Below are 72089 nucleotides of genomic sequence, written 5' to 3' on the forward strand. Positions count from 1 at the left end.
TGTATTCATTGCATCACTATCAACCTCATAATCAAATGGTGTTAGCCATGCCTTCCTCGACTTTATTGTCTACAAAAATGTGTTATCTATATCTACTAAGCGACATTCATCATTATAATGTTTCATTACCAATTCTTCTTGTATTCTCATCTCCATTCTCATTCTTTTCTTGAATTCTTCAAAATATGTATCCATGACATTCTCAATTTTTTTCCCTAATTAAGTAATGTATTCATTGATTTGCCTTATCTCTTGTTTTCTTTATTCCCGAACAATATTACCAATACTAGGAAAATACTTCTAAATGTAAAAGAAAATACACATAACAAGCGATCCAAACTTACATATTGAATTCTTTTCCTTCTTGATGGATGTGAATTTTTCTACCAATTGAAGCTTTTGAAACTTGGCAAGATCATATTCATGATCTTTCATGACTATTTTCCATGCTTTATCTAGAGCCATACATGACACACTATTCAATTTGCTAGATTGATAAAATTTGTGAGCAATTACTCTCACTACAAATTAAATCAATGGATTAGAAATGTTTGTGATGGACAACCCTCATCCATTCCACTTGGCTCCTATATTGGCTTCAACTTCCTCATGACTTAGACTTTGCATAGTCTTCTTCTTATTTAGAGTGGGATAACTAGTATCTTTGTGAATCATCTTCTTAATTATCTCTATTGGTCCATTGTGTAGCTACAATTTCATATGGTGGATTCTACTCTATACAACCTTGATCCATTTGGTCTTAAAATTTCATGGTAAATCTAGGGCACGAGTTAACCCTTTCCTCTCAATTTTTTTGAATTCTTCCTTCAAAAATCCTTCGTCATACAATTTCTCATATGCTTCTCGAATTTCAAGCAATCACACACTTCTCCAATCTTACACATGTAACAACTTTGCACATCATGTATCATGATTACCTTGGGTGATATCAAGGATAACACACTTGTTGAGTCACCTTTTATTGTGATCTTAGGAATAACATTAAATTTAGGTGGAGGACAAGCATTGCTTCTCACCAATTAAATGTTATTAACCTCTACTCAACTGTTTCCTGTAGATGATGCAACTATCATTTTTCTTTGATAGGGCTTGAAAACATCTTTACTCCAGATAACTTGACACCTATTAGATCTTTACTTTATCATGCTTCTATCACAGATTTTCTCTTTAACTTGCCTTAGGATCTCTTTTTCACTCAAATAATTGTACTCTCAAATTTTGAATGCAAGGTATGAAATAATGTCTTCAAATTTTGATAAATACTTCCTTTTGCTCAATTTAGTGTGTCCATTAATGCCATGTACTCAGGTAGGTGGAAGCCAACTTTCTTGATGATATTGCCTTCGAACTAGGTCTTCACTATATAGCTTGATCTCTTCTAGTTAACTTAGCTTATACATCAATTTATCTTCTGAAGTACTTAGTCCATATTGCAATGCTTGGTCAATATAGACAATTTTACTAATGTTTGACATTGTCTGTATGAATGACTCTTTTTGTACTTATCCCTTAATAAATCTATTCTTATGCATCTTTACTTATGAAAATATGAACTTTAGCACATTTAATGTTAGGAACTAATTGCAAGATGTATTATTTAAATATACATTTCCTTACATAACTTTCTTTCTTAATTTGAAGTGATAAGATCACCTTATCTATTGGATTGGGTGATCTCTACTCCTTTTGTTCCACTATTTCCACCTTCTCCCTCTTTGTTCCATGTTTGATTCATCTCCTTCCTTTTTTAATTAATGTCCACCTTTCCTTTACCTTTGGAATGATTATGATTTTCTAGTGGTACTTGAGTTCTGCAATATTTTCTTGAATGTCCAAACTTGTGACATTTGGAACACACATTGTTAGGTCCATGATTCTTCCTTTGGTTAGTACAATAGGGTTTTGTCTATGATATGCATTCATATGCTCTATGTCTATACATTTCATAGTTATAACTATAGCCTTCAAATCTAGGTGTAGTATCTATATTCTTCATTCTTGATTTACATTGATGTATTTGACGTCCTTGTTTCTTGCAATAAAACCAATAATTAGTAAACTTAGGTTTAGGATTTTGCATACCATTTTTGCTTATGTGAACATTAGCAGTATGAACAAGTTTTCTACAATGATAACATGTTGGTTTTCCTTATGATTTTGCATTCCTTAGTTCTCAATTCCTAGATGATTCTTCTTTTTCGATGGATGAATGTCCTAAACCAATAGTGTTTCCAGATGACCCAATAAGTTTTCTCTTAGTTTTCAATTCATTCTTCAGTAAGTCCTTCTATGATATCATATTTTCTATTTCCACATACTTTCTATTCAACTCTTGATTTGCAAGCATCAGTTGATTCATCATGTCCACTTGAGTGTTGGTAAGCTTTTGTATATTAGATATCCTTTCTTCAAGTCTAGTTTCTATTTTCCTTTTGTCTTCCTCATCGATAACCTTGTATTCCTCAAAATTATTTATTTTCTCAATCACTTCACATAGCCTTATTGATTGAATCTCATTTTCCCAGTTTAGTCCTCTAACTTCTTCTTTCAGGATACTATTCTTTTCTAGTAGTTCTGTAGATGTTGAAACATTCTCACCTAATCTTGTTGTTTCAAATAGTCCTTTGGTTTCAACTTATTCATATGAAACTCTTTTATTAGAATAGCCAACTCATTTCTCCTTTTCAAGTATTTCTTTAGTTCATAACTTGCTATCTCATGTTGTTACAATATGAGTTGGATGTTAATCACGTAATTATCAAAAACTTTGTCTAATTTATAAGCCTCCATCTCCAAGATCTTTAATTCCAAGTTGTTAAATGTATCCAAGAGAACTATGCTTTGATACCAATTGTTGGAAGTCTAGATTGGAAACTGAGATACTAAGAGGTGACGACCGAGGGTGGGTGAATCAGTATTTGTAACACTTTTGACAATTTCACAATACTAGCACATTCACCCTATTGCATACATAACTTATATAATCAAATTGTAATAACATATAGATCTAATATATCAATCATATGCATGAAAAGTAATCAATGACATAAATATTTGGTTACCCAAAAAGCCTCCAAGTGAAGGTAAATGTGGGGTGGGGATGACACCCGCAAATCTTCACTACTATAGTAATAAAGTTAACCTATTAGGGTTACAATGTTTGACCATATCAATTAATCTACCTTGTGAAGGGTCTGCCCTATTAAAAGCTTTTGAGACTATTAGATCTCACTCTATTAGAGGATTTTACACTTACAACAAAGTAAGAACTTTATTAGTAGACTTACAAAGATATGTTAAGACCACTCTAATAAGAGATTTACCCTTACTCAATCTATTAAAATTGATTCAGTACCTAATCGTCAATGTTCTCTAGTAAGCTATTTTTTTATCTCCTCCCTTCAGTTTAAGTTGATCTCTAATTTGATATAGCTTTTTTTTCCTTCATTGCTTGGTAAGGTCGCTTCACTTAGTTTGTAATAAGTGACCTCTTTGCCTCTTCTATAATGCTTGAACTATCAAACTTAATATGTTTTGTGATCAAATGAATAGCTTGTTCACTCCTTCATATCACCATACATTTCTCTCGCTATCTCTCTATTATGAAAATAAGTCTAGATCTTCTCTGTTTCAAGATTTCATAAAGATTTTTCTAGATGCTTCCCATTTTTCCACTCCATTTGATTCATTCATCATAGAACATAGGGATCTAAGATTAATGTCATAAAATACGTTATAAAAATTGTAAAAAATTGTACAAGTATTAAATATCTTGTCTACTTTGAATTGAAATAGTTTACAACTCAAAGTTTGTATCATTCCTAATTTGATTATCAATTCTACATTTCTTGGCACTTAGTATTTTTGATACTTGACACTCACTATATTTGTTGCTAACACTCAGTCTTTAATATGCTTAACACCTTTTGTGTAACTTGACTTCAATATACTTGAACTACTTGGTAAATATTAGACTTGACTTACATTAAAAATACTTAGCAACCAAAGACTTTCTTGGCTCTTATAGAGCTTGGTATATATACATGTTTATATATAATTCTATCTTGTGACTTGACCTATATAGAGTAGGTCGATCGTAGTGATGATAATCTGACTCTTCCTAGTATATGAGTAAGTGTTTGATAGTAATAGAAAACACCAATTAGAGATATCAACACACAATACATGTGAGACAATAGTAATCCAGAAGGAGAAGGATGAAACAAGACAGGGGAGTATCTACAACTATAAGGTAAAATGTATTCACATATTAATATAGTGTTTTCCATCGATTCCAAAGGGGGAAATTATTAGAATTAACATGAGAATATTGGTGAGCTCAGAGATGAACCCAAATGTAGTGATGCATTTGGTTTTCATTTATGGTAATATATCAACAACATAAAGTAAGACTAATCGTTGAGGTATGGTAAGTGATCAATGAGAAGATAATGACTTAGTGACATAAGTGGTATACATGAAAAGTAATCTAGTAAGATAAATACTTTTATGGTCATCATGATGAAATACAAATAAAATGGAGTTATCATAGGTGGCGACTCTGTAATGTCTATAGACTAAGTCTATGATAGAAATAGTAAATCATGATAGATGTGAAAATTTATTCGTGTCAATAGATGATTATTGAATACGTTCTTAAGTTATCTATGATAAAATTTATAATTGGTGAGTATGATTACTGCAATCATAGTAGAAGGAATCATGTCATGTCTTAAATAGTTGGAGAATTGATGATCTGGCAGTTGTTCGTGTTTGAAAATGCTGGAAGGTTTTCAATTATCCCAATGAGAATATGACATGTCTAGGGTCAGCTAACTCCCATTTTCAACCTTCCATTTTAGACATTGGGCCAACTATAAGGCATGAACCTTCTTCTACTTTAGGCTCTGCTAAACCTAGGTGGGTGGACCTCAGTTTCAATTGATACCATACCAGTGCAAAAACATATCCCTGAATCTATTAAGCAGATGAAAACCCCTTATATCTCCTAATAACTCATGAAATGACATCGATCTACAATAGCTAAATGTAGGTCTATGAATCTCATAAGCTGAGTGAGGGCATTACATTTAGGTTCTTCAACATGAAAGGGTAAAACACATTTGATTAATAATGTTGAATTTAGCAAAACCTCAAATATGAAGCAATAAGACCTAATGATCCTGCAACTGATCAATGCCTTAACCATTGGGCAATTCCATGAATCAAAAACATAAATATGGATATCTAAGACATATGTGTATCTTTAGACATTTGATCTATCTATTTAACTTGTAAATAGACATCCGTGCTCAATTTAAATCCCATTCTTACATGATATCCCCATCAGTAAACTTGCAACCCTATTGATTCCCTGAAGCATTTACATAACCTCTTCGGTTATAAGCAGCAATGAAATAATGTACAACCTTAAGGGACTACAACTACAACCTAAGCTCTCTGTCAAAGATCATAAAATATTGAAGGGTATTGATAAAGGAGACAAGATTCAATTGAAACTCAACTTGCTATTCTTTGTATTAATTTCCTTGAAACTTATACAGTCATATGCATGAAATGAAAAGCATGAAACTACCTAATAGATTTGAACTATCTGTATTAACCTTCTTAATGCTATTCATAAGAGAGAAAATTCTGAAAGAAATGGTGTCTCAGTATTGGGAATGCATCAAGAATTGGATCCAAAATTTGGTATCACAGTAATGAGCAAATTTTCTCCAAAGAACTGGAACTAACTGGTTTCTCAGTGATAAAAACTGTAACCTGTACAAAGAGAAAGAAGAAGATAGATATAGGAAGAAGAAAATCTTGGATCTGATTAGGAGATGACAGGTGCCCCTTCAGAATTCCTTCCCAAGAAGTAGAAAAAACCTCTCTCTAGTCTCTCTCTTCAATTGCCAGAATCAAATCCCTTCATTTACCTTTCAAAGGCCTCCAATATCTCAAAAATCTGATGATGAAAGGATGTAACTAATTTTTATGTAAAAATGAACTCAATGTAAAAGTGAAAAATTAGTTAACAGGCCTTTAGAATGTAAGATAATCTTTTCTAGCTTATTTTTACCACATTCAAGCTCCAAAAAGTCTTCAAATCCACCCTCTAACAAAATCTAATGATCAATGATCAAATTTGCCTGTTCTGTCGCCAATACCCTAGGAAACACAAACTGGCCTATAACATGAACTAGTGAATACCTATTCACAAACTAACTTCAAAAATTAAAAATTTGGATTCTCCTGATTCCGGTGGTATATTGGAGCACCCATTTTCGACAAAAATTGCTCTAGTTATGGCTGTTTGAAAATCAGGCCTTTGCTCCATGGCTCCATTCATAAATTTGCACATTATTTTGCAAAAAATGAAACTTTCATTAAAGTTTAAACAATATTATAATCTCCACTTTTATTTAAAACTTGACTACACGTGATTTTAGGGAAGATATCCAAAAATATCTTTTAAAAATCTTTTTTTTTTTGCCCCTTTCTTCCATTTTGGGTCAACTCTGTTTGAGTGAGTTGCCATATGTTGTCACATGATTGGCTCATTGCTACACCGTTGGTGCCACATCATTGCCACCTCATTGCTAGCTAGTCCTGCCACTTAGGTACTCACTATGTCGCTATACTAACTTCCCTGCAACTTTCCTGTAGCGATTTAATGACGATCGCACAATCTGCCATGTGTCACGATTTCAACACTCAGATTCCATGTCAGCATCTTGTCATCTTGCCAGCTGCCACTTGACATTACTCAATTTTCTGCTCCATCCTTAGGCGGGACCCATGTTGCTTATTTGATCTTAGCCAAATTTTAGAGATTTTTTGGCTACTCGCTATGTTGCTAGCCAGAAATCCATGGATTTTTTGGCTAGCAAGGTAGTGACTACCAAATTCTAGACATTTTCGGTGGCTCATTCCTACTAACGTCATCATGGTTAACATGCATGTTTGTTCAAAATTTGATGGTTGATGTCTTTCAACTATTTTTCACCTTCAAGTCAGACAAGGGGCCCCACACGAGCTCATGCTTCCAAAAACATCTTACATTAAACTATGTGAGTGGAAAAGTATTTAAGGAGGCTAGAAGTTCATTATGGGAGAAATGTGGGATAAATGGTTTAAAACGCCTCCTTCAACTCTCTTTTATTCATGCCATGCTCTGCCCTGTATACTGTTGTTTCCTATTTTAACATGGCACGTTCATTGACTGCTCATGATACCTCCAAACATGGCGTCTCCCTATGATTGCGTGGATTCCCTCCATGTCTGCACATGCTGCGTGGTTAATGCTTGGCATAGATGGTTTATTTGACAACATTTCTTTGTTCATTACCGTCATGGGCTCTTTAACATTGGCGTGGGTTCTTCTTTCATTGCCATTCCTCTACTGTTTTGGCATGTTCTTCCTGCTCCCTTTTTTACCTATTCTTGGCAGTATCTGCCTTTTCTTACTGTGGCATGATCTCCTCTAAAACCATGGGGTATGGATTCACCTTGAGTCAGTTTCACTGTCTTTATCTGACATGGGCATTATGCCCTCTTTACCAGTGACATCTTCTCATTTCATAATCTCCCTGCCGCTTCTTTTAAAGATACTCATAACTGCGAGTTCCTCTTTTTAATGCTATGGCTTCTTATTGTGTTGGCTCTTTCTACTTGCATGGGACAACTTTGTAAGCATCTGCGTGAGCTTCAACTTTATTTTTTGGCTGTGGGTTTCTTATTTTTCATAGTCGGGTATAAGATAGTCATGGCACCTATGGTAATATATAATGTGCAGATCATCCAGCCATGCAACCCCATCAATGGCATAAAAATATATTATTGTTTTTATGTGGGTTCATGAACAATGGTACATGAAACAATTGGGTGGGAAATAAAACTTGAAACAAAGTGCAAGCATGTCCACATCTTAATTTGTAGATAATACAATTGACAACAGACACATTGATGTCATGTGCTTGTGCTAATCGTTCCAAAGCTTCTGTCCATTTTGTTCATTCAATTGAAAACAATTGAAACATATCATTCCAAGAATCCCTTCAACTTCATGTACAAAAGAAGGATGAAATACTGGTGTTGGGAGCTTCAAATGAACCAAATTGACCATCACAATCATGAAGCTTGTCACTTCCAATCTTGTTCCAATCAATCTGCAGAAATTAGTTGGGCCAAAGTGGGTCCGGCTAAAAAAAATTCATTTTTGAACAACTAAACCATCAAACTAATCTATCAATCACCTTAAACTGATCAAAACCAAGTTTGACCACTGGTTAATCAACTGAAGCCCATTTTACCACTAATTTGCAAACTGTGAATTTCATGTCAGGAGGTCCGTTGATTGGCCTTAAAAACTAACCCAAACCTCTGACCAGGCTCTGAAAGTTGGCACACTGATACTTTGTTCTGCATTCTTGCACCCTGTCAAATCTTGTCTCATGGAAAATTCAGGGTCAAAAGATATTCTCTATCAAAATTACCTTCTCAGAACTACCTGCAAGAAAACATGTTAGAAAGTAATAAACTGGGTTTGGATTTGGCCTTGAAAACTAGGCAAATGGGTACATGGGGGAATGAAAACTAGGACATTGGTTCTCTATCATGAGGACATTATGGATATGTGATTTGGGCTCATTAAAATAACAGGATGCATTTGGTGAGCGATCAAAGTAAGCTACTTGGATTTGCTAACTGGAAAGAATGACAAGAAATCAATTTTTGCAAATGGAATTGACCTGGAAAAGTATGCAAATGGATTCGTCATGACTTAAAAACTAACACACTTGGAGTATTTTTCAGAGGATGACATAGGGGTAAAATCCATTTGATCTTACTAATAACAGATCTCAAGTTATGACATCCCAAACAGGGGTACCAAACAATCTGCAAATACTGATACCAATAAAACTTTAGAAATTACGTTTGGAATTGCGTTTGAAAACTAATCAAACAGATTTGTCATAAGTTGAAACTTGAAACATAACAAGTCTCTGAAGTTTGTAATGTGATGCAATAGGAATTTCAATATTTTGGTCAACTGGTCAAAATTTATAACATGTCAAACAGGGCTTCCCAAAAATTTGCACAATTACACAAAAGCATGAAACAATAACTGACCAGCTTTGAGGGATTCAAGACCTAATCAAACGAACTTGAAATGACTCCAAATCTGAAACATAGGTTCTTGGGTATAGACACCAGATACTCCCAAAGTGGCAAGTCATAAAACATTTCTAGGTGTGAGATATTCACTTGCAAACATAGCCCCCTGTCACTGTTTGACACTCCGGTGAAAATGCAGTTTTGGTAATTTCTCAAAATGGGACTTCACGAAATTACTCAGAATGATGATGTAACTTCATGGAATAGGTAGACGCACTAAATGAAAGGTGTTAGAAACTTTAAACACCTCAGGGGTTCAAAAACACAATGGGGTACAATCTCATTTATGGGCATTTAAAGGGCTTGAATTGATTTAAAATTTCAAATAGATGCTCAAAATGAGAACGCAATTTTGAGCGCCAACAACAATCAATAGATCAAAGTGAGTATGGTGAGAGGATTTGAGAAGAATCTCATAGAGGTCAAAAATGTTTTTGACTATCCTAGGGAATTGCACATAAAAACCTAATGTTAATCAAGGTGGTGATTTAAAAATGTTAGGTACATAGGGATATGTAAATTACATGTAGTGTGAGTGTAGTAAGTTTATAATTTGAATAGATGATGAAGATTAGGTGGAAAAAGGATAAAGTATTTGTATGATGTTATTTTAAGAGAAACATATAAGAGAGAGAAAAGTGTGGTGATAATTTGTGTGATTATAGAGAAGTGTAATTGAGTTTCCAAGTAGAAATTGTGTACAAGGAAGCTACACAATGGATGGAGAAGAAACAATTTTTTAGGTAAGATGTGTTATATATAGATCATTCAACATATTATTTCCTAAGAGTTGTAGCAAGGGAAATCCCTTAATTGGTGGACTTTAACATGTCTCTTAATGTAAATAATTTAATAGGGTGGAATGTTAGAAGGATTTCTAAATCCTCTAATGTGATAGATCCTAACAAATCTTTGTTGTACTCCTAATAGTGTACAAATCACACCCTATAGGGTGAACCCTTAGAAAGGGTACTTTTAGCTTCTAATAGGGAAAGCCTTTTTATTGTGTGTAAACCCTACCATGTTTCTCACCGTCTAACAAGGGTTTCCACTATACCAAATAATAATGCTATGTGTATTTATTTTGTGTTTGATTGGTGTTTTATTTAATAGTTATTTGATATGTGTTTTTGGATGTAACTTTAAGATCTAGACAAATAAATAGTTTTAAAATGTGGATCATGTGTTATACCTATTGGGATAAGCCAAATTGTGCATTTGATGATAAGACAAGTAGGCGTGCACTAATCCATCCTCTATTTTGACTAATTACGTTTCATGCTAAAAATTACCATTAGTTAATGATATAGCCACCTAAATATTATGTAGTCTCCTTCAAGGCTTTTGGGATTATGATGTTCACCATGTGTTTAGGAGCTAAAGAAATCTTATGTTGGGGGTCTACCACCCTCAAAATTCTAGGTCTGTCCAATATAGTGCCAAAACCTATACACTAAAAATATTACATATCAAAACAATTTGGATTCAAGTTAAGAATAAACTGATAATTTAACTTTCTCATGAAAAAAAGAGATACCTCATAATTGTTGCAAAGTGGTTGTTTAAGAACCAAATACTACCTATCCCAAAAATTAATTTTCATTCAATCATGGTTACACCAACATAGAAAAAATATCTTTGAATCATGATCTAGGGTCAGATTACCTTGAGGTTCAATGGAAAGAGAACATGTGTAATATTTTATTATAGATTTTATTTTCACCTCATCACATGAAAACCCATTAAAATAAAATGCATGAAATCTATTCCTATACGTGCTTCATTTCATAACATGCATGGATACCTCCTTAGCAATATTGACCATTGATTATATGGTTATGGTGATAGATGAGTGGTTATTATGAGAAGAAGAACTTAAACTATTCACTACCATATAAAAATGAGTAGTATTTTATGGTAGATGATTTATAAGATCCTCATGTGTGGCCTATATAGATTTTGCTAAAGGAGGCATATGACTTTAGGCTGGGAGTAATTATTAAGGAGTGACATTTGAGGGTTTTCTTTTCATAGGGAAATGTTTTGAGGCTTTTTTTATTTTATGTATAAAATCTTGAGGGTTTTGTTATGGTGGCATGTCATGAAGAGGTTTTTGTTTTTTGTTTTATCATCAGACATTGCTTTGAGAATTTAACATAAATTTATAAAAGAAATTAAATCAATTTAAATTTTAAACCCTAATTAAATTCAATTTCAAATTTAAAAAATAAATTAAAAAGCCAAATTCTTACCTTTCCAATAATGTGAAACTGTCAAAAAATCTAGTGTAATGCTAAAAAAAATCCAAAATAATATGGAAAATAATTAGGTTATGCTGATTTTGGCAATATACAACTGATTCTTCAATTTTTTTGCTGCTATAAATGAGCTTGGCTTGAGGGCAAACTAAAACTAATAGTTTTTCAAACCTCACGTGAGTTCCAAAGAAGTAAAAAAATCCTTTAGTTTTTAGAATATGATTGAGTTGTGAAGAACTTAGGTTTGGTTTTAGCAATTTGTAATTCTATTAGGTTATTTGAAGTTTTAAATAACCTGATTGGGTTACTGTGAATTTTGGATTTCTTTTTACATGTGGCCAATTTTTTGACTAGCAACTTTGTACATTCACCACGAATTTGGAACACATTTACAAAATCCACTACTTATCATTTAATACAACATTATGCATTATCTTCTTAGGTTTTATTGGTTTCAAGTTATGCTTATGGAACCTAGGTTCATAAATAAATATTGGTCTAAATTACCATTCATCATTAGAATCTTCATTCGATGTCCTTAGTATTTCATTAAATAGATTATAAAATTCTAGAGCATGATTTTAAACCTTCTTTTAGTACTTTACCATTTTGGAAACTAATCTATTAGAGTAATATCTTACATCTTCAATATGATCTTATTGTTGGAAATATAAGAGGTGTAACTAAGAGGGGAGGGGTGAATCAGTTATGAAAAAATTATCCTAGATCCCTTAGATGCCAGTACAAAATAAACACTAAAAATTGAACTCTATTGATGCTCGACAAACACATAGAAAAATATTGTAACTTGGTAAACACTAAAAATGCTTGAAAAATACTTAACATGAAAATATTAAGATGTTATCTAGGATTACTTTTACTTTAACTTAGTTGCAAACACATAAGAGAAATAACATGAACACATTTGACACCAATATTTAAAGTGGAAACCCAATTTGGGAAAAGCCACCAAATGCAACTAGTTATTGATTTTCACTCTTCTGAAGTGAGCTCTGTTAGGAGCCAACCCAATTAAAGGTTACAAAACACACTATCAGGTGTGACCCTATTAGAGGATTTAATCACCCTATTAGGAGTGGCCTTGTTAGAGGTCATTGGACAATTCAATAGAAATGCCACCTTGTCAGAGGATTTACAAATAACTATCAAGACAACTCTATTAAGAGATTTAGATCACTACTATAATGGTCAGAGAGTAACAATGAGATGACTTGATTTTGGATGCAACTAAATTACTGATTATAGATCTCAATTCTGGCTTGTATACTTGATCCTTCTTGATTGAATGTATCTGTTTAGCTCCATAAGGATATTTTTCTTATCCTTCTGATTCACTTCCTCTTATCATCATTAAATCTTCAATTACCTTCCATGCATTCACTCTTTCTAAATCTCAACTTAACCTTATATTTATATCTTTCATATTATCAAGTCATCTTGAATATAACTTAGAATAATTAATATTCATCTCCTCAGTTGGATAGAACCAACAAACAATTTGATTGAACTTAATATGCCAAAACAATAAAATCCTTCATTAGCTAACCCTACTTGGTAGACATTAACTCAAAAATGATTTTCTTGTGTTAACCAAGTGAACTCGTTTAACAGTGCATATTCACAAAGTTCCTTTTAGTAACTAAGTGAGCTCGATTAACATTGGTTCCATCCAATATTTCCTTCATTAACTAAGTGAGCTTAGTTAACACTCAACTTTCACAAACTTTCCTTTGACGCTTGAGTGAGCTCAGTAGATACTATCTTCTAAACTAGGAAAACTCTGGAATGCTCGGTAGACACCAAAAACTATCTTCAATGCCCAAGTGAGCTCGACATACATTGAATGGAAATGATATGATATTTTGTGTAACATCAAAGAAAATACACAATTAATCAATTGTTCCAACAATCTCCCTCTTTGGCATTGATGTCAACACAACATGTCATAATGCAATGAAATTTTTAGAGCAAGAATAAAGTAGGAATTATCCTTAGTTTCATTCTGATTCTCAACCATGAGAACTCTATTAGTGTGAACTCTTTTTACCTTTAGTTTCTCCTTTTGTTAGAAAACTTATGTCTACTACAACTTCTTCTAATAGCAAACTCTGCCTTTGATATTAGACCGAGTTCATTCTCCCTTTTTACATCTCTTTCTCTTTCTGTTAATAAAATTTCTATAAGATATGGTAGCAAAATTATCCCTCTTTGACATCTCATGCCAAAGAAAATGTTTAGTGAATATCAATGTACCTCAAGTACTAATTTATTTGCAATATGCCCTTGTTAATACTGCACCAACTGATTGATCTTCAACATGCTCTAGTTGATGCATCACTAAACTTCATTTAGTAAGCTTCAAATGGGGGAATGACCCCTAGCTTACCTCTTAGATACAAAAATGCATCCTTAGGTAATGGCTTGGTGAATATGTCTACAATTTGTTCTTTTGTATTCACATATTCTAATATTACTTCTTTATCTTGTACTAATTCTCTCAAGAAATGATATTTTATAGCAATGTGTTTTGTTTATTTATGCATTACTGGATTCTTTGATATATTGATTACACTAGTGTTATCATAGTATATAACTAATGGATCTTTGATCTCTATTTTCATACTTGCCAATAGTTGTTTGAACCAAACAATATTAGAAAAATTGACTACCATTGCCACATATTCTACCTCTACTGTGGACTGAGAGATACAATTCTATTTTTATTTCTTGCTTGTCCAAGACACTTGTCTTTTATCAAGAAAGAATGCTCCACCACTGGTGCTTTTTCTATCATCAATACTTCCTACCCAATCAGCATTTGTAAATACAATTAAATCAAAATTGCCTCCTAACTTGTACCATAAACCATATTCTTTAGTACCTTTTAGACATCTCATGATTCTTTTGATTTCCATTATGTGATTTTCTTTGGGATTTGCTGAGAATCTTGCCACCATACCTACTACTAATGCAATATCAAGCCTTGTATGCACTAAATACTACAATTTCCCAATCATTGATCTATATGTGGTCTGATCTACCTCTTTGGAATCATTATTTTTGGAAAGTTTATGTCTAGTAGACATAGGGGTTCCAACCATTCTTGAGTCTTCCATTCCAAATTTCTTTAGTATCTCTTTGATATATTTAGATTGAGTAATGTAGATACCATCTTTCCTCTACTAGATTTGCAATCCAACAGAGAATTTTATAGCTCCAAACATAGACATCTCAAATTCTTTACTCATTTCATTTGAAAATGCCTTCCATAAGTCATCATTTCATGTGAATAAAGTACCATCAATGAATATTTCTACCAACACAATATTTTTGTCTAGTGTTTCTTTGATATATAAACTACTGTTATCATTTGTTCTTTGAAAACCAATATGTACTAAGTAGTTATGAAGTCTTTCATACCAAGCTCTAGGAGCTTGCTTGAGACCATATAATGCCTTGTATAATTTGTAGACCATGTCTATTTTTCTAGGATATACAAAACCTTTAGGTTGTTCAATGTAGATTTCCTCATCAAGGATTCCATTAAAAAATGCACATTTTACATCCATTTGATAAACTTTAAGTCCTTTGTGAGTTGCATATGCTAGTAAAGTTCTATCACCTTCTAATCTTGCAATAGGAGCAAAAGTTTCATCTTAATCAATACCTTCTTCTTGTGAATAGCCTTTACATACTAACCTTTCTTTGTTTCTATAAACTTCTCCATCTTCATTTAGTTTATTTCTAAATACCCACTTTGTACCAATTATATTTTTATCGTTGGGTCTAGGAACAAGAGTCCAAGCTTTGTTCTTCTCTATCTGATCTATATCCTCATTCATTGCTTCAGTCCAACTTTCATTAGCCAAAGCATCTTTAAAATTTTTAGGTTCAAATTCACAAAGTAAACATGTACCTTTCAATTTGTTTCTTGTCATTATTCCATCTGATTTGTCTCCAGTGATCTGGTCAGGTACATGATACCTTCTGACAGATCTTGCTAGAATAGGTACTTTCAATTTAGAGTTTTTTTCATTGATTTCATTATGAAATTTAATATTGATCTCAGGTCCCACTATCTATGACTCAAGTCTATCAGTCTCGATTTTCTCTAGTAATAGCTCAATAGCCTCTAATTGTGACTTGAGTCCTTCAGACTGTGACTCAAGTTGCACAGATTGCAACTCAATAGCTATTGGAGATTTTGGGGACTTGAGAGGTGAAGCCTCTTGTCTACTAGATAGATTTGGTAGGGTATTAGGTTCATAGAAAAAAATCTTATGTAATCCTTAGGCTCTTTGTTACTTTCTCCTTCACTCTTTTCTGCAAACTCATCAATTCTCACATGTGCACTTCCTATGATTTTATGAGGAGACAAATTCAAACATTTGTATGCTTTAATTCCATAGGAGTATCTTAGGAATATGCTGCCATCAGTTTTGATGTCAAATTTACCTTTCCTAGGTTCTTTCAAGATATAACATCTGTTGCCAAATACTTTCAAGTAACTTACATTAGGTTTGTAGCCATACCATAGTCCATAAGGAGTTTAATTTGAGTCTTTCTTACATTGTACTCTATTCAAGGTATGCACTGTGGTGCTGATTGCTTCCTTCTAGTATTTGATTGCAACATTCTTTTCTATCATTATAGTGTTCTTGCACAATCCATGATGGATTTGTCTCTTCTTTTAGCTATACCATTCTGCTGTAGTGTACCAGGGGCTGATACTTGTCGTTTAATTCCTTTTTCAATGCAAAATTTATTGAATTCATTGGAAATGAATTCACCACCTCTATTTGATCTCAAACATTTCAAATTATTTCCACTTTATCTTTCTACTCTTGTCAGATACCACTTTAATTTTTGAAAAGCTTCAATTTTTTCTTTTAGATACATTATAGTCATCATTCTAGAATAGTCATCAACAAAAAGAATGAAAAAATTATCTCCACTATAACTCTCTATTCCAATAGGTCCATATAAGTCTGTATGGACAAGGTCTAAGACTTCTTTAGAATGATAGTTATTGCTTTTGAAACTAGTCTTTTTCATCTTACCAATTTGACAATTTTTGCATAGACCCATATCAGGTTTCCTTAAGCTAAGAATACCTCTCACTCTTCTATTTTTGCTTATCTTAACCAGATTATCAAGGTTCAAATGACATGACCTTTTGTGTCATAACCAAATTTCTTCTACTTGAGCAATAAAACACAAACTTTTACTAAGATCTAGATAGAATAGGTTACCTTTTGTTTATTTTCCAGATCCAACCAGATTTCTTTTTCCATCCAATAGTTTGACCTTACCATTCATAAATTCTACCTTGAATCCAATGTTATTCAACTATGCCACACTCATTAGATTATGTTTTAGTCCTTCAACCCAATAAGCATTATCACATATGAGTTCATTGGTCAAAGAGATACATCCTTTTCCTTTTATGCAACAAGGTTCATTGTTTCCAAATCTCACACTACCACCATCATAATGTTCTATGTGCTCAAACTTTGTTTCTTCTCCAGTCATATGATGTGAGAAACCACTATCAATAATCCATGTATCATTTTTACTAACATGAGAGGTAAGTGCCATCTTATCTCCTTCATCATTAGATTGATCTTTTACAACAATATATACCATTTTATCTTCACTATTATCATATTCTTTAGCTATAAAATAATATTTATTACCTTTGTCCTTGTAGTTTTTGAATTCCTTCTTGCCTTTAGGTATGTGTAGGATCATGGTGTGCCAAAAAGTGGCGACGTGAAAAAAATAGAGTTTGAAAATGTCTAAAAGCATTTCAAAATCCACTCTGACTTTTTTCCACCTATCTTGATACCAAACCTAGAAAGTAGGCCCCCAACCCTTATCAGGTATTTGATTTGATATCAGATACTCGATATTATTGGATATTCGATAATATTGGGTATCTGATATCAAATCAAATACTTGATAACTGTACTGTTATGAAAAAAACACAACTCGAGGGTTGCTGTTTTGACAGTGATATAGCATTTTTCAAGCTTAGATATCTTTTTTGTAATCAGATACGTGATAATAGGTATTTTTTAATGTTTTAAATCAATTTTAGTATAAATTTATTAAATTTTATTATAAATTTGTTAGTTTTAGTTGAATTTTTTAGAATTTAGGTTTTTTTTGATAGAAATTGTTAAAATTTAGGTTTTTTTTAATATATAAATTATGTTTTATGAATTAATAGGTATGGCTGATCAAAATGATGATACTGAGGCAAGGAATACTGTTCCTCATAACCCCCCACCAAATGATACAGTGCCCCCACAAAATTGTCCACCAAATGATCCTTTACCCCCTCAAAACCCTCGTCTAATCAAGGATTTGATATTTGAAAATCTTGTCGAATTAAGGGCTTTGCAAACAACATATAATTCTATACTCGCATTGGCTCCTATGTTAATATCAAATTAGATACCCGATAACTGTACTGTTATTTAAAAAAAAACACAACTTGAGGGATTTTGTTTTTAATAGTGATATAGCATTTTTCAAGCTCAGATATCCATTTTGTAATCAGATACATGATAATAGTTTTTTTAAATGTTTTAAATCAATTTTAGTATAAATTTATCAAATTTTATTATAAATTTGTTAGTTTTAGTTGTATTTGTTAGAATTTAGGATTTTTTTGATAGAAATTGTTAAAATTTAGGTTTTTAAAAAATATAAATTATGTTTTACGAATTAATAGGTATGGTTGACCAAAATGATGATACTGAGGCAAGGAATACTATTCCTCATAACCCCCCACCAAATGATCCAATTCCCCCACAAAATCATCCACCAAATGATCCTTTACCCCCTCAAAACCCTCCTCGAATTGAGGATTTGATATTTGAAAATCTCACCAAATTGAGGGCTTTGTGAACAACATATAATATTGTACCCGCATTGGCTCCTATGTTATCCACATTAAACACCATAGTGGATAACATTGAAACACTTACTGAGGAACAAAATGCCACTCTTCGTTGGTGTAACAAAATGCATGAGATGTTTGATGATGGTTTGGACTATATTAAGGTTGTGGCCCTCAATATAAGTAAAGATGATTTGGTTGCCCTTTTTGCGAACCTAAAAACCAGTTTACCAATCGACTGCAAAAAGCCCAAACTATCGATTGAATGATGCATAAATGATGCCATACATGCAAACTGATCATTGGTGGATGGTTTTTGACATCCCTCCACATAGCAATTTAGAGGTGCCATTTTATTTCTTTAGAAAATTATATGCAGAATTTGTGTTGAAACTCAAGGTGAACAATTGGAGCATGAAGCCCAACATGGGTGTAGGACTAGGAGCTCCTTAGGATAGACCCTCTTCTCGGTGGAAGAAATCTGGCACTTTTGTCCCCCCTACTGATGTCTCCCCCCTCCTTGAGTTCAACATCTTGATATTATTGTATAGGCTAGTTCTCAGATGATTAGAGCCATCCATAGACTGAGTAACCTATTGATATCTTAGGCTAGGTCAGTCCTACCTCCCCATGTTGGTGATGTTGGTGTGAGTTTATCATTGGCTAGCTAATTACACATTTGTGTGCCTCATACTTGCATTACATGCAAGAATATTTATCTAGGTCCCATAGGTGATCTTCTTGAGTATCAATTTGTATTAGATGAGGATACACCAGATGTATGTGCAGAGGCTATAGACCTTGATGTGAGAGAGGAGGGGCATGTAGAGGCATGGACTCCTTTTTTGTTGGTACATGTATACATTTTTTTGTTATGACATGTGATTTAAAGTTAATTTTTATAATAGAGTAATTTTAATTTTTAAGCCATACTGACTTATACATGTATGTGATCTTCATTCATGTTTAGTTGATGACTGAGGAGGAGCTAAGACAAGTTGATGATGCCACACTCTCGGCTATTTCATTTGGCCTTGAGACATCTATGGTTCATTATGTTGTGTTCTCATTGTTTTTTCTATTTGATATTGTAGCATATATGGTTTCTAATATTTCTTTTATCTTGCAGGTACCACTTGTCCCTAGGGGACAAAGTGCAGGGGATGAGCTAGGACCCATTGACAAAGGAAAGTTAATTAGGTGCTTTTTATTTGATTAAATATTGTTGCATTCTTGTAAAACATTTGTGGTAATGAAATTTAATTACATTTTTTATTGTATAGGGTGTGGCTACTAGCGATGGGCCCATGCAAATTCTGCATCTTAGACACTCAGGAATTTCCATTCCCACTGAGAGCCCCATTATATGTATAAGTATCATTTATTTTTTATTTTCCTTATCTTCATATATAAATTCAAAATTGATTTCTGTGATATTAACAACTACTATTTTTTATCTCATAGGAAACTCCTAGTGCACATGAGGTTGGATGGGAGAGTTTTGTATCTTTGATGATGTAGCCACTATAGCCTGAGGAGGAGCCTACACTAGTAAGTTGTAGTTTGAATTCTTGATTAAATATGTTATAAATTTAGCATGCTATGAATTATAATGTTATAGTTTAAGTTGTGGATGAAAATAACAATCTGAATAAAGTTGTAATACTGAGATTGTGTCTCATTTTGAGGTTGCAATGTGTAGTTCTCAGCAAAGTCAACAACTGATATAATAGTGTGAATGAGAAAGTCTCCTTACACATTCTAAATTGTTGATCCAACCACTGAGACCCGTGACTATGTCTTGCATACTTGTAGAAAAGATTTGTCTTGAAATCTAAAATAAAACTAGCTACACTGATTTCTTTTGGAACTAATTCACATCTAGAGCCCTCACCCCCATTCTTCAATTTGTATTTCACCATTTCATATACCTTTTTTTTTTACTATTTTCTTTCCAAGATCTTGTTTAGACCCCTCATGGAAGCATGTGTCAAACTTTGATAAGCCACCACATTCTGAACACTTCTCATCTAAGCTAGCATTTCTATAAAAGAAACAACCATCAACTCTATGACATAAGAATTGATTTAGCAAGTTTCTTAATGATTTTGGAAACCCACTAGCACCACAATTCTCCAACATTTCTTTACTATGCCAAGTAGAATAGATGGAGTTTAATAGTTGATGGTGCATAAAAAAATCGACATGATATTTGCAAGAACATGTATTTCAAATTTTAAGTGGCACACAATAAAATGACTTCAAAGATTCAAAATCCCTTTGTGATATATGAAGACTTGGATGACTCTCTCTAAATTGTTTGAACAACATAGTTTGACTTACCTCCAAATAATGTTTAGGATGTGGCATGTGGTCTTTGATGCCAATTCTCAACTTTAACATGTCTTTAGCATTGGGTTATACTCTTGAGCTAGAGTGCCAAAATTGTGTAAGTTCTTCTTTCACATCATCGGATAGCTTCTTATCAGAACGTGTAAGTCTCCCACCTAAAGCCCATGTTTCATTTTGAAGAGGATCATCAATTCTCTCTCGTCTACTAAGTGCTCTTCTCAAAGTACTGCAATTTAGGTTCAAGTCAATACAAGTTTGTCTCATATATCTACCCTTTCTCAAATGATGACTTACCAAAGAGGTTGTAATAACCCTTTGAGCAACTCTCTTGTCCTTCTCCCTACTATTTTTCCCAATATTATTGAGAGCACTGAAAAGATTCTTCACAATAATGACATTTCTTTCCAATTTTTTATTGACATGAATCTTCAATTTAGAAAGCATAGGTCTCATCTTTTGCATCTTTAATAAGTGCATAAAAAGCTGACATTGCTCCACCACTATCTTGTTGCTGAAAAACATCTTATACAGTCTTGAAGTCCATAACGGAATGGTTCTTTCTGATTTTTTCCCTTCCAAATTGGTAATAATTTTTTAATCAATTTCAATCATCCATTTTGGTGTTCTAGAACCTTCACGTCAATTATAATTAGGAGATATGTAAGGTTCATGTGCATTGTCATGTTCGGCATGGTCAATCATGCAATTTACATTATGACCTGGTAGCATTTCATCCTCCAAATTTTCAATCCCGATATTATCATTATCAATTGGTACATTTTTATTCCCCAACTGCACATATCCATTATCTGACTCTATGATTTCACCTTCGACCAATTCATCATCAACTTGACTCACATTTAACATACCTTGTCTTTTCCTTCGGTGATTTACCTTGTCCCTTTCCCTATATGCCGCAATGTCTTCATTGGATACCTTCCTTTTGCATTTAGCCTTACCATGACTATTGCTCCCCATCTTGATGACAATATCGGACACCTAATGATATATTATCAAACCTTTTTCAATCATTTGGGCCCCAAAATGTGATTTTTCCCAAAACCCGCGAAAATGGCCCACAAAAAGTGATGTTCTTAGGTCTGCAGTGACAGGGAATATTTTGAGAAAATCATGCTAGTTTAATCGGATATCCAATCTAAGATTAGATACTTGATAATAAATCAGATATCTGATTTCAGATCAGATATCCGATATCAATGCCAAAATTTTGGAGGGAATTAAGGGGAATGTATGATGAGTAATATTATTTAGGATTATTGTTATGTATTATATATTATTATGACCTATTATTATTAATATATGTGATTATATTATATTATTATTAAATATAATAATATATGTTATTATTATTATTATTATCTATAAATATAATAATAATATACATATGATAATTATATTATAATATAATTATATTAATAATATATATAATAATAATAATATATCTGTTATAATATTAATAATATATATTATAATAATATAATAATAATATATATTATAGTTACATTAAATATAATAATAATATTATATTATAATTATATAATAATAATAATATATATTATTATAAAATATAAATATAATATATATATTCATATTATATTATTATTATTTTTACTATATAATTATCAAATATACTAACGTAATATATTATATATGTTATTATTATTAACAACATATATTATTATTGTTATTATTATTATTATTATTATTATTATGACCTATGATCCATTTGGTTGGTTCTAAAATGTGTCGAGAGGGGTCATAGATTAACCTATGACCCCTATCGATGCATTTCATGACAGCGTATGTCCCTAGGGACCCTAGGACCCCTAGAGATGCATTTGGTTGGTTCCAATGTGTCGAGAGGGGTCATAGGTTAACCTATGACCCTTGTCAATGCATTTCATGACAACCTATGTCTCTAGGGGCCCTAGGACCCCTAGGGGGATGCATTTGGTTGGTTCCAATGCGTTGAGAGGGGTCATAGGTAACCTATGACCCCTCTCGATGCATTTCATGACAACCTATGTTCCTAGGGGCCCTAGGACCCCTAGGGATGCATTTGGTTGGTTCTAATATGTTGACAGGTGTCATAGGTTAACCTATGACACTTCTCAATGCATTTCACGACAACCTATGTCCTTAGGGGCCCTAGGGATGCATTTGGTTGGCTCCAATGCATCGAGAGGGGTCATAGGTATTGGAACCAACCAAATGTGTCCCTAGGGGCCTTAGGTTAACCTAGGGGATGCATTTGGTTGGTTCCAATGCGTCAAGAGAGGTCATAGGTTAACCTATGACCCCTCTCAATGCATTTTAGGAAAATGTATGTCCCTAGGGGCCCTAGGACCCCTAGGGACGCATTTGGTTGGTTCCAATGCATCGAGAGGGGTCATAGGTTAATACATTTCACAAAAATGTATGTCCATAGGGTCCCTAGGACCCCTAGGGATGCATTTGGTTGGTTCCAATGCATCGATAGGGGTCATAAGTTAACCTATGATCCCTCTCAACACTTTTCACGACAATGTATGTCCATAGGGACCCTAGGAATCCTAGGGATGCATTTGGTTGGTTCCAATGTGTCGAGAGGGGTCATAGGTTAACCTATCCTATGACCCTCTCAATGCATTTCATGACAATGTATGTCCCTAGGGCCCCTAAGCCCCTAAGAATGCACGTGGTTGGTTCCAATGTGTCGAGAGATGCATTTCAGGACATCGTATGTCCCTAGGGGTCCTAGGACCCCTAAGGATGCATTTGGTTGGTTCCAATGCATCGAGAGGGGTCATAGGTTAACCTATGATCCTTCTCGAAGCATTTCATGACAACCTATGTCCCTAGGGGCCCTAGGGCCCCTAGGGATGCATTTGGTTGGTTCCAATGGGTCGAGAGGTGTCATAGGTTAACTTATGACCCCTCTCGATGCATTTCATGACAACCTATGTCCCTAGGGGTCCTAGGAACCTTACAGATGCATTTGGTTGGTTCCAATGCATCGAGAAGGGTCATAGGTTAACCTAGAACCCCTCTCGATGCATTTCACAACAAAGTATGTCCCTAGGGGCCCTAGGACCCCTAGGGACGCATTTGGTTGGTTCTAATGCATTGAAAGGGGTCATAGGTTAACCTATGACCCCTCTCAATGTATTTCATGACAACCTATCTCCTTTGGGGCCCTAGGACCCTTAGGGACGCATTTGGTTGGTTCCAATGTGTCGAGAGGGGTCATAGGTTAACCTATGACCCCTCTTATTGTATTTCATGACAACCTATGTCCCTATGGACCCTAGGACCCCTAGGGACGTATTTGGTTGGTTCCAATGCGTCGAGAGGAGTCATAGGTTAACCGATGATCCCTCTTGACATATTTCATGACAAACTATGTCCCTACGGGCCCTAGGACCCCTAAGGACACATTTGGTTGGTTCTAATGCATCGAGAGGGGTCATAGGTTCACCTATGATCCCTTTCGACACATTTCACAATAACTTATGTCCCTAGGGGCCCTAGAACCCCTAGGGATGCATTTGGTTAGTTCCAATGCATTGAATGGGGGCATAGGTTTGACGTATTTCATGACAACATATGTCCCTAGGGCCCTAGGACCCCTAGGGACACATTTGGTTCATTCTAATGCATCAAGAGAAGTCATAGGTTAACCTATGACCCCTCTTGATGTATTTCACAAAAATGTATGTCCCTAGGGGTCCTAGGACCCCTAGGTATGCATTTGGTGGGATCCAATGCGTTGAAAGAAGTCATAGGTTAACCTATGACCTCTCTTGATGCATTTCATGACAACGTATGTCCCTAGGGGCCCTAGGGCCCATAGGGACACACTTGGTTGGTTCTAATGCATCGAAGGGGGTCATAGGTTAACCTATGACCCCTCTCGACACATTTTATAACAATGTATGTCCCTAGGGGCCCTAGGACCCCTAGGGATGCATTTGGTTGGTTCCAATGCATCGAGAGGGGTTATAGGTTAACTTATGAATCTATGACCCCTCTTGACGCATTTCATGACAATGTATGTGTTTAGGGGTGCTAGGACCCCTAGGGATGCATGTGGTTGGTTGCAATGTGTTGAAAGGGGTCATAAGTTAACCTATGACCCCTCTCAATCCATTTCATGATAACGTATGTCCCTAGGGGTCTTAGGACCCTTAGGGATGCATTTGGTTGGTTCTAATGCATCGAGAGGGGTCATAGGTTAACTATGACTTCTCTCGATGCATTTCATGACAACGTATGTCTCTAGGGGCCTTAGGACCCCTAGGGATGCATTTGGTTCATTCCAATGCATCAAGAGGGGTCATAGGTTAAGCTATGACCCCTCTCAATGCATTTCATGACAACATATGTCCCTAGGGGCCCTAAGGCCCCTAGGGACACATGTGGTTGGTTCTAATGCATCGAGAGGGGTCATATGTTAACCTATGACCCCCCTCGATGCATTTTCATGACAACTTATGCCCCCTGGGGCCTTAGGACCTATAGGGATGCATCTAGTTGGTTTTAATGCATTCAACACATTTCATGACAACCTATGTCCCCAAGGGTCCTAGGGCCCTAAGGACACATTTGATTGGTTTGAATGCATTGAAAGGGGTCATATGTTAACCTATGACCTCTCTCAATGCATTTCATGACAACGTATGTCCCTAGGGGCCCTAGGACCCCTAGGAATGCATTTGGTTAGTTCTAATGTGTTGAGAGGGGTCATAGGTTAACCTATGACTTCTCTCAACGCATTTCATGACAACATATGTTCCTAGGGGCCCTAGGACCCCTAGGGATGCATGTGGTTGGTTCTAATAAGTCGAGATGGGTCATAGGTTAACCTTTGTTCCCTCTCAATGCATTTCATGACAACATATGTCCCTAGTGGCCTTGGGACCCCTAGGGACACATTTGGTTGGTTCCAATGCATCAAGAGGGGTGATAGGTCAACCTATGACCCCTCTCGACGCATTTCATGACAGCCTTCCAATGCGTTGAGAGGGGTCATAGGTTAACCTATGACCCCTATGACCCCTCTCGATGCATTTCATGACAATGTATGTCCCTAGGGGCCCTAGGACCCCTAGAGACCCATTGAGAATGTGTTGAAAGGGGTCACTAAGGGCCCTAGGGACATTTGTTGTCATGAAATGCGTCGATGCCAATATTATATTTAATAATAATATAATATTTTATTTTTTAATATAATAATAAGATATTACAAGATTATATAACAATAATAATCATATATGTTACTAGATTATAGATTTAGTAATAATAACCATATATATTATTATATATAATAATAGTCATATAATATTAATATATATATTTAATAATAATAATATTTATCATATATATGACTATATTATATTTAGTTATAATAATACTAATAATTATTTTTATAACTATATTATATTTAATAATAATTATACATATTGCTATATATAATAATAATAGTTAATAATAATTATCATAATCATATGTAATAATAATATTAATGTCCACATGTCCCCCAAATAAATTTTCTTCTAAATCCCTCTAAAGTTTCCCTCTCAAATTTCTCTCCAAAATTGCAATTGGAAAATATCTTTTCTCTCAAATTTCCCTTCCTCCAAAATTGCAATTGGAAAATCTTTCCTCTCAAATTTCCCTCCCTCCAAAATCGCAATTGGAAATATTTCCTCTCAAATTTCCCTCCAAAATTGCAATTGGAAAACTCGCAATGATTGGATACCCAATTTCATATCGAGTATCCTATTACAGATTGGATACCTATTTTTATTTCGAGTATCTAATTAGGCTTGGTATTTACCAAACCTATTTGGTCAATCCAAAAAATGTATTTGACAAGGGTTTCACTGACACTAAGACTTCGGGTAGCCATCTCACAATGTTATTTTCATCGAAATTAAATGAAACAAAAAGAGTTTTTTTATAACACTCTCGAGATTTCATTGATATAATTGTTGTCAAATTATGAGTTCGATAAGTACTTATTAGTTAATTTTCAATGAAAATGATTGTAAAGTGCTGATTGACACACTGATTGAAAAATAGCTATAACTTTCAAACAATATAACATTTTTTAAATCCAAAAGTTGCGTCACATTCTATGCTTTGCCTAATATAAGGAAAAATTAAGTTTAATTTGGTAAAGTTTTCAATTAGTTAAGGTGGTCAGACACAAGAGTTTTTTTTTTCAAAATTTTTTTAGTAGAAAATTCATATTTAATTATTTATTTGGAATAAAAATACCCAAAAATATGTGTCACATCGGGCATGAGTCTACTTTTTATATCTATAATTATATTAAAAATTATTATCATTTGATTTTGATTAAGGTGGTCATACATACACTTAATTTTTATTTTCGCCCTAAAATTTTTGTAGTACTACATTAAAATCCAAACTTTTGACCAATCAAATATTTTTTTCTCCAGATAACACCTAGTAGTTTAGAAACTATATTCAATTTCCTATAGATTATTTTCTTACAACTTTTTGATATCAAGTCCAGAACCACTTTAAAATTATGTGTCAAGTTGACATAACCCTGATCTACTGATTTTTCACTGCCACTTAAGGCCATAGTTTGGTTGACCATGACCCTACACATACCCCTTTGTACTTATTAATTTTATTTTCATCTTTTTTTCTCTATTTGGGCACCTTGCAACAATGTGACCAACTTCTTCACAATAAAAGCAGATTAGAGAAATCTTACCATTGCACTTTCGTCTACCTTTGGAATATTTTCTTGCAAGTAGGGCTTCAACAACTTCAAGATCACTATTTGAACTTTCTTCTTCTTCTTCACTTCTTGATTGATTGGCCTTTTATTTCTTATTATTTTTCTTGAGTGAGAGTTTGGCTTCAAATGGAAATTCAATACCCTTGGAACTAGGAACACAGTTATTATAGTTATCCAACTCAAAATCTATCAATCTTCCAACTAGAGCACCCAAAGATATTTTTATATTTGGATCACATCTCATTTCTTGAATATAAAACACTCTAATTGCATAGATAGGAAGAATGGTTTTGAGTACCTTTCTTATAACTAATTTTTCATAATGTCTCCTCTAGATGCTTTGATTGCACTCACACTTGCTTTGATTCTCTCAACATATTTTACAATGTTTTCATCTTCTCTCATCTTCATTTGATCAAATTGTCCTCTGAGACTTTTAGCTTTGGCTCTTCTTACATTATCATCTCCTCCATAGATGTCTTTTAGTTCAATCCACATATCATAAGTTGTAGTACAAATTTTGACTTCATCAAATTCAACATAATTAAGAGTAGTTGCAATCTCAATCATCATGATGTTATGATTTTTCTTTTCAGCAATATCTTCAAGTTATAATATTCTAGTAGGTGTTTTGTATTTAGTATCAAGATACTTACAACTTGAATCACTGATAGTTTCCAGATGTAACCTCATAAGTCCTTGCCATGCTGCAAAATTATCTTGGTTCAACTTGGGAATATCTCTTCTGTGAATCAGTTACCATTAAAATATATACCAGGTCCCTTAGATGTTAGTACAAAATAACTCTAAAAATTGAACTATGTTGATGCATGACAAACACATAGAAATATGTTGTAACTCGGTAAACATTGAAAATGCTTGGCAAATAATTAACATAAAAATCTTAAGATGTTACCTGGGATAACTATTACTTTAACTTAGTTGTAAACACATAATAGAATTAGCACGAACATATTTGACACCAATATTTAATGTGGAAACCCAGTTTGGGAAAAATCACCAATTAAACTAGTTATTGATTTTCACTCTTCTGAAGTGAGCTCTGTTAGGAGTCAACCCTATTAAAGGTTACAAAACACACTGTTAGATGTGACCCTGTTAGAGGATTTAATCACCCTGTTAAGAGTGGCCTTATTAGAGGTCTTTGGACAATTCAATAGAAATGCCTCCTTGTTAGAGGATTTACAAATAGCTGCTAAGCCAACTCTGTTAAGAGATTTAGGTCACTACTACAATGGTTAGAGAGTAACAATGAGATCACCTGATTTCGGATGCAACTAAATTGTTGATTACAGATCTCAATTATGGCTTGTATACTTGATCCTTCTTGATCAAATGTATCTTTTTAGCTCCACAAGGATATTCTATTTATCTTGCTGATTTTCTTCCTCTTAGCATCATAAAATTTTCAATTATCTTCCATGCATTCACTCTTTCTAAATCTCAACTTGACCTTATATTTATGTCTTTCATATTGCCAAGTTAGCTTGATTATAACTTAGAATAATTAATATTCATCTCCTCAGTTGGCTAGAACCAATAGTTAATTCAATTGAACTTAATATGCCAAAACAAGAAAATCATTTGTTAGCTGACCCTGCACGGTAGACACTAACTTAGAAATGATTTTTTTGTGTTAACCTAGTGAACTCGGTTAACATTGCATATTCGCAAAGTTCCTTTGATAATCAAGTGAGCTCGATTAACATTGGTTCCATCCAATATTTCCTTCATTAACCAAGTGAGCTCGGTTAACACTCAACTTTTGTAAACTTTCCTTTAACGCTCGAGTGAGCTCGGTAAATACTATTTTCTGAACTAGGGAAACTCCGAAATGCTTAGTAGACACACAAAACTGTCTTCAATGCCCGAGTGAGCTCGACATACACTGACTGAAAATGATATGATATTTTGTGTAACATCAAAGACAATACACAATTAATCAATTGTTCCAACACTTATATATGAAATGTTATTACTTTAAATTTATAAGGATATGAATTGAAGTGACAATCTATTTTTTTGATGTATTTTACTTTCACTCAAGTTTACTTACCAGCTTAATATTTAGGTTGCTATGAAACACTATCCTCTAATTTTCTATCTTCAAATTTTCACTAACATGAGCCCTTTTCATATGATCTTTATATAAAGCCTCTACTCTTTTTGACATATTCATTTTAGATAGAGCCGCCATTCTTTTTTATAAGAGAATAAATATGGGATAGAAAATCAAAAGGACATAAAGAACACATAGAACTATAAGAAAAGAAGCAATTTAAAAGAAGAGATTTGTAGATTTAGCTATAGAATCATGAAGGACATCATTGAAAGGTTCATCTACACCCATATTTATAATATTACACTAGTAAGAATTTTTTTTTAAATTTTTAACCAAGAGAAGAAAATTGTTTGGGGAGAACATGTTTACCCCAACACAACTCATAGAGTCAAGTTGTATCAAAGTTGAATGAATTTAAGAAAACATCGTCTTGCTTTACAAAATACTAAATTAGAGGAAGCCCAAGTGAGGTAATTTTTTAGATGAGAAAAGAAAGATTCAATTGAGATCTCCAAAATAGATTTCTAAGGGTCCTTTCAAGGGAGATGAATGAGATGGTCATGAAGGCACTTCTTTTAAACTCTAAAGAGAATAGTCTTGGTATGAGTACAATTTAGATTTGAGATTCATTTTTTAAAAATTTCTATTAATAGCACCACCTGTTGTTGACAACCTATTCTTGTTTTTTAACATTTCTAAGAAGTTTACATTTATAAAAACAACAAGAAGAAGTTCAATTTTTTTCTTCTTACAATCTCAAAGTTTTATTAATGTAATTAAAAAATGCATAAAATGACTAAAATTCCAGTTATAATTGCAAAACAGAAAAAAAGACTCATTTCTCAACATTAAAGACCTTAATGAACATAAGATAATAATTCTCTAGCAATATTTAAAAAATTAATCTAAATATTTATAACAAATTTACTACAAATACTAATCTAACAATACCTTCAAGACAAAACACTAGATAGTCATTAATTATTGATAATCTACACAATGTTGATTTTTTATATACACATGGAAAATTATATATGATGTTACTGAATTCACAAGAAAATGAAAAAACCGAATCTTCAATGAACCGACAATAATATTATCCCTTTCTATTACCAAAAATTAATATGAATGGATAGAAATAGGTCGCAGTGAGTTAGTTTATCATCTTGATTTGTGAAGTGTTTGTTTAAAAACCTGTAAGGCTACTAGCAAATTCAGGGAATTCATTATAAAACATGGCGCAATAATTGGTTAAAAGTTTAACCAGGGTACAAAACAGTGAAATTTGAACATGTTCTTGTTTGAATCCCTGGTACAAATCTCACGTAAAGTACTAAGAAGCTTCGTTTTACGCCATTAAAATCTCCAATTCCACCGCTAAGATTTTTCTTTTGGATATTCTGCCAAGTTTGATACAAGTCTCATTCTAGTGCAGTGAAAGTACCAAGAAACTTTGTTTTACGTCAAAAAAAAAATCTTAGAATTAATGACCAAAAAAATCTTTCTCAATAATATGATTCAATAACTATAAAATAATGTGAAAATGTTTCAAGTTTGAAAGCATGTGATGGGTTTTTATTAAAATCTGCCTATGCAGTCTTCTTCTGAAGAAGAAAACAGACTTCTATAGTTGTCATGATAATTATTTATATGGTTGGTTTTGGCTTGGCTCCATCTATCTTGATATTTTATCGGTTTGTAGGATGTGTCAACTTTGGAGTATTGGCTAACCCCACTGTGGGGGAATCCATGATATTTGAGAATGTAGTGGCGCTCAGTTGCTTGCAAGCAAGATTTTGATACCTCAGGCATTCCATCAAGATAAGGACCGTAATAAATGTAGAGGCTAAGATATACATGCCATGAAGTTCAGATAGTGCCCATTTTCTTAAATGTCATTTATTCAGTAATTGTAACAGTAGAGAGCTTTTGAACTGTACCCAGAGTCAATTTTGGCATTAAAATTGTTTGAATGACATGTCTCATGAGACACAATGAATTTCTGCAAGACAACATTACTCATAAATTGGATGCTGTCTCATGTGACATAATGAATTTCTGGAAGACAACATTACTCATAAATTGGATGCTCTCACATTTCATGATAGTTTTCAATAATTCTCTTGTATTGAATTGTGTTGACATATTTTGAAAATTCACGTTGAGGATATGAACTTTTTTTTTCCTTTTTTCTAATGATGGGTGGATTACAAGAAATGTTCTTTTGTAAATGAAGATTATTCTATTTTGAAGTACAATCTTAATAAGCTAATCAAATAGGTGCATACAGTGCTAACTGAATCAATTCAGATTAAATCTAAATCTATAAATTGAGGTATGAAATTTAGGAGGAATGGCATGATAATTTTGATGTTGTGCATGTTTAAATTATTGAATCAATTAGTGATCTATTATAGTTTGCATCAGACCAAACATATGTGAAGTATTATGACTCTTACTAAGATACATGTATCCATTTGAAGCAAGGATTATTGGGTTGTAATGGATAAGATCTTTACTTACCTTTCAGACATATTTGAGCATTAATTCTATGACAATAGAGGACAAATCTTGAGCATCAAAGTGGGTATGCATGTATCTATTCATTTTGATTAGGTAAGACATGTGGATAGGTATATAAACCATTATATATTTATATTTATTTTGTTATAGCTAATAGAATAAGTGAGACATATTTGCGATATTCATTTCAATTACACTTCTAACAAAGAGGTGAAGTATATGGTAGTTGATAGGAATTTCTAGGAGACTACTTGGAATCAAGGTATGTGTTTAGATATTACCTTGGAGTAGGATTTATTGTGATAATTAGAGTGTTACAAACATGGTAGATAACTCTTCTTGTGTATAAATGAAGCACATTCATACATAATTTTTAAATGTTCAAGGATAGAGAAGTCTTGATAATATATGATGGTTCAATTGTTGTTTTTCTTTCATACACATCATATTTTTCTATGGTTGTCCCTTAACATGTGAACTCATTATTCTTCTAGGGGATTATTGTGTGCATACCAATTACAAAAATGTCATAATGTCAATAACACAATAAGAAATGCTCATTTAGTAAATGAGAGTCATGATTTAGTGAGAACGTGGATTATAAAGCTTATTGGAGGAATGCATTTAATGAGATAAGGTCATAGTTATAAAACACGTTCAATATTCTTCAAAACATTTAATTCTTGGGTCACATGTTACAAGTCAAACATGTTTGCTACATTCTAAAAGAAAAATCTTGGTGCTTTGGAAAATTTATTATCACCTATTTTTATTGGTATACTTGGCCACCCATCTTGGATATTTAAATGGGTGCATCAAGCAAAGACATTTTAATAATGGTTGGAAGAAAAAATGGTAATGAAGAAGGATTGGCATATGCACTTGGAGGCCTCAAAATTCATTACGGAGATCTTTAGAAGCATTGAGTAGGAAATAGGGCTTTCATTTTTTTATATCAGGAATCAAAGTCATGGATCAATCCATAATATATATTTTTACTATAGATGCAGACCATATCTTGCTTGGTTTCATCTTTAATGAGGAGTTTCAATCTACTTGTAAAATGCTTTCAATTTGATATTATATTTTGACTACATATGTCATTCTAGAAAAATATTATTATTAGTATTTAGGGGGCTTCTATTGTTTCCATTAGATTTTTCTAGCATATTGACATCTTAGTCATGACACATGCATGTTTATAGTTATCTTATCTCGTTTATTCCTAGCATGTGCTATTATGTAGGAATGTTTCTAGAAATTGTATAGATTTTATATCTTGTAATATTTATTCCCATTAGTTTTATGTGCAAGAAAATATTACATATTTTATTTTGATCATTTATATAGCAAAAGAAGATTGTTGGGCCTTATAAAGACATGTCAAGAAGGCCATTTATACCAAGGACATTAATAGACCATTAAAAATATATTAGTTAAAAATACAGTAACCCACCTCAAGCATGGCTAGACAACTCACCCACAACATGGAGAGGAGAGAACGAGACTAAATCATAATTTTTTGTAACCGTTAGACAAAAATCCAAGTGATATTGTCACTAGGATCCCCAACACAAGGTTGAGAATTTTTTTTAAAACCTCTTTGAAATAATATCAACACAAGGAGTAGAAGGTTTCACAAGAAGGTCACAAATCTTAAGAAAAAGGTTGGAGTGAAGAAGGATATGCAAATTGAGGAGGTTTCTAGAGTGGGATACAATAGAAACAAGAGATGGATTGAGGTATATTATGTCTAAGAAGGACAAGTTGGTAGGAGGAGTATCATCCTAAGGGGAGTCATCATCATTCTATGAAGAGTAATTATATAAGGAATTAATAGCTAGGTCAATCAAATGATCATCATTAGTATCCTTCCATTAATTATCAACATCTTTACAATATTCAATAGAATTATTTGTTGTTCCTGTGACCAAAAGAGAAGCATCAACAACATCAAAAAGAGAGGCCTTCAAAATAAGTGATTGATTCCTTGGTTTATACCCAAACATCAAAATCACATTCCCAAGAAGAAGTATGGATATATCAACGTCAATTTAAATGTGATTGAAGGTAGAAAGACTCATGGAAGTTGTTGTATCATCAACATTTAAGAAGTGATCAATAAAGTTAACAATCCTATGAAGAGAAATTAGATAAATAATTAATAACTAGGTCAAACAAATGATCATAATTAGTATCCTTTTGTTAATCATCAACATCTTTACAATATGCAATAGAATCATTTTTTGTGCATGTGACCAATTGAGAAGCAATAATAAAATCAAAAGGGGAGGCCCTCATGTAATAAAGTGATTGATTCCATGGTCTATTGCCAACCACAAAAAATACATCCCCAAGAAGAAGTATGGAGATATTGATGTCAATCAAAATGTGATTGAAGGTATACATCCTCATGGAAGTTTTCATATCACCCACCTTTAAGAAATGACCAATAAAGTTACCAATGGCCCAAAAACAAGATTCATACCAAATAATGAAGGGAACGGATTGAAGTATTGAAGGGAACTACCCAAGGCTTGGCCAAGAGATAGAGATAGAGAGTTCATCAAGCCCACAACTTGACCTCCCCCAAATATTGTTCCTCAAAATAAATACAAACAACAAGAAAAAAACTTTACCGCAGCGGAAAAACTATTAGGTTTAATTAATATACAATCATTCATCATCAATTCATGAATTAAAGTCCTCTACATGACAAGAATTAGCATTCCAAGAACACTTTATTTTGGAGAACTAAAATAATCTAATTCTCTATCTAATCATTAGAGTAAATTCTATATGAATAAAGATTATCATCTTTAGTCACATTTATTACAGAAAAAGTTGACCCAATTAAGGAATTTAAATTAATATAATTTAACTCTTGTTATCTAATAATCTTCTTAAGATGTTTTCAAATACTAGTAATTTTTAACAAGAAAAAAGGTAAATACAAATCAAATAGAAAATGCATGTACATATAGCTCAATCAAGTTTATGGTTAACAAGCTCATCCATACTATACAAATCTAGTTAAGCTATATTAGATTTTCTTAGAGTGAATGACAACTCAAATTTAAACTACATCAATTTTATTAATTATAATTATTACTTGAACTATGAAAAATGATAATTTACATTTTCTTTTTTTCAAAATATACTTGTTATGAATAACTTAAATCATTTCGATTTAACCTAAATTAATTTTCTTGATGGAAATTAATAGAAACAACTCCAAAGGGAACAACTATATCATCACTTTTATATCTTGAAACAAGACAAAAAATAATGAAGACTCAGGGGGAAGACATTTTTATTTTCAATAAAGAATATACGTTTTATCCATTTAAAAAAATATTTTATAAATTTTCACAATACAAGTGCAAGAGTATATTAAAAAAAGAAGTCTAGAACTATCCTAGTGTATGTTTTATAGATTGGATTTATGGAGTGTGCTTACTATTATACAATATTGTTGTGCTATATATTTTAAAATTATTCTAAATGTTTAACTATAGTTGTTAGTGCTATTCTATCTTGTTCTCTACTTTTCTCTTTAAAATCCTACTCTTATAGTCCATATTTTTGTTTTGTTGCTTTCTTTGGTTTCTACCTACTCTAGTAATACATTATTGTACTCGGATTAAGAGGAAAAAATTAAATTCTTGGTATCCATTTTTTTTAATCTCTAGGATTGGATGATGTTTTGTAGTTGAAGGGGGGAGAGATGTTTTTAATTAAAGGAAAACTAGTTTTACAAGGATTAGAAACCAAATTCTTTACAACACAAAAACAACAAAGAGTATCAAATACAAATAATTAATTAAATAGAAGCATGCTAAAAGACCAGAAATAGGGGAACCACACCCATATGAAACATACTACAATCTCTTTACCAAACTATATTTTTTTGAATAATTTTAGCATTAATACCATGGAAATTCTTAACAATGTTATCAGTAGGGGTGATCCCCTTATCTTTACTTCCCAATTTGGTAGTAGATCTAGGCAAAAAGGCCTTAGTAGCATTCTCCCTGATAGTAGGCAAAAAGGCCTTAGTAGCCTTGTCCCTAAAATCATCAGAATCCTCACCAAGGCTTGTTTTGTTTTAAACATACATGTATCCAAGAGGTACACAATATTTTATAACTTCTCGATAAAAAATAAAAAATAAGATTTTCCCTTGGACATTACCTTTAAAGCCTCATTTGGTCCATTCAATTTATTAATACCTTGATACCTGTTATCCATATAAGCCATAAATTAACTATAATTACAACTCTGTTCGTATCATGAATCACCTTTAAAGAGTCCTTAATCTTATTAATGTATTTTTTATTATCTTTTTAAAGATTTATAATACCCTTGGATAAGGCTTGGGTACTAGCTATGACATTATCAAGTCTATATTTTTAAGGAGATCTATCCTTTAATGCATTAGTCTCAACCACTATTCATGAAAACGTAAATCTCTAAAGTTTACTCATTTTTTAATATATTTATTTATACAAGGATTTTCCAAGACCAATAGGCCCCTCCCAATTGGATTATCCTTCTCTAGTTCAATAGAGATATCCATGTGAACACCCATATCAATTTCTTTCATTCCTTGAGAAAGAGGAATGGGGGAAATGAGGCCAAGTTCAATTTGAGACTTTAGGATAGAAATTTTCAAAAGGAAAAGATGATTCTAAATGTAAGAGGTCTAGGATTTAGGATATAATTTTTCAAAAAGGAAGGTGCGATTCTAAATCTAAGAGATCTAAGTTGGAGATAATGTATTTATTTGACTTAATTAATTTACTTGTGTTTTATTTGCATTTCTAACAATCCCCTCACACTTGAGTCTCTTTCATGCTTAGTAAAGCTATATACGAGGATAAAATGTGCATTTTGGAGCTCTCTATAGCTAACTATATTTGACTATTGAAGATGATTAAAAAGGCTATGGGGTTGGTATATCATTATTTCTAGGACATCAAAACCTACTGCTTTAGTATTGAAAAATATTTTTCAAGAGTTGCCTAGTGAAAGTATCTTTGAACTACTACCTAAAAATATAAAAGAATGAACATTTATCTCTTTATTTTCTACAAGATCCATTATAAACTAATATAATATTAGAATTTATATACATCATTCATCAAAGAATAGACTATTTTAATGGTTATTTGTAAGGGCTATTGATGATACATTACCATAACATGTGATTATACCATACGTTTCCTTCATTCAAGTCAACTAGGATTCCTAAAGATAAAAATCATGCCAATTTTTTGCCAATTACCTAAATGAAACACATGTCCTAATGTTCTCTTTGTATAATTTGTACTAACTACTTAGCCACTTCATTCTATCCAACCAACCCAAACTTATTTTCTATAATGCACAAAATAACACAACCAATCATGTCACTGACATCTAAATATTCTTTAGTATGATTACTAGTTTGAATTTTATTGGTCCTCCATAAATATAAAGCCAAGATTATTGTACATGTTCGATTAGTCTTGGTTGATATTTAATACATTGATAGAAGGTTATGTTTGTCCTTCTAATTAAATGTTCATTTATGTCACATCAATAACTATTGGTGTTGGTGCAAGATTTTTGTTCAACACTCTAGATCTCTTCAAGGCATTTGTAGCATTTTTTTTTTTTTTAAATACAAAAAATCACATGATCCATTGATTTTGATAAGGAAACATCTTAGAATCCCCAACTCTATGATTTTAAATTCTCCTTTTATAGCTCCTTTGAAGTTAAAATGATAGAAACATCATTCATGGTTCATCTATTTATATATTATAATAATTAAAAGGTTTACCATAACTTTCCTTAATATAGAGTGTGCACTAACCATCACTTTTTGTATAGTAATTTCTTAACAAATAGAAGTCAATTCTATTATACCATTATCAATATTCTCATTTATTCTTGTAAATGGGTCTCTTTAGCTTGAACTTTTTAAACTTATCAAAGGCTTTACATTTATATGAGTTATGTACACCCACATCTTCCTATTATATTGATCAATGAAGATCATAAGATGTTATTTTTCAAAGAGTGATACTTTTCATTGGGGCACATAAGTTTGAATGCACCAACTCTAATGGTTTTTCCTCTTTTAGATGGTTCTTATTGAAAGGGGTACCTATACTATTTAGCTAAAATGTGAAATAAAAATATTTTGATTAGGTTCTACTATGGATGGCAATTCCCTATCATATCCTTCTTGGAGAAAAGACCAAGTTTAGAATAAATACTTATACCTGGGCCTTAAATTTTGAATCCTAGAGGTCTCTTTAATGACCATCTCAAATGTTATTTGTTGCAATGCTACTATACCATTCTCATGCCTGGAAGGGGTATCTATAAACTATCTTGCGAAATCAATATGCATCCATAAGGGAAAGATCCAATATTTTATTAATTCATACTATTACTACATTATTCTTCCTCTCATTTTTTCAAAGATACCACACTATATAATGTTCATCAATAATTTATAGCCTTTAGTGACCATTCCTCCAACATTTAGGAGATTAAACTTTAATTCTAAGGCATAATAGACATTCTCAATATTTAGATTTCGTGTCCATGCTTGCTATGGATAATAATAGAGCATTTGTCTATGGTTGGAATTATTTTACTACTCCCACTTTATCATAAACTGGACGTTCTTTTCAATGAATGAAAATAAGTCCAATTTTCCATTCATGTTGTTGCCACATTCAATATCTAATTTCCACACTTTAGTGTTTCCCTATTGATCACTATTGCACACAATAAATTATTTTCACCTTACTTAAATTCAATATTGTTCTTATTACCAACATTTGTATATTACTCAGACCTCTCACTACTTTTTCTATTCACTTATAAAATTACCCTACTTTTGATAATAATAACATTACACATTATATTTATACAACCCCTTATTTGATTTGCTTCTATTTTCATTATCTCTTATGTTAGGATGTGAACTGTTTGCTCTCTTTAGATCATTTTTCCTTACAAATGTTATTGAATTGCTTCTTTCTCAACTTCCATAGTTTCTTACTCCCCTGCCTTTGGACTTTGATTGCCAAGAAAGTAGTGTGAACTTATCTAGTAGTTAAATTGCTGAATTATATATATTTTGTGAAACCCTTGACCAGAATCATTATATTTTCACTTTCTTTACTTATACATCACAGTCAGATTGCCAGTCAAAAATTAATAAATGCGGTCAAATTCTGCTGTCACGTCCAACTATACTTACAAATGTGAAAAGAATGATTAATATGCATAAAACAAGAGCTCTGACTTTATACCGATCTGCACAGAAAGAATAAAACAACTACAATGGCTGCAACTCTATTATTACGTTGCTAGAATGAAACGATTGGACAAAATAATAATAATAATAATAATAATAATAATAATGGAGACCAATGATAATAAATGCCCTAAAATACTTTTGTCACAATTCTTACAACCTGAGTAGAAGAGTGCATTTAAAAAGAACTACCAAGTTGTCATTATGTATGTTTTCTATGCTCACTTCACTAAAAGAGCAGGTAGGTACTTCATTGTAGCTGCTACCGTCCTTGTATTTTCTTCTCTGTTATGCTCTTCCACATTAATCCTTGTTTTTCTTACTTCTTACTTATTAACTGTTAAAACTTTTCCAAATCTACACATCGAAATTTTTAGCCTCTAGAATTGAATGATATTTGATGGTTGAAAGCGAAGAGATATTTCTAGATCTAAGAAGTTTGGATTGCAGATAAATTCATAGTCGAAATGAATTCTATTACTTAACATGAAATATATTCTCAACATTGTTTATGATTGTAGGTTAAAAACTATATACACCATTTTTTATATTGAGGTTTCTACAAGTTTGTCACCGTGGAAAAGAATGATGTATGACATGGATTTTATATAAGCTGATGGGTTTTAAATACTGTAACCTCACCTCCCTATTTATGAAGGTCCTTATCTTGAGTGGTTTTTAGCACTTAATCAATTATCATGCGGTCCACAAGAGCTTTGGCGTTTTCTCCAAAACTCCAAAGTTGAGCCATCCTACCAACAACTAAGGAAGAAGACGATAGATAGATAGAACCAAGCAAGATATTGGTACATTTTGATACATGCTTGTCCTATTGAATACAACTCATCACATGCTTTACAAAGTTGTGATATTTTCACACCATAATATAGTCATTGATTCTCAACCAATGGGCATTCAGAATTATCTTTGGGCTGATGAAAAGATCTGAGATTTTTGTTGAAGTAAAATGAAGCTACTTGGTACTGTCACTGCACTAGAATGAGACTAATTTGCAGAATATACCATGCTTAAATTGACTGTAACAGTTGTCCTGTGGGATGCATACTTTCAAATTTAGTGAAATTCTCACACCACTTAATCTTTAGAGCATAAAATGAACCTTCCTGGTACTTTACCTGACATGAGAGTTGTACCGACAATTGACCAAACTAAGAGGAGCATTTTGTGTGGCACAATCAATGGCTGCCCTAAGATAACTTGTGCTTATTGTTTCCTATCAATCCTTTTAGAGTACTTTGAGATATAGTCAAAATTTTATGATGTATGTATAACAAACACTACAACACAAATTTGAGTATAAACTTTATTATAAAAGTTTATAATGTATTTCTTATTTATATAATAAATTTATGTAATGTCAAAATATAAAATGAATTAAGTATCAAATATATTTTTATAGAGAATTTTAGTTAGTGAGAATGTTTAGATGATCCTTTTTCATATTTTTAAATAAGTAGAATTTGTGTAACATTAGATTTATTTTCATTATCATTTCGAAAACTCAATGTTGCTTGTTGACATCTTATTTATTCTTTTGAGAACTCAATACCTCTTGCTGACATCTTATTGTTTATAAGTCAAAATGAATATATTGTCATTTGTAAGACCATGCTATAAGTAAAATTGAGTCTTTGTTATTTAAATAACGTGAAAACACTAGAAACATTATTTATATTTAGTTTGAATATGCAACATTTGTAACTCTTGTTACATTTTAATCTTGATTATGTAATGACTACTATTAGTCACATACTTTAAACTTAATGGTATTACTAAATTATGTGCTAGTAGTTATTAACATGTTTCTATTAGACACAATTGACAGATGAATTAGTGCAGAATGGTTTTGTATCTATAAGTTATTCAATGGACTATCTTTTCCCTTGAGACTACTTATACGATGTTCATTTTCATTGATATAAAAAAGTGTAAATAAGTAATGATGATATTGTTGGCTGATATGTACATGTGGCAAAATTTTTATTTGTTCAATGTGGTGAGTATAAACCTCATGCATCCAATCACACATCATTATTTCAAAGGATAATGATTTTTTCTTGTTTTTGAGTTTGCAACCATGCGGACATTTTCTATTGCAACACTAAGTGCCTAACTTAGTGACAAGCAGTTCCCACCTATAGGCTTTCACTTACTAAAGGTCAATTTATACTACTAATTTTTTTAGTGTTAAAGGATCCAATGTCTCTAATTTAATAGCCACTATTCAAAATATTTAACCACTATTGATTTTATGCTTTCATAATCACGTGCATAAGTGAATCTATTTATTATGCATACACATATGTATCAATTTTTTACATTACCCTAATAACTTGTATTTGTTTGACTTTCCCGACGTTCTCTATAGTTTAGTCGCTTGTAATGCTAAAAGCTATAAAATGATGGTAGTGCCTAAAAATATGTTTGTAAAAAAGGGTCATAGTTTCTAAGGAAATAATGAATTAAATTACATGAAGATAGTAGTAGATAAACATCAATATTGTTTTAATTCTCAATCTTTCACTTACCAAATACAAAATTTAAAGAGCCTATTAGAGAGTCCTTATCCCATGATGCATGTATGCACGGTCAGATCCTATTGTAGATGCCCAAAAATGGTTCACGTCTATGGTTTCATCACCTTTTCATACTAAGTCATCCCATTTTCTCATTTCACTAATTTTGATCTTTTGGCCAAACTTGTATATCACTCGAGTAGGTTTTGATAATGTCCTTCATCATTTGTATCCCCTTTCGCATCATTTGTAGATCATTTTGGAGTCTCATTCGCTCAACCCAAAACCATTTCAACATCATCAGAATCATATCAAATCAACTTGGAATCATATCAAATCAATCAAAATCACCCCAAATCAGTCCTAATCAACCTGGAATGTACCAAACATCCTAAATCTACCATCATTTGTCCAACCCTAGGCCTTGTCATGTCTCTCAATGCCTTGAAAACCTATCAAAACCTATCAAACTTATCAAATCAAACCTTAACACTGTCATGTCTCTCAATGCTAGGTCAAACTGTCATTCACATTATCTATCTTTGACACTTTCATTCACATTATCTATCTTTGACATTCTTATGTTCCTCAATGTTAGATTGTTGAATTATCAAATCAATTTAATAAAATTGATAGTTTTTGTCGATGTTATTATTATCCACCCTATCAATCAATCTCGATCTTGTAGCATTTTACAATGTCAGTTAAATGTTACATATTCATGTCATGTGTCCTTGACATTATCAATTTTAATCAATCAATCAATTTGATCATGGATTTGACCTATCCATTGCCATCCTACTCGATCTACATAATTGTTGCATTTTATCCTACACTTATCTAATCAGGCTAGTCATCTACTAATTTTCTCTATAAGATTAGATAACCCATAATTTAATCCCATGTCATTCCAATCATTTTTCATCACACATTACTAATTGTTCTCACTAACCAAGCATCCTCAATTGATTAATATTATTAATTAATTGATTCATCAGTCATAAACCATGGAAATTATCAATTTACTAAGTCATATTTTACACCTCTAATTTCCAAATTACTAATGTCCATTTGTCTGGAATAATGATTTTTTAATTCAAATATTCCACATAATCTTGACATAACCTTTTCATCATTGTGACACATGGGCATGACACATCATAGATTCTCAATTTCCACTTGGCTAATATGTCATATTTGATATATTTGATTCCTTATGACTGGCATTGATGTGTCATATGCATGCCATATATTCCCATCCATTGCTAGTCATGTTGACTTCCATACATCATAAAATCTTACATTTGGTATCTTGTGTCATATGTGTCATAGATTTCTAAAAGGAATCTCTTGCCAAGTTACACATTAAAGGTGACAAGTTCAATGCTTTCCTCTTGTGTGTTGGCTATAAAATGAGCCACATTGCTCCCATTTCTAGTCCTTTAATTCCTTAGAATATTCTACATCTATCTTCTATTGGAAATACAATAGGGAAACTAAACTCTAAGAGGGGGGTGGGTGTGAATCAGTCCTTCAAAAATTCAATCATAAATTAATTCACCACACCTCCATCTCACAATTTGCATGTAAATTGAAATACCTAGCTAAACATATTCATCCATAGCATGAAAGAAAATAACATTCAACACATGCTTGATACAAGATATTTGGTTACCCAGAAACCCTCCAATGAGAAGGTAAAATTAAGGCAGGGATGACACCCACAAATCTTCACTATCACAGTTGTATATTGTATCCAATGAAGGTTACAATATTTGATCATGAAGCATGATTTACCCTGTGAAAGGTTTACCCTGTTCAAGGCTCACAAGATTTCTAGATCTTACCCTATTAAAGCATTTCAACACCCTATTAGAAGTGTGCCTTGTAAAAGGACTTAACTTACAATGAAGTAAGCACTCTATTAAAGGATTTACAATAGTTTGTTAAGACTACTCTATTAAGATATTTAATTGATTCACCTGTTAGAATGTCTCAGCAATGATCATGTGGTTAACACTCTACTGCTAGATGATAGATCACCTCTTTCCTGATGTGTACTTGATCCTTACTGATCAGATGTATCACTGCTATCCTCTGATGCATTTCCTCTATTATCCTCTAATTGATTCTACAATGTATCTCAATTCACAACTCCTTAGTCACAATGAATGCTCTATTTGCAAATGCAAACTTCTCTATTTTCTCCTTCCATATTTCTTTAAAAGTTTAGGGTTCATCCTCCTTAAGAAAATCTTAGGTGACTTATGGTTAGGTATGAATCAACATTTTTTATTCACTCATATTTCTACTCAAATCATCCCTTTAACTAATAGGCTGCATGTATTGCATAGGGATTCATAATTAAGTTTCATTCTTATCATCTAGGATCATGAAACAATCCTCAATTCAGCTCCAAAATGGTTTACATAACACTTTGTGCCATTACATACAACTATGTTAAAACTATATTACTTGGCACTTGAAGTCTTTGATGCTCAACATCAACTGCAACTTCAATTGTGTAACTCAACATCTAAACAACTCAACATCCATTGGTTACTCAAAATTTGAATCACTCAGCATCATCTATCTTCTTAGCACTTTGAGTGACTTGGCACTAACTATTTACTCAACACATACTAAGTATCTCACTTAGCATGCACTATCTAACATGTCATGCTCATCATGCATTACTTGTTTGGCATGAACTAAGTTCTAACTAGTAAATGACTTAAGGGTATAAACACTCATATGTGAAAAGAAATATGAGATTAACAATCTTTCCCTTCGACATGAGTGGCAAAAACACTTGGTCATGCATGAATGATTTTAACTTATGAGCATAACTCAAATACTCACTATCTTTGTTTGGCATATCTACAAAATTTAAAAATTTAATTTTTTTGCAAAACTTGACTTAACAATCATACCTTAAAATCTTATAACTCTCCCTAAGTGATTGTGTTTTTCTAAATTTGAACCTATACTACCCCTAAGTAAATATGCATATGTTGAATAGTATTGTACTCTATTTTTTTTTTGTCTTTGATTCCCTCTTTGTTTGGTCACCTCCAAAGTTGTATTCATTCTTTCCTTGGAGTCATTGTCTCTCTCAAAAACTTATTACTCCCAAAAAATTATTACTCCCCCTTTTTGAAACTGATGTCAAAGGGTTATACACATATAATATTTTTGTCCAAGAAAGGTTTATGGACCTCAAGTATGATTTTTAAAGCTACATCCCCATTATCACAAGCTACCTCCAATGATTTGATTTAGATGGCTAACTCAGCAACAAGGTGAACTAAGCCTTCATGTGAAGAAAGATGTGGATATTTCTTCACCATTGTTTCTGCAAAGGCTAATTCCTTATGTAATATGTCCATGTGTGGGGTGAACATGGATAGGATGCTTATCAATGTAGCCTGAATATTTGCATCTTGAGCATGTAGGGCTGCAAACTAACCTTTGGAATTCAAAAAATTCCTAAAGTGCTTTAGACTCTAAGATGAAGAATTGGGTAGATTAGTACCTTTCATCTTCATATCTCCCTCCAAATTTGCAATATGGTGCTGCACTTCTTGTGTGAACAGAGTTGTATCACACAACTTGGTGTAACATGAAATTTTTTTCTCTAAAACTTTCTTTACATTGTCAATCTTGGTTGCTAACTAAACCTGATTAAGTGCAATGGAACTTGATATCTTTTCATTGACTTGGTTTTATGATTTCCTCTCAGACCATTCAAGTAGTTTAACATCTGAGTCTAGGTTTGTATCATTTACCTAGTCTATTATATTCACTAACTGCTCCATGATAGGAATGTCTTCTACAAGTGTAGGTAGGCTGAATGCATCAAGAAATATTTCCTTGATATCTTTCAATGTTTGCTTCTGCCTATGCTCCCTTCTAAGTAGTTCTTGGTGCTTTTTCCTTGCAAGAGCATCCTGAAGTATGCTCATTTGTTCAATAGTGATTGGTGCAAGATCAAATTTTGGCAACACAATCACCTCATCCAAGTTGACATCACCATATGATGTAACTTCATCTTCCTTAGATATGATAGGACTGGGCTTTGATGACTACAGTGGTGTAGCTTCTACACTCAACTAGTGAAGAGCTTGAGTTGGAGGAGTAGCAGTTTCTAGTAGTTTTTGTATTGCTAATTGCTCCTCAGGCTTGGTAGTCAAGACTGACTCTTTAGTCCTATTATTTTCTTTCTTTTCAATCTCAATTGCACCTTGAGTTTGTGTTGTGGGTACAAAAGTATCTTCCTTACCTATTTGAGATTGTGTCCCTTCCTATGCTTCTATAGCATCTTCTTGTACTAACACATTTTGCACCATTGTGCTGATATTTGTCATTGATGTCTCTCTCCTTTAGTACACTATAATGGGCATTGTAGGTTGTACCACGGTAAATTAAGGAGTTTGAGTTATGTCTTATTTTCCTTCCTCTGTAGATGTCTTTTCTTCCTTCTCAAGTTCATCTATATTCACCAATATAGGATTATTGCATAATTGTGCCTTGGTGGTGCTGTCTAAAAATATCTTCTTCATGTCCTTCTCTATTTGGGGATTGATGTTCTGAGCTACAGTATCAAAAACATCCTGGATATTTATTGTATCTATGTTGGTATCTGTCACATGATACAAACTGACACTCAACACTTGTATATATGGTATACTCTATTCTATTTGTTGCTCATCTTCAGTTGTTGCCTATATATCTATATCTATATCAGTGCCTTCCACATGTGCATCTTTCTTAGTTTCATCTTTAGTAACCTCAGTTACTTCTTTTTCACCTTTTTCTTCACCTACCTCAATAGGTGTTTGCTCAATTTCCTTGTGTTGTTAGTCCATATATTGACTTCCATATTTGAGTGGAATTCTGAACAACACCCTCAATGTCCTTTTGAAAAATACTAAATGCTCTATATTTGGGAGAAAATCTCCCTTTATATTTGTTAATGGCCTTTGACATTGTGGCCATATCCAATTCTGGCATCACTTACGCAAGTACAGTCTCTTTGATTTGTCTTTCTATAGTGAGACTATATTTCCATTTTGCTCAACTCTTGCATATAAAATTTTAGGTATAGAGTTGGGAAGATCAATTGGAGTCTTCTCGAATGTTTCCATCATGGATTATATTGAATCTTCCACTTGGTTCATCTCAACCTTTCCAAGTTTTTCAAATTCAACATGTGTGAATCTAGATAAGTCAACATTATTCTTTATATCTTCATACAAGTTATCCAAATCAAAAGGACTATGACTTACCACTTTAAATTGGTTGTTGTCATCACATTCTATCCTCTCTTCATCTAACTCGACTGGAGAAATGTACTTTCTCCTTTTTCTCTTTTCAGACTCATCTTCACATGTAGCTATCCTAGTTCTCTTCCCTTTTGGCTTTTTCATTTATATAAACTTCTTAGCAATAGCTCTTGTGCTAGCCCTGGTGGTAGGAACTATAGGCTTAGGTTGTGTAGGTTTTACCTCTTCCTCCTACTTCTTCTTTTTCCTCTTCCTCTTCCTCTTCCTCTTCTTCTTCTTCTTCTTCTTCTTCTTCTTCTTAACAATTTTGTTCTTTTTCCTTATTACTGAAGATGTCTTCAAATCCATGGTTATCTTTGACTTGGCTATATCATAATTACCAAAAGTTGTAGCTTCTTTTTCTACTTCTTTAGCCAGTAAAGTAATAATTACTGTAGATGCCTCTAATTACTATAGATGCCTCATCCACATTTATCTCATAACCAAGAGGCTTTAACCATCTCACCCTTGGAGATATTGCCTGTACATATGTGAAATCAGTATCAACAAGAAAGAAAATATCATTGAAGTGCTTCTCAACTAGTGACACTAGAATCCTATGTCTTTGTTTCACTGACTTCTTAAAGTCTTCAAAGTAGCTAGTCATTATAGACTCAAAGTTTTCTCTAAGCTACTCAATGTATTCTCCTATTTGTACTGAAATAGATCTTTTTGTCTTCCATGCAACTTTACCAAAAGAAGGTAATGTGTTTTGCACATAGAAAAATATACATACAAGAATTGAACCAAACTTTTACTGTGCACTCTTGGTTTTCCTTATGGCTCCCAAGTTTTCTAATAGCTTTTGTAACTGCAACTCAACAAGGTCATAAGAATGATCCTTCTTGACTATCTTGTAACCTACATAACGCAAGGTACAATGTTCAACTACTAGATTGAAAGAATTTATGTGCAATTATCCTCATTGAAAAAGAAATTAGGGGATCTGTGATGGTGTTGATTGTCATTCATCTCTTATTCCATAGTGCCCCTGTGTTTTTCTTAATAGTCTCTTTTGCATCACTTCTCATTGTCTTAGGTCTGTCTAGGGTTGGATACCCTGTTACCCTCTGCACAATCCTCTTGGTGATATTTATAGGGCCTTTATCTAACCATATAGAATTTTCATGAATTCTACTAAGAACAATCTTTATCCATTCTATTTTGAATATGTTTGAGAAATATAGGGCACGCGTTAACCCTTTTTTCTTTACAAGCTTGAATTCTTCTTTCAATACATTGTTCTCACACAATTTTCTATAAATGTCTCTTATCTCCATGTCACTTATGCTACCCACCTTACATGAGTAACAACATCTTAAATATTGAATCATTAAAACTTGTGGTGGTATCATGGATAATGCACTAGACAGGTCTTGTTTGTATGCAATGTTAGGAATTTCTTTAAAGTTTGGTTGACTGATCTTATTACTAATTAGTTGAACATTCAAAACTTCCTTTCCCTCTTTAACCTTAGAAGTAGAAAAGCTAGATGCCATATTTGATACCAAGGGTTTGCACAAATTCAAATAGCTAAGCTCAACACACAATAAATACCTTCTCAATCTGATGAATGATGTTTTTGATTAGATAAATAGGTTTTATAGGGATCCTAAAACCCAAGTTAAAACAATACAAAAGGCTGAAAATAAGCAATTAAAGCCCAACCAAAGGACAATGGCCAAACAAAAGGCCAGTACTTCAGATCACCAAACAAAAGGTGACCATTGTGGCTTCTCAACAACCACCAACATAGGTTTTGACTAGGCTCTTGAAACCCAAAGAAGAAAGGGAAAAAAGTCCCCAACCATGATACACTACAAAGAACAACAGGCCAAAAGCTAGGAGATAAAACAAATAACAATAGGCGAACAAGGCCAGTCAAGCTTTGCCTTTAGATCCCTTCTTTTGAGAATGTAATACCATATCAAAAGAGGCAATGGAGGGATTGATCTTTTTTCCTTTTACTGTGGTCCATCCATCCTCCACCAAACTAGTAGCCTTCTGCCATCGTAAATCAACAAGACTAGAGCCAGTCCCAGAAATCCCTGAGACTAGGGAAGAGGCCACAACAGGAACATCAACAACCTGAGAAAAAGCCATAGGAAGGTCCATCCTTGATAAATTAGAAGTGGAGGGCATGACCATATTTCCTTTTACTGAGGTCCTTCTAGCCCCCAACAAACTAGTAGCCTTCTCGCTCTGAGAAACAACAAAGCCACAACCAGACGGAGAAACCCCTGAAGCCAAGGAAAAAATTGTAGTAGAGGGAGTTATAGTAGAAACAACAGAAGGAACATCAACTTGAGAAGGAGCCAAAGAGGTGGCTACCCCCAAATCACCAGAAGTCAGACTAGCTGCATCCAAAGGAGCCAAAGGAGCATCAACTTGAGAAGGAGCCAAAGGAGGAACCTCCATCAAATCACCAGAAGACAGGACAACAGAAACCAAAGACTGATTTGCTACAACCAAAGGAGCCAAAGGATGATCCTTTGTCAAAAAACCAGGAATAGTAGCTAAATCCTTCACCAAAATATCTTGAAGAGAGTCATCATCTCCTATAGAGAGGACCTTGTGGATTGTGTAGTGATCTTCCGAGACCCCCTTCCACCAAGAAGGGGGCATTTTTAGTCTAGATTTACTAGTGGAGCAACCTAGAGCCAGGTGACTAGCCTTGTGGCACTTCCTACAACGGAAGGGGATACCCTCATAGTCAAGAAGAATGTTCCTAGACCCTAAAGAAGAAGCCACTAAAATCTTTTCTGGGAGACCCTTAGCAACATCAATCTCAACCAGAATGCGAGCATATGTCATTCAAAACACATTGATAGAATCCTTATCTATCAAGAAAAATCCACCAAGGGATCTCCCCACCTCCTCCAAAATAAAATCTACCCAAAGGTAAAGGGGAAGATTCAACAGCCTAACCCAAACAAGGAACTTGTTAAAAGATTATGTCAATGGGTTGAAATCGTTATGCCAAGGTTTTGCCATTAAGGGAAACTTTGCATCCCAATAGAAAACATGGTGAAGGATGGCATCTCTATCAGTAGAAGATTCAAATTTAACAATGAAAAACCCCCTTGGCATAGGGTAAATATGGGCTATCTCCAAAATGATGGGGTCCCAAAAATGGGAAATCCATCCATGAAGTTCCAACAAAGAAGGCCAAAAACCCTTAAAATAAAAGATAGCAACATTGGCTGAGAAATTAGCCATACAGATAGAGATCTCATCAACAATATCAAATTTTAAATCAATCTTTAATTACCACAATCGACACCCTCAAACACACAGAATCACGAATCCCTAACTTTTTAGAAAGACCACCAATACTAGCCTCAAAGGTAGCCACATTAGCATAGGAGAACGCTGTACCACCCATACTAGGTGAACAAACCCTAGAAGCCAAAGGGACCTCCATAAAGCTAAACACAAGAAAAACTTGAACTGAAGCTAAACGCAAGATTCAGAGTAGGACCCATGCAAGAGTCAAAGCTGAAGTCAGGTGCAGAAGCTAGAGTCGAAGTCAAATCCAGGCACAGAGGTCAGCTCAAAGCTAGGGGCCAAAGTTGAAGTTGAAGCCAGGCAAGTAATTTTTTTTCAAAAAATTGCAAAGCCAATCAACGAATCTTTAGCTATGAGTCCATGAAGGTCCAGGTGTAGAGGCGAGATCGGAGCCAGGGGCCAAAGTTGAAGCCAGGCATAGAGGCTGAATCAAAGCAAGGGGCCAAAGCTGAATCTAAAGCCAAAGCCAGGCGCAAGGAGCCAGGTAGGAAAAAAATTCAAAAAATTGCAATTTGATGAATGATGTTGAACAGGTTGAGTTTAGTCTAAAAATTCTTGGAATGATCTCTCTAATTCACCTTAAGCTCTTTGTACTCTCATCAATCTCCAATAATTACAAATAAATCAAAAAACAACCATATAGCCCTCAAAACTTTGTAATTAATGTTTAGTACTTACATAGCTATACGCTCAGCCATAATAGCAATTCTGACTCACTTGGCTTCCGTGTTACTAAGGATTTCTTCAAATCCATGGTTATTTTTTACTTGGCTATATCATAATTACCAAATGTTGTAGCTTCCTTTTCTACTTCTTTAGCCAGTAAAGTAGTAATTACTGCAGATGCCTCTAATTACTATAGATGCCTCATCCACATTTATCTCATAACCTAGAGGCTTTAACCATCTCACCCTTGGAACTGTAGCCTGTACATATGTAAAATTAGTATCAACTAGAAACAAAATATCATTGAAGTGCTTCTCAACTAGTGACACTAGAATCCTATGTCTTTGTTTCATTGACTTCTTAAAGTCTTCAAAGTAGCTAGCCATTATAGACTCAAAGTTTTCTCCAAGTTGCTCAATGTATTCTCCTATTTGTACTGCAATAGATCTTTTTGTCTTCCATGCAACTTTACGAAAAGAAAGGAATGTGTTTTGCACATAGAAAAATATACATACAAGTATTGAACCAAACTTGCACTATGGACTCTTGGTTTTCCTTATGGCTCCCAAGTTTTCTAATAATTATTGTAATTGCAACTCAACAAGGTCATAAGAATGATCCTTCTTGACTATCTTGTAACCTACGTCAAAAATAATGTAAGATAAAATGTTAAATCTGCTAGATTGAAAGAATTTATGTGTAATTATCCTTACTAAAAAAGAAATTAGGGGATCTATGATGGTGTCAATTCTCGTTCATCTCTTATTCCATAGTGCCCTTGTGTTTTTTGATAGGATTAAACCATGGACATAAATAAAAATTACATGCAAATATAACCAATAACAGAAAATAATAGAACACACAGAAAATAACACAAGATACCAAGATTTAATGTGGTTCACCCAATCCCTAGGCTACATCCACCAACCAACAAGTTCGATATTATTACGATCCAGTGATTAAAACCTAATTACAATCCGTAATCCCTTACAGATCAATACTGCTACAAGAACCAATTTTGCATCACCACAATGAAATAATCCCTAACCCAAATCCCTTTTATACAAGTGTTTTTATGCCGCTTTAGGGTTACAACATGTCAACCATACGTCAGCCCAAAGAATTTATGAAGTGTGTGCAATACTTCCCTAATTAGTCACCACAAACTAACAATCTCCCACTTGAGGACTAATTAGACTCCACACTAGACAACAATCTCCCACTTGGAGACTGATCCTATAGCAATACCACTACCACATGGGGCTCCCACTAGATCAAACCACCTTGGGCTCTATTGTCCTTGTAATTATGTTCAGTCTAGAAGACCAACCAAAGCTAAAGGGAAGTTCAAATTCTCTCTTGTTGCTACCTTTGTAAACATATCTACTAGATTGTCATCTGTATGTATCTTGTCTAGCTTTAACTGTCCATCCTCCAAAATAGATCGAATGAAATGATACCAAAAATGTATGTGCTTGGTCTTTGAATGTAGAGTTGAATTCTTTGCAAGATGAATGGCACTTTGACAATTTGTAAAAAAATAATTATCCCTCTACAGGTGTCCCAATTCTTCCAAGAAGGATTTAAGCCATATCATCTCCTTGGCTGCCTCTATAGCAACAACATCGAATGAAATGATACCACAAATGTATGTGCTTGGTCTTTGAATGTAGAGTCAAATTCTTTGCAAGATGAATGGCACTTTGACGATTTGTAAAAAAATAATTATCCCTCTACGGGTGTCCCAATTCTTCCAAGAAGGATTTAAGCCATATCATCTCCTTGACTGCCTCTATAGCAGCAACATACTTTGCCTCCGTAGTGGATAAAGCATTAATCTTCTATAACCTAGAAACCTAGCTCATAGCTGCCCCACCAATAGTAAAGACATAACTTGTAGTACTCCACCTGGTATCAATATCCCCTACCAAATTAGAGTCAACATAGCCCTATAAATCAATAGTAGAGCCCCCAAAGTTTAAACACTTATTGGATGTTCCTCTCAAATATCTGAGAATCCATTTGACTGCATTCCAATACTCAATGCTTGGATGACTCATATACCTACTAACAACTCCCACTGCATGAACAATATCTAGCCTTGTACATACCATAGCATACATCAAGCTTCCTACAAATGAAACATAGTGTACCTTTGACATCTTAGCCCCCTCTTCTTGTGTCTTGGGATGCATCTCTTTAGTCAACTTCAAATGACCAGGTAAAGGTGTGCTAACAACTTTAGCATTCTCCATAGAGAAACATTGCAACACCTTCTTAGCATAATCAACCTAAGATAGCATCAATTTCCTATTCTTCCTATCTCTGCAAATCTTCATACCAATGATTTGTTTTGCTGCCCCCAAATCCTTCATAGCAAAGGCATGTGCTAACTACTGTTTCAACCCCTTAATGTGATACATGTTAGGCCCAACTACAAGCATATCATCAACATATAAACATAAAATAATGTAGCTATCATCATCCAACCTCTTAAAATAAACACAATGACTTGAATGACACCTAATGTATCCATGCTCATGCATAAAATTGTCAAATTTCAGATACCATTGTTGATGTGCTTGGTTTAAGCTATATAAACTTTTCTTCAATTTGCACACTAAGTTCTCCTTACCTTTGACCTCAAATCCCCATGGCTAAGCCATATATATCTCTTCATCCAAATCACCATGAAGGAAGACTATTTTAACATCAAGCTACTCTAAATGCAAATCTTCAGTAGCCACAGTACTTAAAACAGTATGGATAGAAGTCATTTTAACAACAAGAGAAAATATCTCATCAAAATTGATTCCTTTTTCTGTGCAAATCCTTTTACAACTAACTTGGCTTTAAATATTTTCTTACCTCCATCCTCTTTTTTAAACATGTAAACCCACTTATTCTGTAAAGCTCTTCTACCAATAGGAAACTTGCATAAATCTCATGTCTTATTCTTCAACAAAGAGTCTATTTAATCTTTCATTGCAGACTCCCACTGAATCTTAGTATCCACCTACACTGCTTCATCATAACATTTAGGTTCACCAGCATTAGTAAGTAAAATTGAATACAAAGAGGGAGAAAATCTTTTTGGAGGTCTAATTTTCCTTGTTGACCATTGAACATTCATTGGTGTGTGTGGTATTTGTTGTTGCAGTTGTTGCACATCATGAGGAATGGCTAGAACATCATCTTTTAGAGTATCATCCAACACTACATAATCATCTTCTTTCTTCTCATGTTGCAGCTACAAATCTTTGTACAACACTTTCTCATTGAATATGACATCTCTACTTCTTTCAATTTTATGATTTTGAAAATCCCAAGGCCTATAACCAAATTCATTAATGCCATATCCAAAAAATACACATTTCTTTGACTTAGCTTCTAGTTTGGTTCTATTTTCAGAATCTATGTGAGCAAATGCTTCACAGCCGAAGGTTTTGGAAAAGAATAACTCACCTTCTTACTAGTCCATGCTTCCTCTAGAATACCATAACCCAAAGGAGTAGAGGGACCTCTATTAATAAAATATACAACAATATTGATAGCCTCTACCCAAATGTGTAAGGGAAACTTAGCATGCAACCTCATGCTCCGTGCATGCTCCATTATAGTCCTGTTCATGCATTCAACCACTCCATTTTCCTATGGAGTCCTTGGAATAGTTTTTTGTCTATGAATTCCATTAGTGGAGCAATAATCTTCAAATTCATGACTACAATACTCACCACCATTATCAGATTTTAGAAATTTTAATTTCTTACTAGTCTCATTTTCAACCAAGCATTTTCATTTCTTAAAAGTTTGAAATACATCAGATTTCTATCTAAGGAAATAAATCCATACCTTTCTAGTTGCATCATCAATAAATGTAACATAATAATGAGAGTCTCCAAGGGAAGATACCTAAGTTGGTCCCCATACATCGATATGCACAAGCTCTAATTTCTCCCTTTTATTTTCCTTCCGAGTCTTTACAAAACTCACTCTCTTTTATTTTCCATACACACAACTTTCATAGAAATCAATATTAACACATTTCAGACCTAGTAGAACTTTAATTGAATGAAGTAATTTCATACCTTTCTCACTGATGTGCCCAAGTCTATTGTGCCACAGTGCTGTATCAAAATTTACAACAACTATTTGTTCTCCCTGCTCAACTGTAGCAACTATTCCTGAACATTCATTTTTCTTTGAAACAATTAAAGTAGAAGGAACGATGTGAATTGTACAAAGATATAAGGTGCTTGCTTTCACACCTTTTGCTACTACAAGGGAACCTTTTGTGACCTTCCAATTTTTATCATTAAAAGTAACTACGCAACCCTCATCACCGAGTTGTCCTGTTGAAATTAAATTCCTACTCAACCTTGGAACATGTCTTACCTCATGTAGTAGCCAATGATTCCCATTCTACAACTTAATCTTAAGTTTTCCCTTTCCAACAATCTGACAAGGTTTATTATCCCCCAAATAAACAAGCCCAAAATCCCCTTAGACATAATCAATGAAATAACCTCTATAAGGTGTAGCATGAAATGAAACACCAAAATCTAAAACCCATGAATCATCAACACTTTCTAAAGACAAAAGCAAAGCATCCTCTTTGGATTTGTTACTTACAACATTTGCCTCCTTGTCTCAATCTTGATTATCTCCTTCATTTTTCTTTTGAGTCCAACAATCTTTCTTTTTATGCCCTAGTTTCCCATAGTACCAAAAGTCATTCAGTCCTCTCAATTGAGACCTCCTCCCCTTTGACTTTCCTCTTGATTTCTCATAATTTCTAGAATTACTTCCTCTTTTAGTCATTCTGCCTTGAATTTGTGTGTTCAAAGCATTTCCTGATGTAGATCCATCTGAGGATTTCCTATGAGTTTCTTCACTCAAAATAAAAATAATCACATCATCATATTTTAGAGTACTAGATCCAGGAACATAATTACTCACAACAATTACTAACCCATTCTAGCTTTCAGGAAAAGAACAAAAAATCAAGAGAGCCCTAATTTCTTCATCAAAATTGATACCCATAGAAGATAACTAACTAGTAATAGTATTAAACTCATTTAAATGATCTACAATAGATCCACCTTCTACCATTTTCATATTAAATAAATGCTTCATGAGAAATACCTTGCTTGAAGCAGAGGGCTTTTCATATAATGTAGCTAGGGTTTTCATCAACTCTTCTGTTGTCTTTGCTTTTGTAATATTAAATGCCATCTATGGTGCTAGGCATAATTAAATGCTTCCAAGTGCCTTTCTATCTAAAAGATCCCAGTCGTCATTTGACATAGATCTCTAATTCTTGGTTTTGCCTTCCAACAACTTCCATAAATCCTCTTGATAAAGATAGTCTTCCATTTGCATCTTCCATAACTGAAAGTTCTACCCATTAAACCTATCAACCCTCATCTGACCCTGATCTACCATCACTCCCACTTGACCATGAGACTCCCACTCAACTGTGAGACTTTCCTACAGAGGATAACTAAAAAAAAAAACCTCATTTTGATACCACTTGATAGGATTAAACCACGGACAGAAATAACAATTACATACAAATATAACCAATAATAGAAAATAATAGAACACATAGAAAGAACACAAGACACCAAGATTTAATGTGGTTCAGCCAATCCTTGGGCTACATCCACCAAACAACGAGTCTGATATTATTATAATCTAGTGATTACAACCTAATTATAATCGGTAAACCCTTACAGCTCAATACCACCACAAGAATCAATTTTGCATCACCACAATGAAACAATCCCTAACCCTAATTCCTTTTATACAAGTATTTTTGTGCCACTTTAGGCTTACAACATGTCAACCATACATTGGTGACAATGTTGGCCATGGCCCAAAATTTATGATTTATGAAGTATGTACAATACTTCCCTGATTAGTCACCACAAACTAATATTTTTCTCAATAGCCTCTTTTGCATCACTTCTCATTGTCTTAGGTCTATCTAGGGTTGTATACCATGTTACCCTCTACACAATCCTCTTGGTGATATTTATAGGGCCATCATTCAACCATACAAAATTGTCATGAATTCTACTTAGAACAATCTTTATCCATTTTGTTTTGAATACTTTTGAGAAATCTAGGGCATGAGTTAACCGTTTTCTATTTACAACCTTGAATTCTTCTTTCAATACACCATTCTCATACAATTTTCCATAAATGTCTCTTATCTCTATGTCACCTATGCTACCCACCTTATATGAGTAACAACATGTTCCATATTTTATCATTAAAACCTATGGTGGTATCATGGATAATGCACTAGATAGGTCTTGTTTGTATGCAATGTTAGGAATTTCTTTAAAGTTTGGTTGTTTGATCTTATTACTGATTAGTTGAACATTCAAAACTTCCTTTCCCTCTTTAATCTTAGATGTAGAAGAACTAGATGCCATATTTTATACCAAGGGTTTGCAAAAATTCAAATAGTGAAGCTCAACATACAATAAATACCTTCTCAATCTAATGAATGATGTCAATCAAGTTGAATTCAATCTGCAAATGCTTGGAACAATCTCTCTAATGTTCCTTAAGGTATTTGTACTCTTGTCAACCTCCAATAATTACAAATTAATCAAAAAACAACCATATAGCCCTCAAAACTTTGTAATTAATGCCTAGTGCTTACATAGCTATAAACTCAACTATAATAGACATTCTGACTCACTCGACTTCCATGTTACTGAGGATGTCTTCAAATCCATAGTTATCTTTGACTTGGCTATATCATAATTACCAAAAGTTGTAGCTTATTTTTCTACTTCTTCAACTGTTAAAGTAGTAATTACTACAGATGCCTCATCCACATTTATCTCATAACCTAGAGGCTTTAACCATCTCACCCTTGGAACTGTAGCCTATACATATGTGAAATTAGTAAAAACTCAAATGTCATTGAAGTGCTTCTCAACTAGTGACACTAGAATCCTATGTCTTTGTTTCATTGACTTCTTAAAGTTTTCAAAGTAGCTAGTCATTATAGACTCAAAGTTTTCTCTAAGTTGCTCAATGTATTCTCCTATTTGTACTACAATATATCTTTTTGTCTTCCATGCAACTTTACCAAAAGAAGGGAATGCATTGTGCACATAGAAAAATATACATACAAGTATTGAACCAAACTTGCACTGTGCACTCTTGGTTTTCCGTATGACTCCCAAGTTTTCTAATAACTATTTGTTAGAAATAAATAATACTGAGAGGGGGTGGTGAATCAATATTTTCACTCTTTTTGCCCACAATTGGATATTATTAATTACTATAAGACATGTATAAGTAAGTGAACCAATAATGCTAAACAATATAAACAACCATTTACAAAGAGAGCTCATAACACCATATTTTGTTAACTAGGGAAACATTGGCCAAGGGAAAACCCCGGTGGGGATGAAACCCACAAGATGATTCACTATATATAAGAATTTGGTTAAGGATATTGACCTTGTTAGGAGTCTATGAAGCATGTATAGTGTCTTGAGTCCCTGTTAGGAGACTAGGCCTTGTTAGAAGCCTCAACCCTATTAGGAGTTGCTTCAACCCTTTTAGGAGTTGGTGGATCATATAAAAATGTGTGAAAGAAGATCCCACTACCCTAACATGAAACTATGAAATAAGTTCTTGAAGAGAATAGATATACATGCAATACTGGATCACTTCCTGTACTTCACAATTCTTCTGATTGTCAGTTCTTCCTACAAGGAGTGACTGTGCATATATCAATTTGCATCATATCTTGCATTATCATAATATTACTTTACATCACATATCATAGTATCACATCGCATTGCTAATTTCACAATTGAAATTCTTTACTTATATCAATCATATTAATAAATTATTCCTTAGTCAACTTAGATATCATCCTTAGAGTTAGCTCATCAAGATTTAGTAATCAAAACAATTCTGTAAGTCATACAACTCAATTTGTTGACATGCTTTGTTCTGCATTGTGAAGTAACTACATAGGTATTTCCTTCATAACTTGAACTTGGTTGCTTGTATAGACATGTGCAATGGCATGAATCTATGGTTAACTATGGAAGATAATATTCCTAGGGAGTATTCCGCTATCAATAAATCTCATCATGTTGCTGTAACATTGTCCACTACTTAGACAATTTTCCTTCACAAATAATCACAATTAAACTGCAAAACATATGTTGCCATAAATGACAACCACATATCTCAGCTAATTTGATTGATTGGTCATATTTCCAACAATCTCCCCTTTTGACATTGATGGCAACATTTTAAGAAAATTGGCTGTCCCAAAAATGCTGTCATACCAATCAAAGTAAATAACCATACATAACACAATAAAAACATTATATTTATGTTTTGAAAAAAAGATTACATCCCATATAACTCCAATTATAAAGATTTCTTAAGGAAAAGATTACTGCTATGTGTCAAAGTACAACTGTATAACTTAAAATTACAAATTTCCTTATTTCTCCCCCTTTGACATCAATGAAAAAGGTGTCAACAAAAAGAAAAACCTGTTAAAATCTAAAAGCTGCATCAAAATCTAGAAAATAATCATTGAAGTTAGTCTTCAACTGTGCAAGATGTTTCTTCCAACTTTCTTTTAGCACATATGACACACTTATTAGCGTACATAAAGCATATGTAGCTAACTCTACTATATTCAAGTCTATAGTCACAAACTTGTCATATGAGGTCTTAGCTGCCAAGCAATCCTTCAATTGATTTTGTAACAATGTAATCTATGGGGATAAATGGTCCCTCAAAAGAGTAAATCTCTTTAGAGCTTTCTTCTTTTCTTCTTATATATCCTAGATGCTATCATGAAGTGCTTGCATTGTATGCTCAAAGGTTTCTAATTTATGATTTTGTTTTAAAAAGTTATTAGTGAGCATTTGAAGCTTAGTTATCTTCTCTTTTATTTTCTCATCAAAACTAAGGTGAAGGTATGCCTAGTTGCACTTAGCATATATCTATTTCCCTTCTTCCATACTCTAAATCAATACCTTAATGCATACATTTAATGTTTCTACATCATTTCTTATATTTGTACACATAGTATTAAGAAGTTTACCATCATGTCTAGTCTGTACTTGAATTGTAGCAACATTGATAAGCTTTGTAAACTCATTATCAAAGGTTTTGCACACAATTGTTGCTTTGTGTTGGATGTTTGTAGATATATCAAAAGAGCTTACCATCTTCTCCAATCTTTCCAAAACTGAAGTTAAAGTCTTCTCAATTGACTTAACTAATTTCTTCTTTTCAAGGAATTTACTTAAAGAAGATCTAAGATTTTGTGCTTCATCTTCATCATCTAACTATACTACTAGGGTGACCACTGCTGCTTATGTAGGTGGTGTAGAGGGTTTCACTATAGCTATTTCTAAGGGCACACTTTTAGTAGCTACCTTAGTCATTGTTTTAAATTTCTTTTCAGAAGATACATCTTCTTTCTTTTGCTCTTGTTCTTCTTCTTAATCAAAAGAGCTGTTGTAATCAACAAAATTGCCAACAATGATAGAGCCAAAATATTTGAATGGATCTTTGGTTCTATCCACTATTACATTGGTGTTATCTAGTTGCATAGATTCATTATCAATGGTAATATGTGGTGAATCACTTGAAATTGAAGTTTTGGCTTATTGCTTAGAACTGTGAGGTGGACTGACTGCCACCATAGTAGGGCTTGTCTTCTCTAATTGTGCACTCTCCTTAGACTCCTTAGGCATAGTATACATGTATGTGACTATTTCCTTTTGAGTTTCCACATTCACTTCTTCATAATTTCCTCAAATAAGAAGAATAAATCTCTTCTTATTTTTCAACAATGGTGCTATTCCTTTTAGAATTTCCTTTAACTCTTCCTCATTATTTACTATAAATATCTTTTTCACCATATTCATCCTTATTTTTTTATCTTCCTCAATTACTCTACTTTTTCTATTTCTTAGTCTATTGTACAAATCTTAAGGTATTTGACCTTTTATGCTATCAAACCTTTTATCTTTCAAATATTTCTAACTACAACATTTTCTAGCTATCTCCTATCCATATTATTATATAAATCATAATACTTATTTAATTGCATGAAGTTCTTATCATTAATAATTTTCATATTAAGATTTTCTACCTTTGGCTTCCATTCTTTTGTTCCTACTAAAGTCTTTGCTTCCTGCTCTACTAGCTCTACTGGTCTGTCAAGAGTTTCTTCTTCAAATTCTGAGGAACTGATTTGCAAGGTTCTTCTCCTCTTACTTGGTCCATTTGTTGTTTTCTTGACTCTCTTCTCAGGAGGGGTTTTCTCAAACCTTGTGGAATTTCTTGGTGCTGATGCTTCCTCTATTTGCTTTGGTTTCCTTAAGGGTTGCTACTATGCAACTGCTGCATATGGCACTGCAGGTGCTTGCACACTTCTTTGTTCAACTGTGACCTCTTTAGTAGGTCTGACCATTGCAATAGGTGTAGGAGTCAATAGTACTATTTGACCACTAGCCTTCATTTTTGAAGCTATCCCTTTCACCTCTTCAAATTCCTTTCTAGACATACCTATATCTTTTAAGATGGAATCAATCACTTTATCTAGTTTCTTCTTGATATCCTTGTCCATTAGATTTGTTTTGACTTCTTTCATCTTTTCAGAATATGTACCCCATCTAGGGCATCCAGAATCAACTTTAGAGTGTAGAATTATCTGCGCATAGCCTTAAATTAGTTCAACATGCATTTCATAACTCATAGGTTCAATGAACTTCACTCGAGGGAATATTACCTCCATGCATGTGAAGTATATTTCTACCATGAAACATAGTTCATCCTTGTATTTCTCTATCAATGCAAGAGGTGTCCTATACATTTTCTTCATTTCAATTTGGAATGATTTCATCATTCTTTCAATATCATTATCCCTGACTGTTTCCAATTTAGATTTGTATGCATGACTAATAATTTGCATTGTGCACTCACTTCCATCCCAATTTGAAATACCAGCAAACTTCTTTACTACGTACAAGAATATATGAGTCAGTAGGGATTCAAACCTAAAGATTGCACTCCTAGACTTCTTGATTTTTGATATGTTATCCAACAACTGAGTTTGCATAATATCACATAGATTAACCTTTTCACCCTTTATTTCCATCACATAAGATGCATGAAGAAATCCTACAAGGATTGAATCTATCCTATATCCATAGTTGAACTTATATCCCAAAATTTTACTAATGGGTTTCACTCCATCATCTTGAATGGTGTTGATCTTCACATTTTTTCCATTAAAACTTGTGTTGAGATTTGTTTTAATTAATCTATTCACATTCTTTATGTTCACAAGATTACATCCTTCATTTCCCAAACCCGTGACCTTGTGAATTAGGTCATTATCAATGCATATAATTGAATCTCCCAACCATAAAAGGTCATCATGAACTCTTCTCATAATGATTCTAGTCCATTCATGGTTATCAAAGTCTGTATAGAACATATGCTTAATTAGGTTAAGTTGTTCTAGGTATGCATATTCTAGTTTCAATGACAAATCATTGTTGCACATTCTCTCTAATTCTTTATGAATCTCAATATCTCCTAAGCTTTATATTTTATAGTGGATGTAACTTCTTATGTCTTTGACATGAAGAACATTTTCCAATACTTGCAAAAATGCTCCAATGGGGTCATCAAGTAAGGAAACAAATGGGTATTTTTTGAAGTTATATCTAGGTCTATCACTTATATTAAATGCTCCTTGTGTTGCCATTACTGAAAATATGCTCAAAAAATTAGAAAAATACTTTAATTTTGCATTTTAGGGTTTTTAGCAATCATGCATATCTGCAAACTTCTTCAAGACTTCAAATCTCTCTTCAATTTTACACTTAACATTTCACACAAGAAAATGATGTTCATAAATCAATTTGTGTCCCTTAAATATTTTTCAATCTATACTTTGTATTACATGCATATTTCCCACCAGTTTAAAGTACTATCTCTGTATAATAAAGAGGTTATTTTTTCTTACATAACCTTATACTAGTCATATTAAGCAATGCACACTTCACTGTAGACTCCTCTCAATGTCTAGTATATATTGCTAACTATGCAACTTGTGATATTCTCTCTAACATCAGCTGTTATTAACTAACACACTATTTTACTAAGAATGCTTAATGTAGGTAGGCTGGGTCACAAATAATAAGTGACTTTACTGTCTTATCAGGTACATTAGGATGTGCTTCTTTCTGAACTGTATGAGAACTTTGTTAGTGTAAATAATTACTATTTACACTTTACTTAAGTTTACTTAGGATAAATGCATTATTTTATAATTTATTAGGTTAGACACCTAGGAGTTTATGTACTCATATGAGTTGTCTTGTTGACATCACATGAGTAAGAAACTCTAATTTAGCGCATGGTGTCTACAACACTAGAGTATGCATAATCAACTAAGTTTTCATGTTGACAACATAGTTGTTCACACTCTTAATTAAGCACATGGTTTCTATAACATAAATTTATGTGACACACCTTTGTAGGCTTATCCTCTCATCATCGCACTAACTCTTGTGCTTAATGGAGGATAACCCATTCCTGGTGGACATGTGCTTAGTTGTGAGGCTTATCATATTGCTACCTCCTAGACATTCTAGATGCATCATAGAGGCCTTTATATACAGGCACCTCTTGTGTGCTATACAATCAATTGAATATCATATTATTATTCTGATCATACTCTATTGGTCTATTTTGTGCTAGTTATTGTCCTTTTTGATCTTGGTTGATTTTTCCCTAAGGCAAATTCTTACATGGTATTAGAGCCATATGAGTGTCATTTCATAGCCATTGGAGACTTTTCTTGCTTCACCTCTCTAAGGACACCTCAATTTAGATATGGAGTATCCATAGATATTGGGAACATCTAGAGCCAAAGAGGACCTCACCATTGTGTCTAGAGTGTCATTTCAATGAAAATTGACTATAAATTTGCCTAAATTGGGCAATAGTCAAATTTGAGGAATTATTTTGCAAGTCAGCACCTGAAGGCCCAATTTGCAAATTCAGTATGGTCATTTATTAGATTTGTTAATTTGTTTTTCAGATTTTATTTTTTCTCTATAATTTCAATTTTTGGATTGTATTTTCAGATTTCTTTTTCAGCCATCAGGCCTGCAGAGAATTTTTTTTTACAAGAACCTTGTGATCAAATCTTAGCTCCTGGAGGTGGAATATTCTTGGGTATCAATATATTCCTTTCATTTTTAGTGGGTGCATCTTATCAAATTCTGGTTGACACTTAATCTGGCATCAACATCATCTAGCAATCACTAAACAAAACCTAGTAGCTAGGTTTATTTACCATCCATAGCTTGTTGTTTTTATTCACATAAACATTTCCATCCTATGTTCATGTGGGATATTTACAACACTTCTTCAGTGGTTGTTTAAACCTCCTCCAAATTTGGCCACACTATAAATCTCCACCCACTAGCTGCTTTAAAACTTCCAAAAATACCTTTGTCTTTGGTCAATAGTGATTTCAAATCCTTCCCACTGGCAATTGCAGAATCCAATGTTGTGTTCTCAAAGTTGCCCACAGTGGGAGGCCATATCTCAGTCATTTGAGCTCCAAATCAAGTGCATTTTTTTTGATTTTGGATAGAATTTCTTGAATTTTTTAGTGATGCTATTCTTTTCTAGTTTTGGTGCATGGATTTTTTAGAAATTGTAGTTTTTGGTTACTGTACTTATCTAATCTTACATTTTGCAATTTTAATTGCTTTATACGAGCTCATCTGGACTCCAAATGAAGTTCCTTTCTTTTTGAAAGTGAATAAATTTTCATCTACTTTCTAGATCTACAATCAAATTATAGGCTTGTGTGGACAAAAATACCACTTTTAGAATTAGGTCCTTTTTTGCATTGTAATGCTTTGATAAAACTTCAGAATTGTTGTATATTTGAGATACATTGTAAAGTTCCAATTTTGAAATCCAAAAGGAGGTTGTAAACAGAAAATTAGAAGTCCACTAAGGCCAAAATTGGCAAGTGGCTATTGTAATCACACTAAGTATAAAGTACCAAAATCTTTCATTTGGGGGGTTTTCATGATTGAGTGAATAGCGTGGGTGTCTCTTGGTGTAGTGTTCCTCTTTTCTTGTTGTTATCTTTCATTTCTTGCATCATGGGGAATCTTAAATTCCAAGATTAACACCATATAACTATGCCATGTGGTCCATTAAAATATGGTGTAAATTGATGCATGATGAAGTCTCTCAATATGTAGGCAGTACCCTTCCTAAACCAATAGGTGATAAAGTATCTCAAAGTGATACCCATGCTTGGGAAAAGGAAGATTGGAAAGCCCTAAGTATAATTAGGCTGGGGGTTAAAGACATGATCTTCTATTAGATCCAAAAGTATGATACGTCCAAGGAAGCTCAGGATGCCCTCAAAAACCTATATGGTAAAGTGACTGAGGAGGATGTTTACAAAATTGAAGATGAGCTTGTCTCCCTAGATCCTGAGACATTTGATTCTATACATGATTTTATCATTAAGGTGAATGGATTAAGAACAAAGCTAGATGATTGTGGTAGTCCTATGAAAGATGATAGGTTGATCTATCTCATTCATAATAAGCTGCCATCTGCATACTCCACATTTGTTTCTTCTTTCAACACCACACAGACTACTTTAGGGGATTCCTATAAGAAAATCACTTTTTATGATTATGCTCAATTGTTAGAGGATGAACAAACTAAGTTGCAAATAATGGGGATTCTCAAGTCATCAAAGTCAAAGGCATTGGTGGCTAATAATGAGGGTTCTCAAAATTTAGTTGGTCAAAGTTCAAACAAAGGAAAGGGCAAGAAGAAGTGGAAGAACAAAAAACAAGAGGATATAGAAAAGACAACACCAACATCAAATAATAAAAAAGGAAAGTCTTCCTCAAATACAAACAAGAAGGGGGACACTAATCAAAAGAAGAAAAAGTGTGCCTATTTTAAGAAGATGGGTCATGATGAACATCAGTGTTTACACAAATAGATTGATGATTTGAAGAACATCATCAAGAAACACAATGTTCTAGTGACTAATTCTTATAAGGACAAAGGAATTTCATACTCATATTCTAAGGGCAAAGGGCATGCTTTACTCACAAACATTATTAGTCAGGGATAATGGATCATTGATTCAGGTGCCACACATCACATGGGTGCATCAAAGCAAGATTTTTCTTCCATGACACATTTAGAGGTACCACACATCTTTGTAGGTGATGATACAAAGGTGGAAGTTGAAGGTAAAGTAGAAGTTGAAATAAATAATGAAGCATTCAAGGATGTTCTATATGTTCCTAATCTTACCTCCAACCTTCTTTGAGTCTACCAAATGACTCACTGTGGAGGTGGAAATAAAGTTGAATTTCTTCCAGATTCAGCGGTAGTGAAAAGCATCAAGGATGACTCAATGATTGCAATTTGTGAAGCCAATCATGATTCAAGGCTTTATACTTTCTCCTCCTTTGTACCAAAATCAAATGCACAAGCCTTCTTATTACATTCAAATGTAGAAAGAAAACTCTAGCATGAGATATTTGGACATCTCAACTATAGATATCTTCAATAGCTTAGTAGAAAGAAAATGGTTAATGGTCTACCTCAAATTTAGTTTTCAGAAGGTGTTTGTTCAGGTTTCTGACTTGGAAAACATCCAAAAATATTATATGAAAAGTGGAAGTTTTGGAGAGCATAATGTGTTCTTGAATTGGTTCATAGTGATGTGGCGGGACCATTTTCAGTGCCATCATTTGGCAAGTCTCACTATGCACTCACCTTCATAGATGAGCACTCTCACTTTACTTGGGTTTTTTTCATGGCTCATAAGAGTGAAGTGTTTGTTGGGTGATGTGACGCGCTCCCCTGCCCACAGGTGGTTAGTTATGTGGTGTTCCATGTTCACTAACAGTCATGGCTTTTGGTGCAACGACAAATGGGCCTAACAATTAGTATCAGAGCCTGGTTTTGGCCTGGTCATGGGTTCAAATCTCCCCAGTGCCATCCTGACCTGCGTAAGCACCTGGTATGCACGTCGAGGGGGAGATTTTTGGGTGATGCAATGCGCTCCCCTGCCCACAGGTGGTTAATTATGTGGTGTTCCATGTTCACTAACATTCATGGCTTTTGGTGCAACAGCAAATGGGCCCAACAGTGTTTGAAAAATTTATTAGCTTCAAGGCTCAAGTGGAAAAGCAGTCAGGGAAAGTCATCAAAGTTCTTCAAATAGATAAGGGAAGGGAGGGGGGGGGGGGGAGTATGTGAACACAAGACTAATAGACATTTTCACTCAAGAGGGAATTGACCTTCAGTATTCACTACCATATACACCATAGTAGAATGGTGTTGCTGAAAGGAAAAATAGAACTCTCAAAGAGATGACCACTTGCATGCTACTAAACAAGTCTCTTGATCAAGTCTTTTGGGTTGAAGTCATGAATTGTGCTAACTATATTCAAAATAGGAGTCCTCACAAAGCTTTGGATGGTATAACTCCTTTTGAAGCATGGAATAGTAGGAAACCTATAGTTAAGCACTTCAGAGTCTTTGGTTGTCCAGCATGGGCAAGAAATACCTCCTCAAAAATGCAAGGCATTAGAAGCTCAAAGAAAATCTTGTATGTTTGTTGGATATGTGGACTCAGATAAAGCCTACGAGTTAATGAATCTAGAGACACATGATATATTCTATAAGAGGAGTATCCATTTTGAAGAAAGTTTTCCAAGCTTTACTTCTTCAACTCCTCCTTCTTCCTCCTTCATTGAAGAGAGTGATAGTGAAACCAATGACTTGGCAGATGTTCATCCTTGACCAACATAGAGGCATCAACTAGTTGAGATTTAGGATACTCCTACTACATCTTCTTCCAATATACCTAGATGGGCTAAGTAGACATTGGATTCAGTAGGACCATTGGCAAGGAATCTTTTAGATAATAGGAGGACAAGATCACAACACAAATCACTCCCACATGCTTATATTGTAGTTGCTTCATATCCACAATTATTAAAATAGGCATTAGGTATTGTAGAATAGGATAAAATAATGGAGGAAGAATATAACTCTCTTATGAGAAATGATACATGTGACTTTGTCTCTCTACCTAAGGGGATAAAATTGGTTTGATGTAAGTGGATCTATTAGATCAATTTGCAATGGATGGAAGTGCTGATAAACATAAGGCTCAACTTGTTTCAAAAGGTTTTTCGTAGGTACCTGGCATTGATTACACTGAGACCTTTGCACCAGTGGAAAAGATGAATTCCATTCTTTTGATTCTAGCTATAGCAACAACTTAAAAATGAGTTGTTCATCAGATGGATGTGAAAAGAACATTTTTGAATGAGGATCTTCATGAGGAGATATATATGGAGCAGCCATAGGAATTCATACATGATACTACCTTGGTTTGCAAATTGAACAAGTTTATCTATGGACTTAAGCAAGCTCCAAGAGCTTGGTATGCCAAGATGGATTATTTCCTACTCTCCAAAGGGTTCATCAGATGTTATTCCAATCTAAATGTCTACATTCTTTAGAGGGATGATTACATTTTCTTCTTGTGCTTTATGTTGATGACTTGATCATTATAGGGGGCACAACATTCATTATTGATAGTGTCAAGGCTACTTTGTAGGAAAAGTTTTCGATGATAGACTTGGGGGTCTATTACACTATTTCCTTGGTATAAAGATACATCAATGTTCATCAGGGATAACATTATCACAACCCAAGTATGCTCTTGATCTTCTTTCTTAGTTTCACATGAGTGACTGCAAGGCTGCATCTACCCCATTCCTTTTAGGTGTTAAATTATAAATAAAGTATTTCACTCCACTTATTGATGTGATGTTGTATAGACAGTTGGTTGGAAGCCTTATCTAGTTGACACATACATGCCCTGACATCTCATTTGTAGCTGGCATGGTTTCTCACTTTATGCAAGGGCCACATGAAATTCATTGGAAGGTAGCGAAATGAATCTTGCACTATATCCAAGGTACACATACACATGGGATACACTATGCATCTGGTACACATCTTTAGTTAGTGGGATATATAGAATCAAACTATGTAGGGGATCTTGATTCTCACAAGTCTACTTCAGGATATGTGTTTCATCTTGGTTCTGACCCCATTTGTTAGTAGAGTAAAAATCAAAACACCATTGCTCTTTCATTGAATAAGGCTGAGTATTGAGGAGCTGTGAATGTAACAACAGAGGCTATTTGGCTACAACTTATTTTCAAGGATTTTGGTTTTGATCTACCTAGATCCACGATCATCCATTGTGATAACCAAAGTGCTGCTAAAATCTTAAAACATCCAGTGCAACATCAGTGCACCAAACATATTGAGTTTCATATGTACTACATCAAAGAGCTAATCCATGAGCAAGTCATCACATTGTAGTATTGTCCTACTGAGTAGTAGGTAGCTGATGTCTTCACCAACCCTTCACAGAGGTCAAGTATATTCATTTGCAAGATCTCTTGGGGGCTAGGGATTTTTCACCAAGGGGGGTAACATTATCCTTCTCTTCTCTATTGTACATATTTCTCTTTTTGGAGGAGGCTTTTTCCCATGAGGTTTTCCCTCTTTCTCCATTTGTAGATAGATTGCATTTGTACTTGGGTACCTAACATGGCCTAGTAGCCGAGACCCATTATGCATTTCATCATAGCTTTTGTGAGCTTAAGTGTATTCTCCTCAGTTGCACTTAAGGGGGTTGTTAGTGCAAATAATTATTATTTACACTTTACTTAAGTTTACTTGGATAAATGCATTATTTTATTATTTATTAGGTTACACACCTAGGAGTTTGTGTACTCATATGATTGTCTTGTTGGCAACACAAGAGTAAGAAACTCTAATTTAGCACATGGTGTCTACAACATAAATTTACATGACACACCTTTGTAGGCTTATCCTCTCATCATCACACTAACTCCTATGCTTAATGGAGGATAACCCATTATTGGTGGGCATGTACTTAGTTGTGAGGCTTATCATATTGCTAACTCCTAAAAATTCTAGATGCATCATAGAGGCCTTTATATACAAGCACCTCTAGTGTACTATACAATCAATTGAATATCATATTGTTATTATGATCATACTCTATTGGTCTATTTTCTGCTAGTTATTGTGCTTCTTGATCTTGGGTGATTTTTCCCTAAGGAAAATTCTTACATACTTCTAGTTTCTTTTTCCTTTACAAATATTTCCTTAAATTCTTCTGTCAGCTCCTTCATTTCTTCTATTATTCCTTCTATAGTTTTGATTCTTGTTAAGGTTTCTTCTATCCATTCTGCAAAACTTTGCTATGTGTCCAAAGTTATTACATAATTGACATATAGGTACATTCTTTCTTTATTCATTATTCTAGTTATTAGGTGCTCTACAATTCCTTTCTATGTGTCTAAGATTGTTGCATATGTAACAAAAAAATTATCTTCTTTCTCCACTTTCATTGCTGTGAGATCTTCTTTTGTTGCTTGCATGGTTAGTGTTCCTAAATATTCTACTATTTGCATTATCATTATTAAATTTAGGTTTCTTCCAATCTACTGCATGATGTCCATATCCATGACAATTGTGACAATAGAAATTTGAAATTGGTTTAAAATACTTACCTTTGCAATCGTCTCTAGTATGTTCAAGTTCATTACACCTAGCATGAGATTCCTTTCTTCTATTTTCCTCATCTTGATCAGATTCTTTAGATTTATCAGAGTGAGTAACATTATTTTTGTCTTTAGATGTATCATCTATTTTTCTTATGTTTATATCCTTTTTTACTTCAGGAGTATCAAGTTCTTTTCTCTCAATAGATTTCTTGGCAGATTGTCTACAAAAATATCCAAGTCCAGTCTTGTCATAACTAGGTCTCTGTATAGATATTTGTTCTTCAATCTTCTCACTATTGGTGTACAATTTCTCAAGATACTATTTGGTTTGCACCAATTCACCTTTCACAATAATGTTGTATTTTTCTAATTCTACATGCTCCAACTTGTTAGATTCCAATTGAGATGTTACTTTGCTTAACTGGGATCTTAGATCTGCATTTTTAGCTTTTATTTTAGAGTCACTCTTTCCTCCATTTTTCTTTAGGCTTAGCTTGAGTTCAACTATTTTAAACTCATGTTGTAAGATCTCATTTTCTTTCTTTAGATCTTCAATATCATCATCATTGGTTTGCTCACTAGGTTCTTTCTACTTCAGGTCATCTATCTTGTCCTTCAGTTCACTAATGTAAGATTTTGCATCTTCATACCTATATTTTAGGCCATCTCTTTCATTAGTAAGGAGATCACTTTGTTCAAGAGCTTCTTCAACTATTCCATATCCATAGGGATCTTATTCAAGCTGTTAAGCCTCTTCTGAATAACCTAGCTCTGATACTAGTTGTTAGAAATAGATAATATTGAGAGGGGGGGGGGGGGGTGTGTATCAATATTTTCAATCTTTTTGCCCACGACTAGATATTATTAATTACTTTATGACATGTATAAGGAATTAAACCAATAATTATGAATAGTATAAACAACCATACACAAAGAGAGCTTGTAACACCATATTTTGTTAACTAGGGAAACCCTGGCCAAGGGAAAACCCTACTGGGGATGAAACCCACAAGATGATTCACTATATATAAGAATCTGATTAAGGATATTGACACTGTTAATAGTCTATTTAGAATGTATAGTGTCTCAATTCCCTGTTAGGAGACTAG

This window comes from Cupressus sempervirens, chromosome 4 (assembly GCF_028749045.1).
Source record: "Cupressus sempervirens isolate cs-2001-9-10 chromosome 4, ASM2874904v1, whole genome shotgun sequence".
NCBI lineage: Eukaryota > Viridiplantae > Streptophyta > Pinopsida > Cupressales > Cupressaceae > Cupressus > Cupressus sempervirens.